Here is a 72,089-nt window from a genome sequence, read left to right on the forward strand (position 1 = left end):
AGCTTCATTGCTAAACATCTTTGAGGTTTTGTGCTTCATTGGCGATGCAATATTTGCACTAACATGAACAATAAATGGAATAACTTTGTTCACAATGTTCAGAAAGCACAGAGGTGCATGGAGAGGTCCCAGTAGAGTCATGGCCTTGTGCATGTAGCACTCTGTGGTTTATCTGAATGACTGTCTTTGAAAGGACTGTGGCTGAATGGAAATAGCTTCATTGAGAGCCTGGAAGCATGTTAAATACAAAGCTTGAACATGAACAAATATTTTGTGTGTCAGTGTAAATGGGCGAACACCAGTTAATTTCACATTTACATGGAAAACAGTATACATCCTGCTGTTTGTTTGAATGGCAACTTTTCAAAGCGTTCTTGACTTGCATCAGGTGTTTTTGGTTGGTCGGTTTGTGCGGTGAAACCGAGTTGGCACGTTTTAAAGGTGTAGACATTAACAAGGAGGCAAAAGAGCAGGAAACAAAATAAGCAGGACTTTGTAAAGAACATACTTTATGGTCTTATGTGTAATTTGTAATTAGTGTGCTTTGTTGCAAACATCACTGATGTAATGCAAGTACTGGTCCACTAAGAAAGGAAACTTAATGTGTTTAACAAAATGTGCTCAGTACAATGCAAAAAGTCTGTAAGCAGAAAAACACGCTGCAGAATAAGTCAGCAGCGCATAATGCTACATCGAGATGAGCAAACAATAGGCACGTGCTGATTTGGAGTCAACAATGCAACACTGCACCTTAATGTGTCTGGGCCAAACAATGCAAAAGCCGATTATGCAAATTGGGGTTATCGAGGGCACCACAATGTAACAATGGCACCAAGTTGATTGGGCTGTGCGCGTGCACACTACCCATTCCCCATGGGTTTATTTTTTTCCCCATAGATGCCCTTCCTAAAACCCCCTACCCTGTGGTCTCTTTTGTGAGGCCTCATTAGAGACCGCTGTCAATTGGAAGGACAAGGGTCATGGCACAGGATCAGATTGATCGATACCCCCCAGCATGATCAATCAAGTTGTCTTTTGGTTTCCACCAATAGGATACCAGCTTCTACCAAAACAAAGGGGAGAGAGGGGAAAAAGAATGCCAGAAAGAATTAGGAGCATTAAGAATAGGCAGAATGTAAACAAGCCTGCCTGGCTGAACAGAATCCAGAAGCCTCCTTTTCCCCCCTCAATTTAGAATGACATTGTCGAGGACAATGTCATTAATGAGTGGCGCTACTCATTGATGAGTGGCCTGCGTCATCGTGATGCACCTGTAATGCCCTTGGGTCTTTCTGTCTTTGCTCTAGATTTGCAACACTTTGTTGGAGATTTAGATCAGTAACTGCACAGTGATCCATTTCCTATGAAATAACAATCGCGCGCACACAGACAATGGCTGTCTTCATCTTCTTTAGTGGTCATTTTTTGAGCTAATATTAGGTTAATAGTGGTACACATTTGTCTTTAATCATTACTATGGAAAAATTCCACTTTTTTTCTACTTCCATTTAATTATAAATCACCTCATTTCACATTTCTAAATTACAAGTCGCAAGCAAGCTTTTAGCATTTGCAGAGTTAAGAAAATTGAAATGATCCATTAGCTTTGATTATCAAACAGTCTTAACAAATGGGCCAGGTTTTTTTAAGGATCCTTTCAAATTAAAATTGCCCAGTGTGTATTTTCAGTAGAGTGCTGCTTACGAGCCAAGGAATTATTCTCCCTAAGGAATAATTCCAGCCACCAAGGAGTTACAAATCATGGAAATGCGATGATGGAATATAGAAAGGAAAGGTGATTAGTGCCAAATCATCAAAAACATACTTTCTTTACCTCATTTCCCGAGCAACACTTTGCATGACATTAGCTGGCCAAGAGCCAGACATAAAGGGCGTGCCGTAATGGGCGATTCTGAGGTGAAAGATAATTCTTTTAAAGCTAGCAGCTATACAACACAGTCATGACATGCAGCATCAAAATGGATTTGGGTTTGCGCGAACAGACTACAGCTTAAAAACAAGAAAAACAAAAGAAGTCTTGAGTCACATGTCGTTTCTTTATATTTTACTGGGAAATGAGATTTAGGTAAGCAGATGCAGTGATTTATTGAAATGTGTTTAAACATACATGGAAATAGACTACATGGGGTAAAAACAAAGATTATACAACTCTAAAAACATTTTTTTTTTTAAAAAACCCCACAATTTTCAACATAGCCTGAACTCTGTTTGGGAAGCTTTCTTCAGGAATACAGTACAGCGTTCCTGATTTTTATTTTATTTCATATATATTTTCCTTCCAGACTTAATTGTATTTTTTTTAAGTGCTCTTGAGCAATATTTCTCCGGGCTCTTTGAAGGTCCTAAAGTTTTTCTTTGTCTTTTTGCCTTTTTTCCCACTCATTTTCAGTCCAGTCCTTGTACCTGACCATTTTTAGAGAAATATTTCTTTGTTCGTTTAATCACTTAATTCTGACCTATAAATCACTTAAACATAGAAAAGGCACTGAACTCAAGACATGAACCAGTGTTGTGTCCACACATAATGGAAATCTGAGAAAGCAACCAATTTAAATTGTATCTTTAGACCCTTTGGTACTGGTAGCCTACCACAGAAAAACACAATGTTCCAATTTCTTTAGGTGAATCTACAAAAAACGCCCAAGATAACAGTTCACTGGGCTCAAAATAGTATTTTTGCACCAACAAGATGATTCCCAAAGAGCTATTTCCTGAAAACGTTGTCATATCTCACCATGGTATGTAGTGTGTCATTAAAAAAAGCGGAGAAAACTGGACAAGTCGAGGGCAAAAAGGGAAGGAGGACGGAAATACTATTCCATGTTTGGATATATTTTGATATTGCTAGGGATGATGCAATGATCGGGGACCATTCTTAATTTCGTTGTACCTGTGACAATGACAATAAAGTTTCTGATTCTGATAGATACATACTGAAGATATCAAATATATGAAGCAAGATATATGTAGCAAAAAAACTGATAAATAATTCTAAATGTGTCTTATATTTTAGATTCCTGGAAGTAGCCACTCTTTGCTTTGTGTACAGCACTGCAAACCCCTGACCTTCTCAATGAATTTCATGATGTGGTCACCTGAAATGGTTTTCACTTCACAGGTGAGCCTAGTCAGGGTTCATTTGCGGAATTTTTTTGCCTTCTTAATGGGGTTGGGACCATCAGTTGTGTTGTGCAGAAGTCAGGTTGACAGTCTCATTCGACAACTGTTAGAATTCATATTATGGCAAGGACCACTCAGTTAAATAAAGAGAAACGACAGTACGCCATTACTTCAAGAACTTTGAATGTGTCCCAAAGTGCAGTCACAAAACCCAAAAAGCATTACGAAGAAACTGGCTCACATGAGAACCGACCCAGGAAGAGTCATCTCTGCTGCTGAGGATAAAGTCATCTGAGTCACCAGCCTCAGAAATCGCAAAGTTAACAGCACCACAGATTAGAGCCCACATCAATGCCACACAGTTCCAGTAGCAGACACATCTCTACATCAACTGTTCAGAGGGGACTGCGCAAATCAGGCCTTTAGGTAAAGGTAAACGGATGGTCTCTACCCACCATGAAGCATGGAGGAGAACGTGTGATGGTGTGGAGGTTCTTTGCTATTGACACCGTTGGAGATTTATTCAAAACTCAAGGCACACCGAACCAGCATGGCTATCACAGCATCCTGCAGCGAGATGCCGTCCCATCTGGTTTGTGTTTCGTTGGACCAAAAATCATTTAATGAGGTGTGTCCAAACTTTTGACTGGTAGTGTAGTACACGTTTTGCCAAGAAGCTCTGCTTTTATCTCATCATTCCACTTGCTAATTTTTCACAGTGGTTATATTTGCAGTACCCTTCTTTTAGAAATATCATTCACTCTTTTTTTCTTATAGCGGACACATAAAGATTTTAGCAAGTTGTTCTGCATACAATTCCTGCTGTTACCCATGATCCTCTTGTGTTGGATTACGAACATTCAGGTCTTAAAAAGTTGTTCTCCAGGCTTTACAGGCTTCATGAATTTCTCTGATGCTTTTTATGAAGTTGCTGCAATTTCGGCACACTTCACACAAACCAGTCTTTCTTGAGAGGAGCAGGTTTTACCAATAACCACCCTGTATGCATTTATTTATAGGGATGGGTACCTCTTCAGCCCACACTTCCAGTCTCATCTCATTGATTGGAGCACCTCAAGAGGTAGTTTTTAGACCACAGAGGTTCACATAGGTTTACTTCCAGCCTAGACTGTGAAAGTTTAATCAAAGTGTTCAATGAAAGGCATAGAAAGTACAATTTATTTCTCCATTATTAGTTTAGTGAGACTGTGTCTGACTGTCATTGTGATTCAGATGACGCTCACTAGTTTCACCTCACTACTGTGACAATACTGCAAATTGCAAATGGATCTGAACACCAGACAGAATGATCTTGATCAACTCCGTTTCGATTCCCATTTCCTCCTGATTCAGCTGCTGATTACTGTTTCAGCAGTTTCATTTTTAAGACGTTTAAATGGCGCAGCAGACAGAGGAATTACAAACCGAAGGTGTGAGAATAAGACATAGTAAGCCAAGGCAGAAGAGTCCATTTTTCCCCCCGACTTCTCACATTTTGTAATAACTCTCAGACGATATAATATCTTATTTCAATATACTGCTACTTGTCAAACCTGAGGAGCTCTTGGTGAAGATATACAAGATCATTAATAACAGCATGTGAAGACCAGTGTGAGAAATCCTGAATATAAAAGTTCAGCAAAAGGGTAATGATGTCTTTACTCAAGACAAATAGGGCGGATTCACTGATCCCCAAAATATATGGTCTTCATTAAAAGGGTCTAAAATTCAGATTAGATAATTGTCTGCCTCTTGTCATTGTCTACAGCTCTCTGAGCCTGCATGGAGAGGCTGGAAGTGCTCCCCGAGATCATGAAAACCATTAATAAATAATAATGGTGAGATCAGGGAGACATCACTGGAGGGCTAAATCTATTCCTTAGAGCAAATTTAACCTTGACCTTCTTATCCCAGTGACCAAGCTTCCCTTCCTTAAGCCAAAGGTCAAGAATCATATTTTCAGCCTAATGTGTCCCTTCAAAGCAGACTCGGATCTAAAATATTGAAATGCTACCATTTCTACTGTTATAGGCAGGGAAAGGCCTTATTGTCAGACTCTTTTTGTGCTCCTTCAGAAATAATATTATCTACTCCAACAACGCACCGCAGACACATGCAAGGAACACAGACACTCCTTGATGTTTATCATGTGTGCCAGTAAAGGCATCTAGTTTTCAGTATTTATACCATATTATATCTCACATGGCTTTGGGGAGGGCACAGATGCTCTGAGAGCATCGTGAGAAACCACATCATCCTTTTGACAACTACAGGAAGACTGGGAGCTTGTATATGCCGTGCGTGCCTGTGTGCACATGTGTGCCTGCACAGGTGTGCAGAGGGAGTGAAGCAGGCAGGCGAGCGGACAGGCGCACTGGGTGCCTGTGAGGTCAGGGGCTAGGTGGAGTGTTAGCGGGAACGACACCTGACAGCAACTCGGTGGATGTGCCCTGGCAGTTCTGTACATTCATGTCACTACTGATAAAAGTCAGCACCTGCTGAGCAGGAGAAACTACAGTGGTGGTGCCACCGGGTCCTCCATACAGGACAAGGAGAGGAGGATGAGAACACTTCCTTCCGCCTGTCCTTCCCTGTCCCTCCAGCGCTCACTGAGCAGACGAGTTGCGACAGCTGTGATAGGTATTGGTTGGGCAGGGGTGAAGATGCCAACCTTGTCAGTGCCAGAGGTTGGGAGCAAAGCTACATGCACCACCTGATTCGGACTGGGAAAATGAAACCTGGATGCTTCTCTTGTTGTTGTGTAACAGCCAAGGGCAAAAGGAAGTCTACAGAACTTTCTCTGTTACTAGAAATGTTGCTGGATGGCTGCGTGTGTGTTACCGCCTAAAGTACAGTTATCAACTTAATGAGCTCGTTTTTTTTAAGGGTCTGTGAGAAGAAGTTCAAATAAAAACGGGCCCAAAAAAGTCAAAGCAGTGAAGGTGGTAAACGTAAGTGGGATATAATGATGTTAATTGTTTTCCTGGAGTCAGGGAATTTTTTTAAGGTTCTCTGGAATCCTCTCACTGTCCAAAATTGCTCACATAGAAGGTTCCAAATTGCCCATATTTAGCAATATAAATATCAGCTAAAACTTTATAATACCCACTGTAAATAACCAGGTAGGTGAATAGTTGATTACATTTTAATCTTTCTTATTTAACAGTGCAATAGTAATTATTCTGTAATGCACATGTGATGACCACAGTGAGACCGACTCTCAAATGGTCATATTTATGATGCCTAAACCTAACTGCTAGAAAAAGCAATCAAAGTAAACAAAGGGAACAGGGCACAAACCACAGTCTCTAGGTTCACAGTCTTTAGTGACACCTGCCAGCAATCAGAACTTTATAGGAGCCTGCTACATCTAATATCCAAAGAATGTTTACAGATGCACTACCCAGCATTAAGCAGCATTATGCAGTCATACAGCACTTTCATTCCACTTTGGGTGGAAAAAAGTAGTTAATTTAACAAAAAGTGCATGTCTTTGGGAGGAATTAGGGTAGGTGGAGGAAACTGCCACAGACGCGGCGAGCATTCACACACTCCAACAACAGACAGGCCTTAGCTGACCAACCAGGTGTTTTGAATCAGGAACCTTTTCGCTGTGAGGTGACAGTGCTAACCGCTGCACCACTGTGCTCTCAGTCGGTTATTTAGTGCTTGTTAACAGTGCTGGGAAAACTCACAGTTTAATGCAAAGTCAGTTAAACTTCAAGGGATACCAGTGGGCCAAGTTAGGATAATCTACACCTATGACAATCCTGCCTTAGTGCAAATCAAATCGACAACAGGTGCACAAAAGAGGTGACAAGAAGACCATCCTCAACAGGGAATGGTTTTGCCCATGGTGGCCACTGCGCTCTCCTTATCACTCCACTACTGATTTTTCTCTACTTTTGCTTTTTTGTCAGTGTCCTTGTCACTGCTGGTAGCTTGAGATGGTACATTAAGCCTATTGAGGTTTCAGAGGTAAACGAGTTTCTCCACAATGGCACATCTGTGCGTGCTGTCACAGGAATGTTTGCTGTATCTTCCAGCAGTATCACAACTATGGAAGAAAACACCAGGAGATGAGCCATTATATAGGACAGACTACTTAAGTTTACCTAGTTCTCCATTAATTAATGGTTATTACCATTCCAGTTTTAACATGACAACCTGCAACATAGATGCAATATAACAAATGCTAACCTTAACCTTTGAAGGAAATAATGGTTGCTGCAACAGAGCAGTAAGTGAGTGGCTCAAGAGTGCGTAAGTAGAGATATTGCTTACCTCTTTAAACTTGAATGAAACAAGTAAGCAAGTTTAAAAGAAACATAACTTTTTCTCTCATTATTTCAGTATGTAGAATATATACACACCTATATAAAACCAGGCAAATGGGCATTTGGGCATCGTGCGTAGAAATGTGCAGCTCTTCTGAAATCGTAGGAAATGAAATGCAGTTTTAGCAAATGTTTGACTTTTGGTTCAAATGCATGGCCATTCCTGAGCCCTGTGTTTGTAGTTCAATTCAACTGAATGTTATAGCACCAAATCACAACAGTTAGATCGAGATGCTTTATATCGTAAAGATCCTACAATAATATGCTGTGCCCAGGGCTAAGTTTTTAATGTTTGTTCATGTTTGTAACATTAAATGCTGGTTTGCACTGTATTGTTCATTATTTAATTCAAACACTCTGCAGTTGATAAAAAGCCACATTCTGCCACCTAGTGTTCACATTCAGGGGGACAGGGGGAAAGACCCCTTTACATTCATCTGCTGCCACATTTGTCATATTCACATTACAACGTTTAAATTCACAATTTTAGAACTTGGCAGCAGTGAATAAACAAGTCGTTTTCTCTCTATATGACTTTTGTGCGTGCGTGCTGACCGCAGAGCAGCCCCCACGCACTCCTCCTTACTTCAGAAAGAGCTGATCTGCAACTTCTCTGTAACCCAGAACAAAACGGAAGCAATTGTCCAGTGGGCGGGTTGTTTTCTACATTTTTCTTCTCCAAATGACTGAAAATGAGGGGCCGGCTATAGAGCAATTGGTGCCGTAAGCAAAAACAAACTTTGCAAGTCAAAGTAGTAATAGCTTGTGGAAAAATATCACCTTCAGCAGAGGGGTGTTGAAGAGAGGAGGTTAGGTTGCAGAGAGTGTGTGTGTGTGTGTGTGTGTGAGTGAGTGTGAGGGGGTTGGTGAGGCACTGGAGGAAGAGTGGGGGAGGCCAACTTGGATGCATGTGCTGCAAATTAGGCAGGCAGCCCCTCATGTTGGTAGCAGCGGAGGAGGCAAGAGCGCGGGAGTTTCTGCATGGCTGCAGACTGCTGCTTGCACCTTGGGGGATGACTGACCCGGGTGCGAAAAGAGGGAAGCCAACACAGAAGGCTATGACGAACACTTGCTTGCCAGTGGCCCCCCCACCCCCTCTCTCTTTAGCCCTATACGCAGCCCCTGGGGAACCCTTGCACGCAGTTAAGCAGCCTCTGCATATCCACTCCCCATGTGAGTCTTCAGTCGCTCTTTTCTTTAAACAAGACCTCCTTTCCCCTCTACATGTGTTTGAGGCCTGCCGTCCCCTCCTCCCCTCCCTCGGCCACCGGGAAAAGACTGTGCTTCATTTCGTTCTGGATGGGAGTCTACATTTGTTCTGAAAATAAGCAGGCAGCCTCATTTTGCAGGAATATGCACAAACGTCTTCAAGGTTTCACGCCTGATAAACACAGAAGCAGAGTTCTATTTCACTGCAACACTTGAATACACACTTCCACAAGAAGTACAAACAATACTATCCAGGTAATCTCTCTCCAGTCACACTCACACGCAGATAAATAAAATTTCTGCACCACGGTTTGACACAGATTTGGAGTTTATTCACACATAACATACTACAGTGGGTAATGTATTCAAGAAACATTGAACAGCGCTGTCATATGACACAGGAAAAACAAAAAACAAAAACAACGAAAAAGACACCGAACCCTTTCTTTGCCATTATATAAAAATAGTGTTGCTACAAAAGTATAAATTAGGTTTACTAATAAGACAACTCAGATCTGACTCTACACAGGAAAATGCTGCCAAAGTGCGATAAAAAGACAAAATGAAGAGAATCAAAACATACTTTTTTTGCGTTTTAGCAGAGTATAAAAAGGAAGAAATACCTGTAAAATAGGATGAAAGCAACACTAATTTCTTAACCTGAATTGATAATACAGACTATAATCCATAGTTAAAACAGAACAGATCTCCATGTTAGCATTCTTATACCACATTTTAACAACCAAACTTTTATTATCTGAATAAGTTAAAATCCTGAAACAAAATAAAACTTACAGCTGATTTCAGTTTTCTAGTAACAGTATCTAAGTTGAGTTTTCTATTATATCAAAACCTTCTGAAATGCTACTGTAGAAAAAGAGGTATAATGTTATTGGTGCTCCCTACTTTATCTCTGAAATGAAGGTGCCCCCTTGTGGCATAAAAACAGCAGTTCTCTTGTATTTACAGAATACATCCTCTGAAAATGGATGATGTCAACCCATTAACACCAGTCCACAATCAGCACAGCTACTCCCACCTTGAAAGGTTAGAATTCAGTCCGGGGTGTCTTAAACATCAACTGAGAGCCAATATGATTCATTTCCATCTGATGACAGACACTGGCTTATAATGTTATATATCAGAACTCTTATTAAAAGCATGCATATCTTAGATATACTCGTTTAATCAACAAAAGAACGCTATTTCTACAGAAAATTAAGTTGACATCATTACGTCAACAATGGCATTTTGTCCCAGAGCATATCCTATTGAAAATACTTATTTAAAAACTCTAAGAAAAAAATCCCTTCATCATTCAGTTGAGGATAACTTGAAACCACAAATCATTGTACAGTATTTTGACTATGTCTTTGACGAGCCTAAATTTTTGTATGAACATCTGATTCCCAATCTTTAAATTACAACACTACCTTCTGAGTACTGAGGTAAAACATTGGATTGGTAATTAAAAAATTAAATACAATTTACAGCAATTTTTCTTCTTCTTCCTCTTCTTTTTTTGATTTTTTTTTTACCAAAATATATAAATATATATATTTAAAAAAACACATTAGATATATTAAGAAAACCATTATGGGGAAAAAAAGCATTTATGAAATACTAAATCAAAGCTTGGAGGTAAGGAGGGCTACAGTCTATTAAAAAACATCTTGTGTAGTTATGAACAGTTTGTAATGCAGAGCCTTTGACCTTTAATTGACATAAGGGTTTTAAAGTTTTAATGCCACTAAAACAAAGATGACAAATGTTATGACATAAGTAAAAAGGGCATTCTGGTGTAATAAAAGAATCCGATGTCCAACCATAATCTGATAATTGCTCCCTCTCTTTTCTTGCGTGTCGTTTTCTGTCATTCTTCACAAACTAAAAGGTTACAGTCACATTAACCTTATATTTAACTGTAAACTGTCCTTCACCAACCCTCGAAAAAAGGACGTGATCTTTAGGTTCAAATGCGGATGATTAGCATCGATCGCTACGAGGATGACGGGGCAGCCTTTCAGTCAATAAGCACGATATGCAGAAGCATCAGAGTAGTGACATCAGTTCCAAATACAGTGTGTCAGTGTTTCTATTGGCCGGAAAAATGAACCGATTCAAGGTCAAAAGTGACACTGAAACAGGAAATGAATGTTTGAATGGACCTGTCGTACACAAGCAGCAGCTGAAATGAACGAGACAATACTGAGAGGGAACACATGTATGTCTGTACCTGAAGTTGCCCGAGGGCTTAAAGTTGGGCAAAGTTTGTTTTTTACTCTTAATCGTGTAATAAAGTGATATTTAGGTTGGCTGTTAGCATTTAAGGGGCAGGTGATGTAGCCCGAGGCCCTAAAACAATATAAAATCAGCCAAATGACAATTTTCAAAACGAGTCTCTGATATCTACCACTGAGTCATTTCAGTGTACGTTTATACAGTGGATACTTGTTACATGTGGATACTGTGCTACTGTAAAGATTATTACTGACCTCGTGGGAATGAAAAAGATGAAAGCATACATGCTCAGTTAATCTGACATTTTGACAACAAGCACTTTAAAAGTACAGTGGTTGTCCATGAGTCGTCTGAGCACTGGGACACTGCTTTGTTTCCCTTTCTATGCAAATAAAAGAAAAAGTAAATACAATGTCTACAAGCCATTGAAAGGATGAGTGAAAAGAAGGCCATTAAACAGTAATATAAAGGCATGATGTTGGCTCTGACTGTAGGGTTTAAGGTGATTGCATGAAAGAGACTTAAGGCCCAAAAAACAGAGATAACAAACCAGTACTCGACTAATTAGTACCAGAAGCAACAAACAAGATTTACAGTATAGCTTCCATTCATCCAAGTCATTTTAGGAGGTAAAAGCTCAAGTGTATGTATACTAGGATCCATAAAAAAATAAATAACTTGACATATGCATGCGTTGACTTTAGTAAATGCACAAGCAGAATGTGTCCTGTAAAAAATAAACCCTCAGTGTTTCTTCTCTTGTTTGTTGCGATTGGCACTAACTGTATTTGGGGTGGAACGTTTCACAAAAGTCACGGTTCAGTACATACCTCGGCATTGAGGTCACAGTTTGGTTTCTTTTCGGTACAGTGAGGAAAAGTGGCGGTGCCTTCTTGGATATGGTCATTCCTGAGAAAATCCCATTGATTTTACAAACAAATAACTGAAAGAGTTTATCCTTGATAATTAACTGTAGGAGTGTGATGAGAACAGTCGGAAAAACTATGGCCTGTGGATAAAGCTTATTGCCTTAAAACGGGAAACGTGTAGCTCACAAAAGGAAGACAGCATGTATATACGAAATTATAAATGCGAAGCGCATAAGTCCCTACTGACAAGTCTTTTCAGACTGAGCTTAAAAAAAAAATAGATTTATAGGCGCAAACAAAGATTTATGCAAGTATCAATTAGCATTTTGCCTCCAAGCGACAGCCTTTCATCTGAGGGAAATGCAAAGGTAAAATGTCTTCAGTGTAAAAACAACTTACGCAATTCTTAATCGGCTACAGAGCTGAGTGATGTAGCCGTACTGGAAACTAACAATGAGATAGTCAAAAGGGTCACATAATGCTGTCACTGCTCGATATAATGTACGGATTAATCACGTTTTTGTAACTGCCTGTTAGGATATGGTACAGCTGATTGAAATCGAACCACAAACAGATTCTAATGTGATGTTTTCCTCTGTGTAGATGTATGAAAATCACTTGTAAAGAAATGTCCACCAAAGATAACGTTTATCATTTCGTCTCCTCTGTGCAAGTCAGTGAGTTTGACTTTTATATCTAGCAGCATAAGACTTGTATCTAGAATGAAAACGTTGGATCACTTTTCTTTACCATTGGTAACATAAAAAAAGAAAAGCATCACACTTGTTTTGTCTGTGTTTTTCTGCTACTTTTTACTTTTTTAAATGAAAAAGTTGCATGCACTGCATGCGAATCATCTGCAGCTACATTTTAGGACACTGATGCAACCATCAAAGTCAACTGCAATGATTAAGCTCTCAGTTACCTGCCCGTGGCTGAATGTGCTGAAAAATAAACATTTCTATGACTTGTGATAATAAATGATAAACCTAGTACACCTATTTGTCAGAGGTGCAATGGCAGTGAAGATCCACCGCTTGATTTTTTTTGTCATACACCAATGAATATTACTTTAGAGATTGTAAATACCTGGTCAACTTTGACAGTCAATTTTCAGAGGTCTATGACAGGAGCTTCAAGCAATGAATTCTTTACCTGAAAATGTTGTCATCCAGTGAGAATAACAGCATTGTAGCCTTGTAGTAGTTTAGTTAATAGGCTGGAGTAAATCAAATCACTGGCTGTGACAAGACTAAACTCATCCTGCTTATGTGTGCATCCCAAACCGAGGGCAGAGTACCAAACAGGACAATCTTTTGAGAGTTACTGTTCCACCCCTACATTTTGGCCACAGTACTTAACAACTCCATAAAAAATATGTAATACACCGTATTGTTTTATGGGTGTTTGCAACCTTAACAATGTGACTTTATCTTTAAATATTTGTCTCGAGAAGTATTTAATGTCCATACACATTTATGTTTACAGTTAGGCTAAACCTAAAATATATAAATAATAGTCTTGAGTCATTGGTTGGAGGTGAAGGTTTGGTTGATTAGGTTAGTTAGGTTTTCTTCTAGCCCATGTTAGAGTGAAGGAAAATTAGTTTGTTCATTTCCTCAGCAGTTACCTGCTGCCTCCTCTTCATAGCCAAGCTCTGCTCACACACAGTCACGCACTCTCTGCGTATGCCCACAGCAGGCACTGCAAGTAGCCACAGTGCCAGGCGAGCGAGCCTGGGGAACTTCTCGCCCACTGTTGAGCTCCAATACTGGAAGAGATCAGGTGCACCTTGGAGGAGAGGCTCAGCCAGGTATTGAAAAATCTCTTGTCTAACTTGGCTTTGGCTGTCATCGTTACCAGACACGGTGCAAGATGAGGAGGACCCGCGTGAGGGGCCACCATTGTTTCCACTTCCCTCTACTCGGCTTATTTTAGGAGTGGGGGGGCCATCGGCGTCCCGCTCGTCACCACCTGAACCTCCACCACCAGTGATACCACCATCCCTAGTTTCAGCAGCCATTTCGCACGCACGAGAGATTATGTCTTCATGCTGGTAGGCTGGCACTGAACGCAGCTTGAGCTGTGGGTCCAGGACCATAGCAACCTGGTGAGCTCGTTCAACCTGGCAAAAAGGTAAAATGATACTGTCAGTACTTACTCATAGAAAATACTCCCTTTATCTTGTTGTTGTTAAACACTGTGTATTGTACAACCGTGGTCCCCAACCCCCGGGCCTTGGACCAGTACCGGTCCGTGAGAGTTGAGGTTGTGTCGCAAAAAAGGTTGGGGACCGCTGTTGTACAATCGAGATGCAAATATCAGGTGAAATGAATTTTATAAAATAAAAACTTGAATTGCTACACAGAACAAGCCAGTTCTAATGTAACTTATTTAAATTAAGATAAAAGAAACATTCATTTAGCAATACAGAAGTTATTAAGTGTAAGGAATACCAGTTTAATACCTTGAAGTTTTCCTTGAGTGCTTCTAGGAAATAGTGGCAGAGTTTGCTAGCTGTGCCGGTTCCAGCCTCTCCAGCTTTGGATGTGAAGAACTTCTCCAAGCGCAGGTAGACGGGCAGCACCTGCTGTAAAGTTGGTCTCCTCTGGCTGCTCAGCTCCAGAGCTGCCAGGCGCAGAGGTGCCAGCAGACAAGCCAGGGTGCCTAGCAGATGCTTGTTGAGACCTTGGAGGAGCGGGGCTGTGGCCTTACTGCGGCCATAAGCCTCACAAATCTGTTCAAAGTGGGCATGGACCTGCAGGAGAGCTTCGGCCATACGATCCCAACAAGGAGGGGTGGGGCATTGTGCAGGGTTGCCCTGTGGACCTTCCTCAGTTGTGCTTGTGGATGTGTTGGTACACTGTTCATCACGGAGAATGAGTGTGGTAGAGGAGGAGATATCTCTGCATGTGGAGAGAAGCTCAGCCAGCTCATGAAGCCCTCGAGCCTGGAGGCTTCGCTTCCCAAGAACGGCCTGAACAACCGCACCGAGTGAGCATCCTGCGCAGCGCAAACATATCCGCCCCCGGCCCCCGCCTCCCAGTGGTGACCCTCCAAATCCTGCCGCCCACACTCTGGGCTCAGAGACATACACAGTGCGGATGTCTGACATCACAAACTCAGAAAGCACGTTCTGCACCCAGTGATGAACCTGTTCTGGCCCTTCCCTCAGCTCAGCCTCCCTTACACCAAGCACGTAACGCTTTAGTCTCGAGCCCTCCACCTGGTAGGCTGTTAGAACGTAGCAAGCGTCTGGGCCAGATGTCTGGGAGTGGCAGGTGACGGCGATGCCAAGCGAAGCATTTGAGCCTAGAGCACACGTGACCTTGACTTTTACTTGGTTGTACATGCGGGGCAGCTGCCGCAGTGCCAAGGCACTCATGTTGCCAAGAGCATCACGGGTTGAGTAGGCACCATGACGAGCACCCGTATCCACTAGGGTCTGTGCCAACTTCAGGAAGTCCTTGCTGTTGAGCACATTTAGCATGCTCAGATCTGAACACATTACCCGTAATAGGCGTTCAGCCACCTGCTGGCGCTCCTTCTCAGGTAGTCCATTATTCTCTGCCAGGACAGACAGCAGATGGATGGTTAGGAAAGCAGAACAAATGATAAGAAAGACAATTAGTGTTTATGTTTCCTTGGATATTCTGGCAGAAACATTAAAATAAGAAAAAGGATATAAAAACAATCAGAGAGGGATTATGACATAGTGTGAAGTCATTGCAATCAAAGGGGAAAGCTACACAGAGCAGACACCACTGCTGCCTTTATTAATCAGAGACATAGATGGCTTCTATGTTAATGTTCCTAGTAGGCTTATTTAATAAACCAATGACATGATGAGAGCTACAGCACGAATGCAACATTACTGTACTTTCAAAGAGCTGTTGGCATAGTGCTTTAGTGCTACACAGAAAACAATCCAAATGTCCAAAATGTTTTATTTCTGTTTATTTTTACTTATTCAGTAGCGATAAAGGCAGAAAATGTTGTGAAAGAGACAGGTATGCAAGAAAATTGCCCAGTGGGATATTACATATGGGAAGCCTTTTAACCACCAGGCTTAATGAAGGTGCGGTACTTACGGGTGAGAGCATGGTTTCTCTGGGAGATACTTTGAGGCTGGATTTGTAGTTTAACTGAGGAATGGGCCTGAGCCTGAGAGCCTCTCCACAGCTGCTCCTGAGGACCCGATACTGAAGAGGTTTTGGGAGAGTCCCCTTTGGTGTGGTTCTCATTATCAGCTGTTGACAGAGAGATGGAAGAGCTGGCTGAGTTGTTAATGGAAAAAAGCACAAGTTAATTGTATTGAGTGGAAGAAAATGTAAAGATTAAAACCATGACACAAAACAACTGTCTTTAAAAGAACCAATAACTTGGCCTCCCTGTGGTTGACAAATTGCACCTTAAAAATAAATACCACAAGTTAAAGAATTATTTTCCTAGTTGTTTCTCATTATAAGATCACACAGCGTTCCATCTATGGTAATTAATTTGCCAAAGTCAATCTCGGCAATATTAAAAAAAAACCTCAAATCCAACTGATATATAATTTGTTTCACAGCTGAATCTGACTAATAATCATACAATTCCAGCTGAAGACAGGGAACATGATTCATACTTAACAGGATAACTACTTACAGTTGAACACTTTCAACATTAAATATTAAATAAAAAGGCTCAAAGACAGATACTTTCTTGCTTTCCTGGTTTGCATCTTTATTTATTTTTGTGTTAGTAAGTTTCGCAAGAATATTTGGCTTAATTGCTTAAAAACTGATTTTCTTCAGAACTGGAAAAAAAAAATCAGCATTGACATTTTATGATTAACTGACAACATAAAAGCAGAGCAGAGAATGCAACTTTATTCTGTGCAGTCCTGGGACACGAAGCACACCCCATGATTCAGTAGCTTACAGAACCACTTTTAGCAGAAAGAACTTGAAGTCATCCTTTTCTGCATGACTTTATGTCTCTCACATCGCTGTGAAGAACCTCTGGCCCACTCTTTTTTGCAATATTGCTTTACTTCATTGAGGTTTGCAGGCATTTATCTTAAGGTCCCCCTACAACATTTCAGTTGGGTTAAGGTCTGGACTTTTTTTCAGCCGATCTGTTGCTGCTCTGATTGGTCTGTCAGTATACTGTTCTGCTGCATCATGTTGCAGTTCACAGTTAACTTTATCACACCACAAGCACACGCACAAGTCCTGTAGCTGCAAAACAAGCCAAAATGATACAGGTATATCTGTATCTACCACAGTGTTCGATTGAGGTGTTTGTGCAGATAAGGCGTGTCTGTTTTTTTTGCCAAATGTGGTTCACTTGTGCATTACGGCCAAACATCTCCTCTTTCTTCTCATCTGTCCCAAGGACATTGTGTTTTTGTGGCTTGTTTAGATGCAAATGTCTCGACCTAAGCTGTGCTGTCATGCTCTTCTTAGAGAGAAGAGGCTGTTTTCTGGCAAACCTTCCAAACAAGCCCTACTTATTCAGTCCTTTTCGAATTGTCCTGTCATAAACTTTAACATTTAACATGATAACTGAGGCCTTTATGTAAAGTCTGAGATGTAGCTTTTGGGTTAAACCTTTTCGGATTTACCCCTGGAAAGTTTGTAGATGCAGTAAAGGTGTTTCTTGCAGGACTGCACAGAGTCTAGAGAAAACTCTCTTTTCACATGGACAGACAGACAGACAGACAGACAGACAGACACACACACACAGTGACAAATGATGCATCAAATCTTTGCAACACTATTTCCAGCAAACTCAGATCCAGATCTGCAACAACCCTCATTATTGGCAGATATAGAAATATTATGTACAGTAACACGGAATACTAATTAAACAGTGGTGATATGTGATGAATGGCAGTTTTGAATGTATTGCAGCCACTGACACTGCGTTCACGTTACGTACTTTTTCTGCTGTCGTGCTTTACATGCATTTGTAGTCGTGGACTCACCAGCATGGGACTGCATGTGCTCCAGCAGGTTGTTGTAGAACTGGAACTGGATGCCACAGGCACCACAAGTGTACGGTTCTAAAAAAATCACAAGGCCCAGAAGAGTGTTGACTCTTTGTCAGAGGCAAAAATTAAAATATGGTCTGTCCCTGACGTGCACTGGATTTCTGCAAAATACAGCAGCTCCGAAACTCAGGCACGCCAGTATGTGGTAAAAGTGACTCCTTTTGAAAAAGCATTTATGAAATCTATGATTTTTTTATAGAGATATTTAATACTTAACAATAACAGTGAGCCTAATACGGTAAAATGTTGCTGCCCATAGGAGGCAATGCTAAGTTGTCAGATGTCAGTAAGACTAACAATGGGCATCTTGGTCAGACACTTTCTTGTTATAGTCAAGCCAAAAGAAGAAAAATATATCACCACAATTACATAAAGAAAGATTTTCACTAAATAACAACAGATTTTTAAAAAAAATCAAGGAAAACAGAGAAAATGGCAAAATAAGCAAGGTGCGTGCTTACATGCATATATTTGTTTAAGGCAGAGAGGTGTGGTTAGACTTACTCTGTGCTGTAGAGAAAGAGGTGGCCACCAGAGGGCTTGGCGTTCCTGTTAACAGGAGGACAGGAGGGGGAGGAATTTAAAACTACAGAGACAGTGGACCACCATCACTCATTTCCCTTCCTCATTTTATCACCGCATTAATATAACTTCATTTATTGTTTATTTTATTTTTATGCATTCATATTGTGTTTACTTTGAATATAATGGAACACAACAGAAAAATAAAGCAATTTACTAAACCTTGGAAAGATAGATAATATTGTATTGATTCTTTAAAAAGCAACTAAAGTGCTCCATGTCCACACCTAAACATTAAAAACATACCAGATTTACATATAGCCCTTATGTTCTTTGACATAATCTTCTTGTTTATGGATATACCACTCAAAATGCTCCTCCCACACTTATGGTACATGTCAACTGAGTGTTTTTATAAGTGAGGAATTGCTTTGCAAGCCACCAGACTGAGACAAAATAGAATAGACTGACAGGTGCCGTCCCTCTTTTCCAGCCTCGTCCAGCTGTGCAAACACTGAGCAAACGCCTGATTGGATGAAACTAACATGGCAGCTTGTTTGCCATGAAGTATTCTCTTCATAAATAAAAACAGTCCAACATATAGGAAAAAGATGTAAGGTGAGAAAAAAACTGATTGCTTAAACTGATTTTAGATTGACAATGGCTACTTTAATGCTTCTCAAGAGTTTTTAGAGCTGCTGTCTCTCACTGGAACGCTTGTATTTGCATAAAGTAGCTTAATTTAACTTAAGCAAATCATGATTAAGCAACTCAATTTCCTGTCACTCAACACGCAACTCTGCACTGTCAGACAGCACTGCTTTCCTGTGGACATTAAGAGCATCAAGCACCACTTTTGATAACCACTGAAACTCATCCACAGTATCAAAATAACAGCCCTTCTTTTTATCTTAGAGAAGAAAAAGAAGTTTAAGGGTCTCAAATCTGAAACAGGATCAGTGAAGGATAACAATTACATTGGTAAATAATGAAAAATGTCTGCATTTTCACTGAGTTGGTACATGTTGACATGTGCCACGGTTCAGGTCATTTGTGCTTTATGTTCTTCTGACTTCTCAAGATTTTACAGGGTTATTCCATCTCAAATTAAGGTGGGCCTACTGCTCAACCATCCCCAATTTGCAGTGATTGCTGTGAAATTTTAGCTATACTTTTCAAGATCCATCTGCCTACCTATCTATCTTTTCTATCTGTCAACCACTTTCAGGCGATTTTTTCACAAATTGAAATCTGAGGCAATGTTTGAACATGATTAACTCAAAAACTATTACAGATAAAAGCCCAAAATCTGTCCCAAATTATAAATCTTGATTCATTTCTTTGGTGAGAAGTACCAGGGAAAATTTCTCCTTTTATCTTCAAGAGTTTTTGACGTGTACATATTCAAGCATTGCCTCAGATTTCAACGTGTGAAAAAAAAAAAAAAAAAAAGTCTAAAAATATGTTGAGGGACCATTTTGCAAAAAGAAGAAGAAAAAAAATCTTGGGAGATTATTTGTTATATGAATCTATATGTGTTTATGTGTTACATAAAATATGTGTTTCCAAACTTTGGACCATAAAGTTTGTAGGAAAACAGAAGGTCGAGCAGAAAATGTTTTAAAACTTAGCTGCTCTGAGTTGGAACGACCCTTCAGTCTGCCCCTGGGGGATGAATTCACAGTGCACAATTCAGTGAATGTTGTAGGAAACAACAGGCTGTTTCTTGGAGGCACAGTTGACGTGATGCATCTTATTTGTGCTTGAATCATAAAGGCTCATTCACTAAAGATTTCTGTTACGGCTCTAATCCAAATATAAAGTTAACACAGTTTAACACAAAAACCTGTATTTCTTTTTCTTCACAAGACCTTGATGTGGTCACCAATATAAGTGTAATCCAGGACCCAGTGTTGATAACAGGGCAGGGCAATATGGCCAAAAATATTTATCATGATATTTTTGAAAATTTGCAATAACGATGTAACCGACAATATAATTGACAAAATACTTTACAACTCCACAACTTTATTAGTGCAAAAAACCCCATCAATGTATTTTCACTTAAACAAGCAGCTTTTTTTAAGTGCATTAAAGTTATATAAAAATTTAACAGTGTAAATACAAATTCCTTGCTGATAGTTTAACTAAAAGGCATTTCCAGTGGAAATTGGCCGACATATCCTCAGCATAACCATGTATAATATCCACAAAACTTAAAAAGAGGTTATACATACGCATACGCTAATATTACGTTGAAGCACAGTACGTATCACTCCGCGAAGCTCCTGACTACGGTAGCTAAAATGCTCCGACACTCCATCAAGTGGTGCGGCTTCGTAGCTTAGCAAAGTCGTACTAAAACATTTTTGAGCGGTTTGGTAATAACAACGGCTCGCTTGCATGCTCTACCAAAAAATGTGCTTTGGTGTGTATCTGATGGACGAAAGCCAAACCAGTTCCACACCACTGATGTTGCACCATTTTTACAAACCAGTTCTGGTTCATCTGTTTCATTCAACGACCCGCCTTCTCATTCTCCGTCGCCACCGTGCTTTTTCCGCCAAGTGCGTATGTAAACAAAGGCACTACGCATGCGCGTTTTACCCATATTCTATCGTGATATTTCATTTTCTTATCATTGCCTAACATTATAACGGTATTACCGTGAAGGGTATGATATGGCCCAGCCCTAGTTGATAAACATGACATCACATGGAATTTTGTGTCAGGAATGTGACCACTTGTACTTTTTGTATTCGCATTACCATGCATTGCTCCTTTTGTGCACAACAAAACAGTGTAAGAACATTTTGATAACACCTCATATGAACCCAAACACAACAGGATGAAGTTAATGCTCTACAATTTAAGCTAGTATATGCAGTTAGATGAAACAAACCTCTCCATCTACATCTTCAGCCCAGGCATGGGTAGCAAAGCAATGTTTGCAGAAATGGTTTCTATTCTTCCATTAATTCATATACCTGAACTGTAGCATTACTAAAAATATTGTTTTTATTGTTTGAACAAAAATAATACATTTCCACCCCCCAAAAAAACCCACCAACAACAACAAAAAAAACCCAGTGACTTGTGCTCACCGCTCGAGTTCTGTGAACTGTTTGTGTCAACCAGACTGGACTGAATTGCACTTTCCAATTTCCGCCTGAATGGGCTGTCTGTATGTGAGAAAACAGGAAAAACGATGAGTGACATGGTCAGGCCAACGACTGTGGATAACATTTTTAATTTAAATCCGCACAACAGTTAGAGAGGGGAAGCAAAGTTAATGACGTGCAATTTACACTTGATTTTAGTTTGCAGCATGCAAATCAATCACGCTAACAGCCTTGAAAATGATCCAAACGTTCAAATGATATTTAAATATGGGTTTAATTCCTCCTCTTCATTCCATCTTTTTGACCCACTTTTAAGCTCTGTGTGTGTGTGTGTGCCATGCTTTAAATAGTTCTTTATGGCACACTGCTTCTTAGCAGAATTACTTTTTTTTTGTTAGGGGAGGAGATTTGGGGGGGCCTTTAGAAAATAAAAATTAATGTGTAATTTCTTGTGTTCAGCAGCTAATATTTAGGTGCTTTAGGCAATTAAAAAAAAAAGATGACATCAAATTTATCATTTAAATTGTTCACCCAACCATTCAGCAAAGATTCATTTCCTGCAAAGATATCACATATGCAACAGTAACCTTACACACAATTAGCAGAAACTAACAATTCCAACAATAGTGCAGTTTTTTTTTTAAATCCTCAGCCAATCACAGAGCACTTAGGTTCTACATTGCCAAATCTAGAAATTATGTGTAAATGTGAATGTCCACTGGTGAACAAAAACATTATTACTTCCCAGCCTAATATGCTCCTTGTGTTTTTTGTGCAGTCAACATAGCATCAAGCACCCAGAGCATGACCTCCTCAAGCTCTGAAGGTTCCCTGTGGTATCTGGCACTGATTTGTCAGCAGCAGTCTTTTAATTGAAAGTTGTAAACCAGAGATGCCAAGCATCACACCCAAACAGCCTCTTCATGGTTTCTTCCTCCTCAGTGATCAGTGACTAGGTTCTTATCACTGCTGACATGAGACGTATTTTTTCAGAGGCAATTTAGACGAGTCTTTGGGTCATCAAAATTATGGAGGACCACAAGAGCCACACGCATCAAAATAAAGAATTCTGTGCTTAAATAATGAATTGTAGAATAAATTCAGCATTTGTAAATTCATTTTTGCATTCCACATTAAAAAACCTGTTTTTCAAAATGTTTTTTAAAAACCTCATTTCAAAATAATTTTTTAAAATTCCACATTAAATTAGCATGAGTACTGCAAAGTTTTGTAGTACTAAAAATAAATTAATTAATTTAAAAAAAAAAAAAAAAAATCACACAAGCATCACACATCTGACATATTCCAGTTCCATTTTGTGCAGTACACTGTTGAAATTATAAACTATACATTCTAGTTATTCACTTATCAGTGATTCTTGAGTAAATGGATGTCACTGATAAATCTGTGGTGATTCACCTGCAAGTGTTTTTAACAAACTTTGTTTTTTGTAGAATTCATCAGCAGCTGTGGAGAGATGCATTCAAATATCTTCTGGTTCCACTTTTCCTAACCTGGAAGCTGAGGATGGCTTAATCCTGACAAGGACACAAACCTCAGCGCTTATCATAGTTGTTCCTCCGTGCAGCCATTCCGGAGAGAGAGCAACGACCACTGATTAAGATCAGCAAGAAATCTGTTCCTTTCTGGCAACTTGGGAAACTTCTAATAAGAAAGTTTGCATTCTTAGAACAATGCTGGGTCATGTGTGATGTGTTATCATATGAGGACATTACATTTGTCTTAATTCTGCTCTATTAAGTGTTTTGATCATTGATCAAATATGGCAGCTTTGTGTTGTGCTGCAAGTTAAAACCGACTGTCCTCATGAGCACAGCATCTAACAACTCTCCTTAAAGTCAATTGAATTCAACTGGGCACAATGGTTTTCAGTGGGTGAAACATTCATCACTCATCTGTTACACCGGAGAAGTCACTTGGATGAGTGATAAAACAATTTTCCACAGAAACATCCAGAGCAAGTAACCTTTTGGGCATATGCTTGCCTGTAATTCATTCATCAAGAGATTTTTTTTTAAATGTATACATTTGTTTTCAGTTGTTGTTTCTCTTGGCTTAATTTCAGCCTTAGAAGCATCTCTCAGAAGAAACCCACTGTAAACTTTTTGCCAATAATTTGACAAAAAGATTGTTGAGCCAGGTGGTGGTTTAAGACCAAAACTGAACTCAAACAGTAAATTCACACAGTGAAGTAAAGTTACTAAAGTTTTGTACCCCCCCTCCATTTTATTTCTTGCAGATTTTTATTTTATTTATTAATTTTTTTTTATATTCATACAAATGTGTACAAGTTACAGACTTCCTCAGTAAATTTGCACTCTTTCAGAGTCATTTGAATTGTGTGTTAAAGGAGAAAGAGATTAGCAGGTAAAGTAGAGGATGCAGAGTCCATTTTAATTACCGTTTCAAATTATGTTTTAAAAAACATTTTGAAAATCAGCTTTTTAATGTGGAATTCGAAAATTAATTTACAAATGCAGAATTAATTCTACAATTCATTATTTAAGCACAAAAATGTTCAACATATGACAGTTATTATGAACATTATCAGCTTCAAATGTTACAGTGTGGCCCACTAGTGTATGTGATCTGTAAATAGTACTTCGACAAAAAAGGCAGATTTGATGGTCAAATTTCAGTATGTGTGTTTGTGTCCAAGGTAAAAAAAAAAAGGTTCAAGGGTTATAAGGCATGCGACTTTTCCTATATAAATGAAAAAAGTAAAAACAAAAACAAATTTATGCTTACTTTTTATCTTTCCAGTTTGGCTGTGGCCAAATTTACTCATATCCATGCTACCACATTCCTGTACCCGTGATGTCTTCAAATCAAATGAACCTACATGAAAAAGGAGCATCTTGGATTGCATTCATTGCACAACTTTAGAAACAAAATACATGACACTGTCCATACAACAAGGTTTAGAGCTGCATATGAGATTTCATACTGTACAAAAATAAAATGAAGAAATGACTCATTATCATAATAAATAAAGCACAGAAAACAAATGAACTCACCCATTGGCGTGTGAAGAGCAACATGTTCCTGGTACGGGTTGAAATACTTGTACTGCTTCCCACAGAATTCACAAACATAGCTCCCAGTTTCTGGAAACAAGAAAACACATAAACAAACCTTTGTCCTCTTCTGTATCCACGATGGTTATAATAAGAAGGAGTAAAGATTAAATCTGTTGGATTAGTTGTCTTCAGTTAAGATGAAGAATAGCGTTTTTGCACATGCCTTACTTCACTAGAGAGAAGCAGAAAACAAGAAGTCGATATCGAGTGGAAAGAGGAAGAAGCAGTGACTCTGACTGGATGTTGTTTGTTTTTTTTTTTTTACAGTTTACATTTAGCAGTACATAATAGTGATTAGAAACACAGGGGTTTCCCTGTTTTGTGCATGGAGGTTCACACTATCACCCATAAAAGTCATTAATGCAGTGATAAGTGCAGGATTCCCACCTGCAAACACTGCCAATAGTGTTTTAAGGGGCACGTGCTGCTGTCTGCTGAACCCGCTGTCTCTGTAGAGGTGGGTGAGTGCTTTTTCCCCTGCGAAAAAGGACTTATGGACTTATGTTTGGAAACCTTACCAGTCTTTACTTAACGTATATCCTTGGTGTTATTTACACTGAGTATCACAATGTCTTAACGCCTTTTCACTATACGGTGTTCAATACTTTTAACTGGACAGAAGACTGAAACTGTAAGGCCCTAAAACATCACCGAATTTTAACTTAAAGAAAACTTTCTGGAAAATCTTTCTATATACTTCTTCTGCAGGGAAACACAAAAGCCAAGCTACCTTAAAATGAATTTTGTAATCTCATTCTGCTGTGGTATGTCTTTATTTTGAAATCATACTCTGTACAGACATCTGCAGCGATATTATTGCATTTGTCCTGATGGTTCAGTACACAACCCTCAGCTCAGTATTAAAATTCCCTGGTTTAATGCGATTCCTCCGTGTTGAAGTAAACAAAGAAATAAAATATTTTTCAAAATTTTCAGATTTTGAAAAGTTAACTGTGCACAACTTCCACTTATTTTAAAATATAATTTTTATTTACTTTATGCTTGTGAACAAGGAGTTTAAAGCCTTTTTTTGACTGACTGCAGCATTTTATTATCCCAACTCTAACAATAAGAATAACTGCCTATCAGGCACTTTTTTGTCTGCTAAACTTAAATCAAACTAAACCAATCAATGAATATACCAAACTGTGAATTTTGTGTACAGATATCTGTGTACCTCAAGTACACCAAACAGTCTTACTTGGTCCAATTTTCTGATAGGGTTCAACTGGCTCCTCTTCTTTAAGGCCATCCACAGGTAGCACCACCTGTTCGTATGGATCTGAGAGAAGAAAAGGAAGATGAACAAGCCGATTATCTTCTCACAATACTCGTCACAAAACTTGAGCTCTTTCAGATATGTAATACTACAATAATCACATGAGTTCAATTCCTGCCTGCATCTCATCTTTTACCCAGTATATCCACTATCCCTCCTCGGTACATGGTCGAACCATCTCAGCCTCACCTCTCTAACTTTGTTTCAACTGCTCAACCTAAACCGTTCTTAAACTCTGCTATTTCTTGGCCTCCTCTCTTCTTGTCAGGTTCACAGTATCCGAACCATACATCATAACAGGTCTCACTACCATCTTGTAAATCATTCCTTTCACTCTTGCTGCTATCCTTCTGTCACAAATCTGACACACTGACACTCGTCTCTCACTCAGGTCCCTGAGGTCATGTGATCAGGGCTTGCTGGTTGTCCATCCAGGCTGAAAACGAAAGGTGACAGAGCTTTTGTAACTTTGGCCCCCAGACTCTGGAATTCTCCCTTTGAGCTTGAGATCCGTGGACTCCGTGGTCTCTTTTGAAAAAAACTAAAAAGTCATATTTTTAAACTTGCTTTTGGTTAATTTTTGTTTTTATGATTTAGCTTCTGTGAAGATCTTTGTGATTTTTATCTTGAAAGGTGCTATACAAGTAAAATTTTACTTAGGTAACTCTTTCCACAGAGTTCACCCAGCCTGCACTCTCCTCTTCACCTCTGCTCCTTGTATCCTCACCTTTCCTCCTGCCTTGCGCTCATTTACACACATGTATTCTGCCATGCCTCTGCTGACTTTCATTCTTCTAAAAGTTTAAGGGCCCTTAATTCCCTTGACTTGCAGACCACATTTAGACACTGGCCATCCCTTCTGTTTTTTGGAGTCCTTGAATAAAATGCTTAATTTTATTTTATTTTTTTCCTCCATATAAACAATCTAGCCCCCTTTGTTTAGATTTTGCAGTTGCTGCAGAAAGTACAGATTTTTCCACGAGGAATGATTGAAAATTGTGCAAAACTTACCATCAACTGCATGCAGATCACGATGCTCCTGAAAGCAGCTATAGTATTTATACTTCTTTCCACAGATGTCACAGGAGTAACGGAAGCTACCTGTAGATAAAAGGAACAAGCCAACAATGAACAACACTGACAGTACAAACAGTGTTTAATTTATTACCAAATTCAGGTAACGCTAGCTAGACAAAAAAAAAAAAAACGCTTGGGAAAACTAAATAATATCAACACACGTATGGACTGTGTAAAGTTCTGAGATCAAGAGAGAGAAATGGCTTAAACTGAACATTGGACCAAGCACGTACACGGCATATATTTTAGCCAACTGAAATGCACCGCACAGCGATTTAACACACATGTAATTCCAAAGTGTATTGTTGCTTTCAACTGAAGGTCAGGGGTCCTATTTTTCTGTTTTCTTTCTTTTTTTTTGTCTATTTGCACCACAAACAAGGTTAAATTAACAAAAATGTTTAAAGTACAAAGGATAAGATAGGACTCCAGTGCATCCAAACAGGGAGGGAAGAATTCCAGGTATAAAGCTCTGAGAAAAGGGGTCATCCCATGCCCACAACAATTCACAAGTTTTCTCAGTTCATGTCATTGATAACCTTAGAAAAATGTTATTTCATTGAGGCTTTAAAAAAACAAACAAACAAAAAAAAACAACCTTGACCTTTAAGTGGAACGATCAGAGGTTAATAATGAGCTTAATATTTTTATGACAACATTAATATCAAAAGCTAAAAATAAAAGCAAAATAACCCCACAAAGAAAATAGAAAGCTGCATTTAAATTAAAGTAACATATATATTGTTAGTTAACAGCAAGTTCACACAATTAAAAGAAGATCTCTTTTTAATCGAAATGTACGCGTCTGTGACTATGTACATACTATTATGTATTGTTCAAAAGTGTTTAAATGTGCAATATAATGTTACTTTAGTCTTACTTTGTTATTTTTACTTTTGTTGATGTAGGATTCACTGACATTTCTTTCCAAGTGTATAAAGGGCGTGAAAGGGCATCAGAGATGAAGATTGCTTCTTCTGCTCTTGTTAATTTTGTTGTGGGGTAAAACATTGTTCAGCCAGGTGGCTGTTGACAAGTGAGAACTGAAGTGCCTCTACACACTGCAGTCAACTGCTGTCTGAAGGCAATCTGTTGCATAAAAAGCACAGCACAAAGACTTGTAAGACAAAAATCAATTTTCCAGTTCTTTCAGGTTTAGTCTCTCTCTGTAATAACATGTCTGACGTTGTCCCTGCAAAAGGCCCCTCATCACACACCCATGTGAAATGTTTTATTATTTAGCAGCAGAGTGACAACTTCTAAATTTTCTCCAGCCTGTTCTCAAGGGGCACTTAATCCAATCAGCTGCATTCTTAGCTGAATTCCTGAGGCACTTCAAGGATGTAATAGACAGAAGGGCTGTTAATAAATTCTGAATTTCACTATATAATCAAGTTTAAAAAGAAAAAAAGGGGGGGGGAACCACATTCAAATGTGGAAAAAAATAAAGCTGCAGTACTGGCAGGTGTCTCACAAACTACATAAAACACAAAGTAGAATTTCCGAAAAGGTGTGCAGCGTCTGCGACTCTTAATATAGCACTATGGCACATAGTGAGTGTTTGTGGGGGTACAAAATGAGAAAAGTAGACCGGTGTAGGACCTTCTGCTTCCGATTTCAGACACATAGCTGGCAGTGCAAGTAGAGAGAAGATTTAACCTACATAAATTAGTGAATATACATGGATGAATAATCGGCTGAACTGAAGGTAAACCGCAAGGCGTACCATTTACCTTTTGCATTTTGCTTGTTCTTTTCTTTAAGCTAAAGTAAGTAAGCTAAATAAAAGCAGGCTGATTCATGTTTGATGTCACACCTACACCTTAAAAAAAAAAAAAAAAAAAAAAAATTCCAAAGGTTGAGGCTCAGCACGCACTATACCCTGAAGGAAACCCTGAAAGCATCACGGATCAATATTTTCATTGATTAAATTCAATTAAAACTACTACTAATACTAATGATAATAAGAATATTAGTGACAATAATAAAAACCACAGGCTCAAACCATTTTAAGTAAAACCTGAAAATGACTTTTGGCATTGTTTGACAGCTCAGGTACATACTGTGCAAAATATGTTAAAAGTAAGCGTTATGTAAGCAAAGCAAATGGCCATTTAAAAGTGGACAAAGAATAGCTAACAGGTGATTAAAAAGATATTTTTATTTTACAGTAATAACAGTAATTATTAGCATGAGTAATTGCATTTATAATACTGCCTGGCTGCAGTGCTGTGTATATTACATCAATTCTCCCACTAATTAAAATAAATTTTCATAAATCAGTGAATTCCTGGTGTTTGTCAGTATAATCAAAGCTTCTGTTAAATCAGTGGTCCATGCACACTGGACTGAATCAACAACATTATGGACACAAGTCTCAGTAAGGATAGTTAGAAAACAACCCCAAAATAAGACTAGACTTTACTAAAAATGTCAAACCAAATGTTTAGCTTTTTAAATCTACCAAAACTTTGCAGTGCAAGGCCCATTTTACATATCAAGCAAAAACAAACAAACAAACAAACAAACAAACAAACAAGCATTCTAAATATACTGTAAAAAATAAAATTACAATTTTCACAGTAGTATAACATGGTTAGAAGTTTGTGTACTGCTTACTGTATTTTAGTCTTTTAGCTTTTGGACCAATTGAAATTGTAAATAGAATCTAAAATGTTTGAAAAACATGAATCTTAATGCACCAATTAATGTGCAAAATGTTTAATTCTATGTTATATTTCACAGGACCTTTGGTGATTTAGCTATGACCCTTCTTCGTGGATTAGCATACTCTTAAATAAACTACATCAGTCTGTTGATGCAGTGGTGATGCTTTAAAAAAAAAAAAAAAAAAAAAAAATATATATATATAATAATAATAATAATAATAATAATAATAATAATAATAATAATAATAATAATCTGGCTCAACTTTTTCCATATCCTAAATGAATTGTAAACTCTTAAGACACTGTACTGACAAAATAAATGCATACAAGCAAACATTTAGAGGTAATTAAGTGGAAATATTTACAAACAAACTGCTTTGCAAAAGTCTTGAGCCACCACTCACTCCTTAATATATTGCTTGGAAAATAATAGAAATAGGTGTAGCAGGTTACTGAAACATGTAAAAATACATGGAAATACAGGAGGGCAAAAATAGAGTTTGTACTCTATTCGTTTTCCTCTATAAACACGCTTGAAAGTCTCTATATGGTATTATTCCCCAACACAATCTGAACTTCACTTAGGGAAACCTTGTCATTTCTTTAAGTAGTCTCAAGGAATATATCTTCAGGCTTCGTGAAAGACATTGAAAGCTTTTCTTTGGACATTGGCTGCTTTTTGTTCCATTCTCTGTCAAGATGATCCCAAATTGCTTCAATAATGTTGTGTTCTGGGCACTGAGGAGGCCAATCTATGACTGATAGAGTTCTTCTGTGTGTTTTTCCATCTAGGTATGCTTCTATTGCACTGGCATTATTGTGAGGTGATGAATGAAACCACGGCCAATCAGATGCTTTCCAGATCGTATTGCATGGTGGATCAAAATCTGATGCTGTGTACAAAATCCTATTAATTGACAAGAGCCCAACACCACTGGCTGAAATGGCCCTCCTTTATATAATTAGCGGAGCATTTATAGCCTTTGTTTTTCATAGGACAGTACACCGTGACAGGAAGATAAGAGAGACTGAAGGGGAATGATAGGAAAGGGTATGGGCCAGACCTGAACCTGGACCCCTGCCACCGATTTTCAGTTCTGATTTCCAGTTCTTGTGTAATTTGGCAAACTTCAGCCTTTTCTTGCTATTTCCCATCCTTAGGACTGACCTCTTGATTTTGTGAACAAAGATTATAAGATTTTTAACATACATCATGGCCAAAAGAACCAAAAATCTCCTTTCTCAAATAATACGTTTCTTGCAGAACGGCTTTATCTGGCAAAGGCAGAAGCAGGATAACGTCCACCATACTCTGCATGAGCACAACAAACTGCAAGCAGTACGAGAGAGCATTTAAGTGAACTGGAAATTTTTATAGAAAGCAATACAAAAATACCTTCACTAAAAAGTATCCATCTCTGCTAAACAATCCAAAGGCAAAATTAATAATAAATGGAGACATAACAAAAGTTTTCAGCTTTCAGTTTTCAGCCTGCAGAGGGACTAGACAAAGTTGTGCAATAGGCCCTTTACAGTCTGTCTGCTGGTTTTGAAATCACTTGGAAAGATTTCAGGAAACAACTTTGGGATCATTCACAAGTCTTTAACAACATCATATCCATTTAGGAACTAAGTCAGGGATTGACCCACGATAGTAATATTCGATCCTGTAATAATAAAATTAACAGAATAATAAAGTAATACTTCAATCAAGGACACTAACTTTCTTGATTTACAGATGACATCTTAATCTTTTTGCCAAATCCAGAAATATCAACTCCAAACTTGTTGGTGTTTTTGGATACCTTTAGTTCCATCTCAGGCTACAAGCTGAATACTCCAAAAACCTATAAAACTAGCTGGAGCATAAGTTGGAGTCCACTCAAGAAACTGAATTTCATACCTCGTGACATATTTATGAGTTAATATTAACTGTAAAAGAACAATTGGTATGCCATAATGTTGAGCCTCTTGAGTAAAACAATTGGGAATGACAATAGGAGGTGGAATTTAATCCCATTATTAAGTTTTAAATCCCAAGCTGAGGCAGGAACATGAACATCTTGACCAGGTTATTCTTCCTATCACAAACACTCAAACAAATTGAAATTCAATAAATGGGACAAATTAGGATCACAGTACATCTGGCAGGGGAGGAAAAGATTTCCAACCCTTATCCTGGCAAAGAACAAGGGATGATTTACATTATCCTGCTCACGATACTATTACACTTTGATACAATTCAGGAATTTATTTTACTACAAAACGATGGAAGGAAAATGAAGAGCACGTTTCTGAGTATATTCTAATTCAATGATGACTGGATGATAAAAGATTCATCCAAAACCTAATGGACCTGGGTAATAAATGGACAAATTTATCTCTGAAAACAGCTAAATATTATCACCAAGTGTAGTTTGCTTGAAGGGATAAATATTGTGTTTAAACAATATTGATTTTGCCTATTAAGTTAGATGCACACTATTATCAGTGGGCTGTTAAGGCCCCCCTCTTCATATTACACCTTTAAAAAAATGAATTAAAAAGAGATTTGGCTCCTATAAAGCTCCTTAAAAGCAAAATATAAAGAAATGAGAGGTGATTCGAGACTTTGCACAGTATATTAGATTATAAAATCTATTTTGAAAATACAGGTGCGAGTGAACATTTGTTTGTTTGTTTTTACTGGAATTAATGGGTTGTGTCTATCTGAAAATTTGTCCCATGGCTCCAGTAAAGACAAGCAAAAAAAAAGATGCAGGATGACTGATGCTCAAAACAAATCTGTGAAACCACAGTTCTAGCATTAAAAGGTACAGAATCAGTACAGTATCACTAATAATCAGAGCTGCAACAGCCTTCCTCTATGTTAAAGACCATGAAAAAATGAGAAGCACATTGCTAGTGATCAACCATGGGCTTTTTTTCTTAGACATTAACTGCTGAGGTCATTACTTTAAAAAGATTAATCTTGCTATTTTATGACAAAGAACATGAAAAAAAGCCTGAAGAATATTTAGAGCATACTTTTCAGCTGAAACCGAGATAAATTTGTTCAGCTCAGATGGGGTCCAGCACGTCTGCTGTGAAAACAGGAGAATGCAAAGTCTCAACAGTGAAGCACAGTGCTGGAAGTGTGAAGGCGTTGGGCACATGACATTTATAAATGGCAACATCAGTGCTTATAGACATATTAAAATACTGACTGACTAACTGACTCCTGGCCAGAGGTTACATCAGCGGAATATTTTCTATCACTGACCGTGACATTCGCCTTAGAAGCAAAAGATCACCGGTTCGATCTCATGAGGAGACACAAATTCCTTTGAGATTGCATCAGGAAAGGCAACCAGTGTAAATTGTTAAATGAAACATGCAGAGCTACCTGTTGTAGCAATCCCTTGCTACAACAGGTATAGCCATAGGGGATAACTGAAAGTAAACTTGTTAATTGGCACTATATTAATAAAACTGAACTGAGTTTTAATGATGACAAAGATGAAAATATCTGATGGCTGTATGTCCTTTTGATAAATTAGAACACTGATAGTGGATCCACCACAAAATAAGTAAGCAATGTTAAGAACTGGTCTATTTTTTTTCATAATATTGAATACACAGAATCCCCCATCAACATGTTGGACTGCATCTGCAACCATTAGAGAATTACAGCTGCTCCATGTTGCACAGTGTCCATGCTACTGGTTTTCCTCTCAATGAGGTGAGTGCTCATAGGACTTTTTATGACTTCTGGTCATTTCCCAAGAGAAAGGTTCCCCTAACTATCAAACCTTTGAGATAATAGTGGTTAATTCCAGTGTCCAGTGCAGCAGCAGAGTACAGTACAGAACACTTCTGGGGTGGGAAAAGTAGAACAGCACAAACCCTCAAGCAGCTGGATCCAAGGTCTCTGGTGGTATACCTCTCAAAAACTCTGTTCAACACTGGTATCCTTCATGCCAAGGAGGATAAAGTTTCATCAAAAATTAAAGGTTAATGAACACTCACTACTCCATTAGCTATACCTTTTCAACTGCTCATTAGCACAAAACTCTGTTCAGCTATTTAGATAGGTAAACATAGTCTGTTGAAGTTCAAACTATCAGAATGGGGAAGAAAGGTAATTTAAATCATTTTGATGTGGTACAGTTATTGGTGCTAGAATGGCTGATTTGACTTTTCAGAAACTGCTGATCTGTTAGGATTTTCCCGCTCAACCATCAAGAGTTTACAGAGGGAAACGATCCAGAAAGCAGCAGTTCTCTCAGTGAATTTGCGGGGGAAAGGTTAGAGGTCAAATGTCATGTTCATATAATATTTTCTATATGTTGACAATACACACCAAACTTGTAAGTATCATAGTTTCTAAGATAAGGCTTTTTGTCAATTTTCAATCAGTTGATGTAGAAGAACTTGGGTGAAGAAAGACAAATTTTAAAATTTAATGTTAACATGAGCCCACTCCACACTCAATTTTTATCAGAATCAATTCATGTTTACAGACAGAATCACACTCTCACTCTCACACACACACACACACGCTACCAATAACATATCTCATATTTCACATATCTCAAACTGGTTTCTTGAACATGAGTCCACTGTACTCAATGGCCTTCACAGTCACCAGATCTAAATCTAATAGAGGTCCTCTGATGTGGTGGAATGTTAGTTTCTTATCTTGGATCTGTAGCTCTAGAAATCTGCAGCAACTGTGTGATGCTATAATGACAATGTCGCTGAATCTGTGTCAAGAATTAAGGCACTTCTGTAAAAGGGTGTCCGAACCTGTACAAGCAATGTGTACCTAATGAAATGGCTGCGGAACGTATGAAGTATTGGGGGGAAGAAAATAACAGATGCAAATCTCGCTTGCTACTGTGGATTGCATATTTTTAATATAGTAAATCCCAGCGGTTTTTCTAACAGTAAATACATTTCTGTTGAAATTAGAAGTAATGCAGTTATGAAAAAGTGATATGGAATCATGTGGAATTTAAGACATGTTGTACAAGGAGAACTCGGTTATATTCAAGAGTATTCACACTTTGAATTTATTGCAAGCAATGTGTTGTGCAAGCAATGGCAACAAAAGATAGTTGTGTAACCATAACACGGTGAAGAATTTACTAGGAATTTATTGTTATTTGTTACATGACTGGGTATAGAAATAGCACCACACCAATATAAGCAGAAGACTCCCTTTCCTTATTTCTACTCTTTGAAATAGTGTTGTCAAACCAGCAAGTTAAGAAAGTCTCTTTATGTTAAATTGAAAATAATTTGGGAATTTCTCCAGTTATGGTACATAATGTCAATAAAATATTTAGAGAATCTTAAAAAAAAAAAAAAAAAAAAAAAAGGGAAAGAAATAGCAAAACACACATTCTGCAGTGCAATTTACTACATGGGTTCATGGGTTTGCACTCTAATCACTGTTGGTTTTTGCATTCACAAATCCACTGAGAAGGCAACAGTATTTCTGGATCTTGTTAATCCAGAAATACTGTTGCCTTCTCTTTTTTAGAAGTAGGCAATGCACACCAACAGCAAAAAGGCCACCCTATCATTATTTTTCACATAGTGCTTGAATCAAAATGACCCCATTTAAAAATAGAGTATATTATTATTTTTTGATTAAGATGCTAAAGTTATAGTTATTATAGTCATGTACTTATATTCATGAGCAGAAAAAAAAAATTGTGGTTGAGCGTTATGCTTGATTAATTCCTGACTTCTCAGAGAATTCCAGTGTGCCAGCTTAAATTTAGGGAGTAAAAACATGAATTCAGTTTGAAATTCCTCACTGCTGCTCAAAATAGTACAAACATCAAGAATTCACTGAAAAAGGAAAGAGTCCGCATTTAAGCACTGTGATGCTGGATGGTCTTTAAGACAAACAGGGCGAGACAAAGTGTTCTCACAGTGCAGTCAAGTATTCTTTGGAGTTGATTACAGAGACTGATACTTACAAAATGTTCCAAGGAAGAGGCAGAAAATGAAAGCTGACTGAAGCAGATCTCAGGGCTCTCTAGATTTAAAGTACTACAAACAGAAGGACGGACACTGATGATCTTTAGCCAGAGATAAATGCTTCTAGACCAGAGTCTGAGAAGGTCTCAAGAATGAACACTGGTAGAGTACTGAACGAATAAGTGTTAAAGCAGGGGTGTCAAACTCGTTATACATTGCAGGCCACATACAGCCCACTTTAATCTTAAGTGGGCCAGACCAGTGAAACTCTACTTTCTGTCAGTGTAAATAAGTTAAATATGTAACTGTTTTTCTACACAACGAAAAAAAAGCTGCTGTGACAAAGAAAGAAACCTGTCAGCACAACTGTTCTACCTGTATTGTCCAGACTTTGTAGTTTTTTGTTTATTTGTTTGTTTGTTTTGTTTTGTTTTGTTTTTTTTTGGGGGGGGGGGGGGGAGAGGGGGTTTAAACTGTAGTCATAAGAACAACAACAACAACAGAAAAATCTATTGAAAGTGAAAGATAGAAACTTCTGGGGGGGGTTTCTGTGTAATAAGTAAGTGAATAAGGCAGAAAATGTAGATTTTTGATGGGAAACTGGTTTCCAAGTACACAGAGCAAGAGAACTATACAGGAAGTGTGATTTCATCATGCAAGCAAGACAGTGAAGTTAATTCTAAATGTGTTTTTGTGCTGCTGGCTCGCTGAATTTTGGTCACAGTGACAAAAGAGACTGCAGTTTTGGAATCTGTGAGACACTGTCTCCGTGTTGTCGGATGAACAGAGGGATCCGTGCTTTGTGTTAACATCTTTTTGCAGAATCTGTTTACCTGCTCTTTAATCGTTTACCGTTTTATCTGTTGGACATTGTTGAAATGGTTTTGGAGGCTTCCAGCTGAGATTTCAACGTTTCTGTGGACACCACACGTGCCTACATTTAAATAACAGATCTGACAGTAGATCCTATAAAACCAGATGTTCTTGCTTGCCTCCAGTACCAGGGGCATTGGGGTTCAACAGGTTAATTGTTTATTTCTTAATTACTTTGTCTAGTATAAATGGCCATAGGGGAGGTTTCTATCAGTAGAATAAGCTGTTAAAGTTGTGAAAATACAGTTAAAAGTCCAAAAACTATGCTTGTGCTTGTTTGTGGTAAGCAGTGAATCAAACAAGTTAATGATTATAAATGGCTTCAAGCACACATTCAGGTATCAATGTGTATCACTGAAATGAGGCCAGATGGTGCTCAGTTTACATTTTTGCTCATTTCGTCTCCTTTTCTCCAACATGCTTGCATTTAAATCCAGCTCCCCCATCTCTCTGTGTACCTGGCCTGTACCAGTTTACTTGCTGTCTTCGGAACATCTGCCTCTCATTCTTCTTTCACATAATGGTATGATCTCAATCTGTGTTTGCACATGATTGGCTGCATGGTGTGCCCATTAAAATAAAGTCCCACCCCTCCCTGCCTGAAGACTCAGCTCACACATATCGACAGGCCATTAATTGACATATATAATGATCTTGCGGGCCAGATATAATTGTATCGTGGGCTGGATGTGGCTCGCAGGCCGTACATTTGACACCCCTGTCTTAAAGGGAAGAATACCTTCTAAGAAACCATTATGTGAAATATGCAAATACTCAGAAACATCTGCCAGAGAGCACAAACACCGGACTCTAAATGACTGGAGGACAGAAGGTATTCTGGACCGGCGAGTCCAAATTTGACTCTCTACAGACTGTTAATGTCTGCACAGAGTCTGAGAACTTTATCATGCTAGATGCATAGCACCCGCAGTGAGATTCCATTATAATATGTGGCTCCATCTTGATATTTCTGGCAAATTACTGCAAGTCAGCAGCCATGAATTACAAGGTCTACACAAAATCTTGATGCATCATGGAATCCCATCTGGACTAAAAGTTATTTGTCATAGGTTCATTTCATTAACAAAAAAAAACTCCAGCATAGGTCAAAACTGTGCAAAGACTATCTGACCAATTAAAGGGAATTTGAAGTTCTTGACGACCAGACTAAAATCTATAGAACAGATTTGGAATTTAGTAAATTCTAAGAGATTTCACAAGCATTTCATCCAAAGCAAATATCTGGGAAAAGCTAGAAACTATTTGGAAGTCAATAAAATAAAATAAAAAAAGAGAATGAACATAAAAACAATACCAAGATGCAATGCAAGAATTCAACAAGGCCAAAGGAGGCATTATATTTTATATTAAGCATAATAAAGTTTTTTTCATTATGTGAACATGGACTGTTTAGTTGTTTTAATTTATTGTTTGTCTAATACATAAAAATATAATTTTTAGCTTAACACAATTTTTTACACTGATTTCTAAAATATTTCCGTTTTCCTGTCTGTATGATTTTTTTTTGATCACTTATCGGTCCCCAATTTTGGAAATAAAGATAATATTTTAATTATTTCCAAATCATCATCAATCTTTTTTTTTTTTAATTTATTTACAAATTTTTGGAAATTGGATTTTATTTTTATGATTCATAGCACAAGCCTGCATTTTTGGGAATTAGAGTATTTAAAACCATCTTATTAAAACTAGACCTTGTAAGTTATTTTAGGGTCTCTTCAGTATCTGAGGCAACACCCCCCCCCCACCACCAAACTCTGCATGTTGTTGTTTTTTTAAGCACAGGGTGGCTTTTGGCTGAACACCATTTAATCAGAACTATGCAAAGTTTGTTCTAGCAATTTTCCTGAAATACTCTTAAACATCAACAACTCCTCCACAGTCCTACAGCCTGTGTTGTCTTTTGCTTATTAAAATACTCTTGTGCAAACATTTGTTCAATACAGGGCATTTTTGCAAAGTACACTTACAGGAAATCCAGACTTCTAAGCTGGCCTGGTTTTGTTTTCCACAAACTGCTGTGAATTTGTTGTTAAATAGACTTTAAGTCATATTCACATAATATGTGAATCTATTTTCCTATTCTAAGGGAACCACTCTGTATGTATCATTAAACATCATTTATTTTTACCATCGGCTCCTGCCAATTTCTTTTGGGGCCACCAACACTGCTCATAGAAAGAAATCTATATTTAAAAATACACTTTTAAATTGATATGCCAGTCATTATCAAGTATAAAAGTCTAAATCTGCGGCATCAACCAAAATGCTTTACAGCATGTTTCATCCTCTTAAGAATTTAATCTAATAGCAACTCCTTTGCCTAGCAGCCTCACTGGCCTACTTATTAACAGTGTCACAGACCTTGTAGTTCCACTGTGTTCATACTCTTCATACAGCTTTAAAAAAAAAAAAAAAACTTATGATCTATGTGCATAAAGACTGTTCTCTTTTTTCCTCTCTGCCATATTTATACCTTACCTCTAAAGTGATGTGCACGTTCATGTAATGAATGCCGAGTGTGTGTAGGAAGATTTATAAATAACTCAAGTATTACTCTGAGGTATGAGTATTTTTAGCCCTAATCAAACTTTTTCTGTGATGTTGGAACGCCTAGTAAACGCAGGTCCCGGTGGCTGTTATATACCGCCACTCGAAGAGTAAAACCATACTGCCTTCAGGCTAGTCCTCAGTTTTACATTTTCATGTTTCTCTGCTAAATGGAAGTGGTGGTGTCAGAAAATGAGGGTCAAAAACATCTTAGGCAGCCCTATCGAGAAAAAAAAAAAAAAAGTGTGGCAAGCAGGTGGTGCAGAAGTATACTCACTGTTGGGTGTTTGGGGTAGACCATCGCCAACCATGGCCTCTGATTCTACAAACAGACAAACACATCAATTAAAATAAATAAATAAAATAAAATAAATAAATAAAAAAAATAAAATTGCAGCTCTATGAAAAAAATGCTGCTAATGTGTGCTCTGTGCTTCCAACCTGGGCTCCAATTTATATATCTACAGCCTCAAAGACATGGAAATCTCAAGACTGACGCCAATATTTGGTGATTGAAAAGCTGCATATATCAGAGTTTAAAAATAATCTTGTTTTATTGTCAGAACAAGTTGTGAATTACTTGCACACCCTCTGCCCAACTCTGCTCAGATTAGCCTGGTTGTTGTGCTGATTTGTGTGCCAACAGCGTAAAATACAGAATTTTTTGAAATCGACACCAAAACCAAAAAACTTAATATATTGGAGAATTTTTTAGACAAATTTTAGACCCTTAAATTTGTTATTTGCAGTTAGTTGAGTCCTTAATAACACAAAAATGGAGTTTAAAAAAAATAATTGTAATTTAGTATCTCGCGGCTTAGATGAGCTGACTGGAACATCAGAAACAAGAACAAACACGTTTTCCCAACAAGGAAGTTGAAGAGTACCTTCTGGTGGACAAACTATGCAACATCAACAGTCATATCATAGCTGAGGGACATTTCTTCCATCTTTTCTTTACTGACTTCATTTTCATTTATTGGGCAATATAATATATCACCATATTAGCCCCGCCAATACGCTGGTCAGGCTCTAAAAATAACTGACTTGCACAATCAGATTTAAAACAATTCCCAGTCAAAGCAGGGCATGCACGCCTCTTTGAATACTTTTCAGACTATATTCTTAAAAGCAAAAGTGCAGCAATCAGTTATTTGTTTTTACATAAAGGACCAAATACATTTTTTAATAAATAGCAGCTTCTTACCTCTGTGCGCCCTGACATGTGTCTGAAAGCAGTTGTAATACTTGTACTTTTTCCCACATACCCCACATACATATGAACCTGCAGGAAAATTCAGAACAGAGTGTCAGAAAAAAATAACATGATTCCTATCAGGGTCACATATATAGGCTTACAAGAAAAAAAGGTCAGAACCACATGGGATTTCCCAGGATTTCTGAATTGAAATACAGTCTGGCCCTCATCCAAGTAATATTTATAGAATAACTAATAACACATTAACAATTGTAGTTTTCATGTCTGTATTAAAACACATTGAAAATGACCTACAGTCCAAGTAGGACAAAATTAATCCCCCTTTCCTGTACCAATAACCTCTGTAGAAGCTACTTACAATTGGGTTTTCTACAAATGGAGGGAGTGGAGTAGAAAGAGGTTTAAAAAAAAAAAAAGAAAAAGAAAAGAAAAATGAGGAAGACACCTAGAGATATAGCTACACGTTACTAAAATCTTTGTTCACATGTCACTGGACTTATGAATATTACTAGTGGAAGGACAACCTCAAAGGGAAACACTGCGTCACATCTCAACCTACCAAAAGGACTCAGAAAGTCCACAACACTTTTGAGACATGTGCTGTAAACAGATGAGCCAGAAGTTTCATTTGTGTGTTTCAAGGTTTGTGGCTGCTCCAAAACCTCTAGGTCTGGAAGCCCTGAAGTCATTAGGGGAACAATAAATTTAAGATTCAAGAAAGAGAAAAGTAGTTCATAATCCCCTGTTTGAAAAGGCTGAGCAACAAAACAAGACAACGAACAGGTAAATCTAGGAGTGAATAGCCAAAAAGGACAAAAATGACTTGGCTAGTCCAAAGTCCTGACCTTGATTTATGGGATGACCTGTAGAGGACAGTTCAATTAGGGCACTTCAGAAATACCAATGTAGTGAAACCATTTTGCAAGGCAGACTGTCCAAAAACCCTCTGAACTCTGCAACTCTGATAAGCACCAGCAACTAAAGGGGGTTATACAGGGAGTGCAGAATTATTAGGCAAATGAGTATTTTGTCCACATCATCCTCTTCATGCATGTTGTCTTACTCCAAGCTGTATAGGCTCGAAAGCCTACTACCAATTAAGCATATTAGGTGATGTGCATCTCTGTAATGAGAAGGGGTGTGGTCTAATGACATCAACACCCTATATCAGGTGTGCATAATTATTAGGCAACTTCCTTTTCTTTGGCAAAATGGGTCAAAAGAAGGACTTGACAGGCTCAGAAAAGTCAAAAATAGTGAGATATCTTGCAGAGGGATGCAGCAGTCTCAAAATTGCAAAGCTTCTGAAGCGTGATCATCGAACAATCAAGCGTTTCATTCAAAATAGTCAACAGGGTCGCAACAAGCGTGTGGAAAAACCAAGGCGCCAAATAACTGCCCATGAACTGAGAAAAGTCAAGCGTGCAGCTGCCAAGATGCCACTTGCCACCAGTTTGGCCATATTTCAGAGCTGCAACATCACTGGAATGCCCAAAAGCACAAGGTGTGCAATACTCAGAGACATGGCCAAGGTAAGAAAGGCTGAAAGACGACCACCACTGAACAAGACACACAAGCTGAAACGTCAAGACTGGGCCAAGAAATATCTCAAGACTGGTTTTTCTAAGGTTTTATGGACTGATGAAATGAGAGTGAGTCTTGATGGGCCAGATGGATGGGCCCGTGGCTGGATTGGTAAAGGGCAGAGAGCTCCAGTCCGACTCAGACGCCAGCAAGGTGGAGGTGGAGTACTGGTTTGGGCTGGTATCATCAAAGATGAGCTTGTGGGGCCTTTTCGGGTTGAGGATGGAGTCAAGCTCAACTCCCAGTCCTACTGCCAGTTTCTGGAAGACACCTTCTTCAAGCAGTGGTACAGGAAGAAGTCTGCATCCTTCAAGAAAAACATGATTTCCATGCAGGACAATGCTCCATCACACGCGTCCAAGTACTCCACAGCGTGGCTGGCAAGAAAGGGTATAAAAGAAGAAAAACTAATGACATGGCCTCCTTGTTCACCTGATCTGAACCCCATTGAGAACCTGTGGTCCATCATCAAATGTGAGATTTACAAGGAGGGAAAACAGTACACCTCTCTGAACAGTGTCTGGGAGGCTGTGGTTGCTGCTGCACGCAATGTTGATGGTGAACAGATCAAAACACTGACAGAATCCATGGATGGCAGGCTTTTGAGTGTCCTTGCAAAGAAAGGTGGCTATATTGGTCGCTGATTTGTTTTTGTTTTGTTTTTGAATGTCAGAAATGTATATTTGTGAATGTGGAGATGTTATATTGGTTTCACTGGTAAAAATAAATAATTGAAATGGGTATATATTTGTTTTTTGTTAAGTTGCCTAATAATTATGCACAGTAATAGTCACCTGCACACACAGATATCCCCCTAAAATAGCTAAAAGTAAAAACAAACTAAAAACTACTTCCAGAAACATTCAGCTTTGATATTAATGAGTTTTTTGGGTTCATTGAGAACATGGTTGTTGTTCAATAATAACATTATTCCTCAAAAATACTACTTGCCTAATAATTCTGCACTCCCTGTATGAGTTACTAAATTCATTCATTTCCAGCTTGTGAATGATCACCAATGTGTTTAATAAACACATATGAAAATACAACTGTGTGTGTTACGTGTTTAGTCAGATTGTCTTGTCTAATAACTGATTTAAATAAAGATCGGATCAAATTTTATAAGTAATCAATGTGGAAATCTTTTTCTTGTAATTCTACGTGACCCTGTAGTTACACAAACACAGTGACTAGTTCGGGACCCCTCTGCCCACCACTGGTAGACCAATCAGCAAGTGGTTGCTGTCTTTTGATGTGAAATCAACTACATAAGCCTCTAGTTCCACTGGTCTAGAAACTGGTAGGTGGTTGGGAAGTCTTAAAACACCTGGCAAGTGGTTGCTAGAGTTTTGCGGGCAGTCTCTAGATAAAATTGGCCACAGAGTAGTACATGGTGCTGCACTGAAAACCTAACAATTGGTCGCTAGCAGATTATTGGGGTTGCATGGGAGTGGCTGTGGAAAGCAATGACTTACTTGCATAAACATGCCAACTACTCGTGGACTTGTTATGAAACTGTGAAAAGCATGACGCAAACCAGAAACAGAATGTCCACCTCTCAAGTACAAATTGTGCCTTATAACTGTAACAAACTGTAACAAATACATTTCAAAAAGTACAAATATACATTTTCCCTAGCAACCACAAGTTGCCAGGGAGTTCCTGATAGGATGGCCTGTGTGACTGAGGTCTAACGTATGGTAGTCTTCTCCACCACCTAATATTTTCTTTTGCCTCCTTTTTTCCTTCTTAAATATTACCCTAAAACTCCAAACTAATTTTAACATTCTCTGAATTTAGATTTATCATACATAACATTTAGTGTGGTCTTTTACCTCCTTCTGCTGCCTATATAGGAATACAAATTTCAGCAAAGACTGATATTAGGGCTAGTGAAGAAGGGTGCATTTAAAGCGAAGAAGGGTGCATTTAAACTGGCCATCTTTAATTTCTACCCATTTATTTGCTTTATCAAAAATTCTCCATCATGCTCAGGTGCACCCTGAAAGTGTGATTATGTTTCAATTAAATGTTTGACAGTCACAACATCTGTACATGCCAACCAACCATGCATTTTATCCCTCGGCTAAAGGTGGAGATTTATTTTCAGTGCCATTTGTCTGTTAGCAAGAATACACAAAAACATCAGGATGAAGAGAAAAAAAAACTTTAACTCAAAAGTGAATTTATACATCTCTAGTTTGTTGTGTCACTGAATTCTAACGTCTTATTTTGAAATCCTTAATATTCTTCTAAAGAAGTTGCCAGTTGTTGTAATAATCACAACCATCATCATGTGATTATTTCCAGTTTACAAATGTTTACAAAAGAATGAAGGGCAAACCTAAACAAAACTCAGACTACCTCTTTTTGTTGTCTTGTAGAATTTCCCTTGTACATGTATAGCTGTTGTACTTCCCTTGTACAATAGGTATGCATTTAAAGTGGTGTTATCAGAGCAGTTATGGCACTTGCTACCTTTACCACCTCAATATATGGAGGTCAAAGAAATTTGACTTACTTATATGAACATCTACAACACCAGTCAATGTTTTCTTAGGGGCCATTCGTGAATAACCTTGACTAACCAGTAAAGGGTTTATAAAATGTCAGACAGATGTTGATTTTTTTTTTTTTTTAAGAATGTCATTTTTTGCTGTTTTCAACAGCCACGAAGTAACGTCAGGGTCATGAGACACCAGATATGACTGCTGTCACCAAATGCACAGACATGTCCATATGTACATTCACACACCTATGCACGAGTCTGTGCTCTTCGTTGGAGGAGGAGTACCAAGGGCAAACATACCCTCGGACTGAGCTCGACGGGATCCACCGCCACTTGCTCCCCCATTTCCTCCAATGACAACACAGATCTCAGCAGGATTGGGATCACTGACTTTCCCGTTGCTCGTCTCTGACGTCCCAGGCTCCTTCTTTACGGTGACAGGTGGTGAACTAGTAGTCTTCTTCGCTGGGGCATCTGTGGCTGCGCTCCCACCCTCTGCCTGCTCCTTTCCAGGATTGGGTGACTCTTGTGCACTCATGACTCCACCTCCTCTGAGCCTGTTTTCCTGTATGAGGAACAGAAACAGAGAGACAAAGAATTTACTGCCCCAAAGGAATATACACGCCTTATTGTGGTATGACCTTAAGCCCAATATATAGTATCAAAGCGTGGCACCAGCTCAGCCAGGTTCAGCTTAAATGTGTTGTTTTCAAGAAACCATGGCAACATACTCAATATAAAACAAAAGCTGACTGGATGTCAGATTTTATTTGATTAAGCGTAGAAGAAAAATCTGCCCAAAATAAATCACATTTGGCAAATACACAACTCAAAAAAAGACCCGAACTATGAAAACCACTCATCTTCTAAAAACAGTCAAGAGCTGCATTAACTCCAGGGTATAGGAGACATTACAGATAATATTTCAGTGGCAGTGAAATTTTAAGAATGGAAAACACAGTCCATTTTAACACAAAGTGGCTTAACTGATCATAAGTGACCTTTGAAGGCATAAATTCTGCAGCCTTGTGGCACTGAAATGCTCTAATTTCAAAAATATCTAAATTGCACAACTTGCCACTTCAGCACATCGCCATAAAAGGCCTTGTCAAGAGAATGTGCTCCAAATGCAACCAAGCAAAACAGAGTTATGCCAGGATGAGTGATATTATGGAAAGAGGGAAAATTGGTCTTCTAATAATAGCACACCGATGCAGCAACAACAAGCCTTTTCATAGATGAAATACACCTTTCTTTGGAAATGACACACTACTGACAAGCTTCAGCAAACAGACCTATGAACTGGCAAGAAAACATCTGAGGTTTGCAGTTCAGATAGTAAACCATCAACCATCATTTAATTAATAAATGAGTAAATAATCAGTCCCATTATCAAACTATAAGATTACCCTTGAGCTTACTTGTTCTATCAATATCCTACAATCCTTTTATAAAACAAGCTGTATTTGTAAATATAGCTTTTTGGTTTAACTATTTAAAGGCTTGTTAGGGGCCGATAATACAGGTCAACAACAAAGAATTTTATTATATTATGGTTAGTTTTCATTTTTGTCAGCGGTGAGGTTCTGCAACTTTCAGGAATCGTAGTAAACCCATTTTACACATTTCTTTCAGATTTTTCCAAGTCTTACTATTAAACTGGGAAGATTGCTGTCACTCAGTTGGGAATAGTTCAGTTTCTTGTAAAGTGGGGCTCTATAGGGCTCTGATCTACAGTACAGTTAATATGTTACCTACAATAGACAGCAATAGGAACGCCCCCACGACGACAGGAGCACCCACTGACACAGAAAGTAAAGCCATGTAATGCCGTGGACAAAATCAGCAGCAAAACGCACATTAGCCAAGTGTAAGCCATATATAGAGCATTTGTAGACTAAATACTGGTTAATTTACCACTTCATTAATTTATTCTGTATGTTAAAATTCAAAAGTCTACACCAAAAATACATTAATTCACAATAAGCAAGAGTTTTAAAAAAATGATATATGCCTATCGGTACAGACTAGCAGCATTGAAAAGAACAATTTCTGTCTTTGCAAGTTGTTGCCTATACTGTACACAGACTGCATATAAAACAAGGACGTGATCTAACAAGCCAGGTCATTAGAGCTGGTGACTCACAGCAAATTATTAGAACCTCTATAGGAAGCCGAAAGGCTGACCTTATGGGATCTGGTGTTATCTTTGCTACTTAAGTGTGTCGTGTCATCCCATCAAAAAATTTAAGCTTTCAAAAAACAGCTGTGGACACACTATATGAAAGGAATTTATTTGTCAACACTCCCAACTGCTAAAGGGACTGTGGCAATAAACAACAAAAACCAAGAGCCACATGAAAGTCAATGTGTAGAGGAAGTCACAATGGGACCTTCCAAAGTCTGGTGGTCCTCTTTGTTAGTGAACCGTGTGGTGTGATGTCAAGAGCTACAGAACTTTCTAAGGCATTTATACAAAGCAAATTCGTGGGTGCATTCAAATCTGCCAAAGGATTTAATTTACTAATGCCTCTGTGAGAAACTTCAAACAACTCAAATTTTTCCAAGACTGGCCAGTAAAATGTATTCAGTCCACCAGCACATATATTAATGTCTATATTAATTCTACAAGCATAAGAAACTCAGAACATTCAGAAGAGCCAAGCTGTGTGTGAATTTCTAAAGTGGCTGACCACTGTAGTTTCATTCAAAATATGAGATACAACAGCAGAAGCTGCTAAAAATATTGTTCTGACTCAAAGGTTTCAGAAGGTGTTGCATATAGGACTGCATAGCTAAAGAGCAGTCGGGAGACATCATGTGAACCACAAAAAGCACCTATAAGAGGCATGCGATTCCAAGAACTGGTCCCCATGTGATTCCCAGAACTGATCCCCAGAGCATTGAAAGAAGGTGGCCGAATCACATTTTCACCATTTAGACATTTTGGTGTTTGAGTGACATTAATCTGAGGAACTACAGGAAGAAGGTAAACCAGAAGAGGTAGTGTCATGTCAATGTTACTTTGACACATACCGTCTGAATTCAGAACAGCCTAATTGCTCAGGCCTCGCTTATCATGACTATGATCATTCTCACACAGCAAAACACGTCCAGGAACTATTCTAGGATGACAAAGAGTGGTGGTTTTTGACTTTGACCCAAAGTTTCCAGATCTCAAAGGGACTGACTCTCAAAGTGAAATGTGAGGTATGCTAATTTATGGAAAACCCAACTAACAAATAGAGGAAATAAGATCTGCTGTTCTACAGAACACCTTCAGAGGTCTGGGTAAAATCTATGCATCGAAAGCACAGAAATCAGAGCAGCTTAGGTGGGAAACCTACGGATTATTAGGAAGGATGATTTGTTTAGAAGTAATGTACAGACAGACGAATCAAACACAGTTTTACAATAACACGAAACATGTTTGGGACAGACAAAAAACAGCTGGTTCTGTACAGCGACTGTACAGCATAATAGTGAAAATATTATAGTTTGGAAATGCTTTCCTGTTTTGGGACAGGGCAACATGCAGTCATTAATTCAAGTATGGACTACACCTTAAAAAGAAAAGTGAGGCCATCTGTGCAAGGGTTTAAGATGAAACAGAAGTGAACCTAACAAGAGGATAATGATCCATAGCATACTAGAAAAGCACAGAGGAAGAGGTCAGAAAGAAAAAAAAAGGACATGCTATGGTATGACCAAATCAAAGCAATCGCTCTTTACATTGCATGGAAATTTGAAATGGGCAGTAACTAAAATATTTTTAGCAAGTGGATGTCAGGGACCAGTGGAAAGTCAGGACAATTACTTACATTGAGGGCACAATAGTAGCTTCTTAAGCCACAGAAGCATGACACTGACATCTATATTTTCGTTAACTATAAGTTTATTTCCCTGACATGATGTTTTGTCGGTGGGCAGATTGCAGGGATGCTAATGACAGGGCACTGGGTATTTAGCTGTCTTGTATCTTCCCTGCTGTACTGTTGGCATCACATTTGATACATGAGCTTTAGAACTTCCTACATCATCAGTACAGTGTCTTTCCCCCGGAAAAATCAAAATAAATTGCACAACGCATCTTTATGCAATAAATTGGAAAAACAAAATGCAAATATGACACTCATATATGCAAATTAATATTTAATTAATGTAACAAATATATGCCAGAAGGTTCAACAAACACTCCATTTTCAAAGAAATATAATTTTCTGGCAATTATTTAATGAATTTGTCTTTAAAGGGAAATAAGTTCTTTATTTTAAGTAATAAGAGAAAAATGTTTAGCCTTTCTTTGAAAAACTTCATTGGCTGGATAAAGTTAAAACCTACACAAATGGTGGTGACAGAATTTATTTTCTGTTCAGTTTATATTCTTCCAAGTCACAACATATGTATTTAACATCAACTGCCTTTCACCATGTGCTTGGCCACAGTGGAGAGGAAAAATACCCTTTTAACATGAAGGTCCCACATTTTACACTATCAGGACAAAAACCAAGCCTTCAAATCCACAAAGTCCAGAAAACAGTACAGTAGAGTTACAGTAGCATCTGAAATGGAAGATGTGGAGAATCACAAGGACTCCTCCTGAAGCTGAAGACCAGTCAAAGTGATAGCTAGAAAAGGTCATTTTTACACAGCTTCAAACATCATCTGCAGAGATGGGATAACCTTCAGGAAGGACGACCATGTCAGCAGCACATCAATCACAGCTATACGGTGAGGTAAAGCCACCCAGAAATAAAATGGTCTATGACAGCCCAGTTTGCCAAATGGCATTTAAAAGAAGCACGAGAGGAAGATACAATTACTGCCTGGTGGTTGTATCCCTCTGACAACAAGTCAAAGTGTGTTTTCCAACCATGTCCAGACTTGACAACTGACCTTTTAGATATAAAGATTTATCTCATTATTTTATCGCATTAGGCATTAATGTGAAATTTTGTCGGCACTAATGTATGAATTCTTCACTTCTGTTCTAAGATCAGTGATACTGATCTTTTTTGGCCATTAAATTGTAAATCAGTCATTCCTTGAGTCCAAGTAGGCATTTGGACCAGATGAAATGAAATTCCTTTTAGACATTATTTCTACTGTCTATTCACAAGAATGGAATGGATGTGACACGAAAGTAACCTTGACCTCTAGCTACCAAAATTTCATCAAGTCATCCTTTAGTTCAAGTGACTGTTTCTGCCCAGTTTGAAGAAACTGATCCTCAAGATTGTGTGTCCACAAGAATGAGACGGACAGAAAACCTAAAAACTAAATGATTCTGGTGAGCACAAAAATAAATGTTGGGAAAGAAATTCAAACTCTTGGATGAATTCAGAATAGGTCTCTTTCAAGTAACCCTATCAAAGGCCAGATTCACACAAACTTCTCTCCTCCGACTGTGTGAAAATGGAGAGACGCAGTGAAGAAAACTAAATGCTGCCAGACAGGCTACTGACATAACGCTATGATTTCTTCTCAGAAATATTTCAGTTTAGCTTCTATTAAATAAATCATTTTAACTTATTAAAATTCATTTTACAACACAATCAAATAGGCAACAGATGAAGAGGTTTGAAAACTACTAAATTCATTATATGAATGGAATTGTTGATTCGTCTATCCAAAGAGAGAGAGAGAAAAAACTCCCAAAATAGTCAAAATTAAGCACAAGTTAATGTACAAGTTCACATACTATCCAAACATTGGTTATGTATTTACAGCTGCAGGCCTTTCTAACAGTGGGTGGCCACATAAAATCATAGAGCTAATAGTTAACTGGCATTTAATAAAATCTCAATTGTTATTAGTTCAACCAGCTACTATTTCTGTTGCTTACTCGAGAGGGGAGCCATATTTATCATCTAGTAAACTAACTGGATACATCCCTAACTAATTACTTTTTAGATTGAGTTAGGCGGCTTTTAGGAACCCCATAACCCCTAAGCTTGATACCTACATGACTGTATCTAAAAACGAATGCCATTACAACCAGCTAAGAGGGCTGCATTTGTAGCTTTATTGTCAGGGACTTGTGGAAAACACACTTTCAAGGGAAGTCTGTTGGCACAGTTTGTTCAAAGTAAATAAACGGCTAACAACAACAAAAATCAAGTCTTGCTGATTGACATCATTTTTAATTTTATAACAAAAGTGTATTTTTTTTCTTTATTGAGTTGAATACTGACTGATAATGACTGCCTCTTGACTGAGATTGGTTTACCTTGCTGTGGTGGAAATTAAGATGTGATCAGCTAAAATAAAGATTGTGAAATTAATGTAACCGACTTTTGTCATCTGCAATTAAATGAATCGATGGCAAGTACACATCTATTATTAGATCAATCCCTCAGTCATGCATGTAATATTTATGTGCAGCATTTTTAATGCAAACCCTGAATATATAAAATGCCTGTTGTGGCATGTTTTCTTCTAATTAAAAGTCAATATGCAAAATTAGCCATCTGGCCTTATGTTTCTGAGTTTCATCGTCTGAGGCTTCTGATATACTGTAACCTACATGGGCAGGACAAAATCTAAACCAGATGCACATCTCGTTGATGTTTCACACAGACAAAGCACCAACTAAACCAACTGAACTGAAAGGCAAATAGATCAGTTGAAGAAATGATCAAAATGCCATCTGGATGTCAAAAAATATAAAATAAAACTAAAGCACTGGTCCAACAGACAGGTTAAGTAAAAATTGATGTACTGTTTTGTGATTCAGCTTTAGCATTATGATTTGCCTCAGATTTCTTTTTAAAATGTCAATGAATAGAGATTAACCATACTACATTCATCTAGGCTACAAAAAACAAGGTTAGGCACAGAAGGAAAACATCTCTAGGACATACCTCTGTTCAGAATTCACTACTTAGATGAGGTACTTAAAATAATTGGCCTATATTTGGGCAGTACAGTATCTGCCTCTGCACAGCAATGTAGCAAATCAATCACTGTGCTTGGTTAAAGCAAACAAATCTTGTGCTTCAAAACTGGGGAGATTTTCTTTGAAATATACCTTGCCTTTTTTTTTTGGCAAAAATCATTCTGCTCTGCATGTTAAGCAGACTGGAAGAGAGATTCCAAATATAAAATACAAATTTGTTTAAGGCCTATGAAAATGTTTCCACTCTGCAGGGATTAAAAATAGGAATCAGCTAAAATGGGGAATGGAGGGGGGGGGGGGGGGGGGGGGGGGTCACTTCAATCACTGCTTTGACTGCCATGTTTGCATTATCCAGAGTAGACTCAGTGACCAAGAGCAAGGGTTGACCAAAAACCTGTTTCACACTAAAGGCTTTGCTTCCCTCGATTCTTTAATCAAAAGCAGAGTTTTCTGTCCTCTCTAATAAATGTCTTCCAAGATGGTGTATGACCAATGTTTTGAAAAAGCAATAATGCAGAGAAATGGATAACTCCCCCCCCCCCCCCCCCCCCCTTACACATACACACACAGGATGCTCTGGAAAAAGAAACTGTGTCGTCTAGTAAAATTCCATCAGCATACACTAAAGAAAGAAAAAAAACCCATAAAAACCTTTTCAATCTATATGTTAATGCCACGAATTAAAATTTAATAACATGAGATATTGAAAAGCAGACTTGAATTATACAAAAATAAATCCTGAAAGATCGGGCCCTTAAAATTAGAAATTCAGGGCTGCATCCGGACTGCTGCTAAACCCTTGTAGGCTGGCAGATTAAATTTTTGATGAAAATCAAAATTACACTGCACACTGACGCAGGCGCAGCAAACCTGGCACTATTGTGATTTATGGATTCATTAAACCCACCAGAGTTTCACCCCTCCCCTTTTCACTCAAAGAAATGAGATTTGCTGTGCTGAAAATTTGTATTTTGAGAAAAGCTACTCAGGCTCGGCTCTACCTTCAGAAATGGTCAAGGAAGGAAGAAAAAAAGAGAGCGAGAGAGAGAGAGAGAGCTTCTGTGTATATAACCACTGCACGTAAACAGGCCTAATTTTCATTGCTGCAGCAATTGAACATCCCTATGCATTATTCATGAAACCAATAAGGTTCATTTTTACAAAGGAAGAGGCAGGAAAAATATGTGCAGAATGCACAGAATTTTTTTAATGCAGCACTCCAACCCCTGAAAAGCCAATCCCTGGAGACTAATTTAACTGAAGCCATTTTCAGACATTTTCAACATGCCACTAAGAAAACAGGAGAACATAAGGTGTTCTTAAAAATAGACGTGTGGCTTTGTTTGGTTTTTTAGATGCATCTGCAAGGAAAGAAATGGACATCAAAGAGAGACTCAGAGTAGCACTGCTTGCCCTTTGAATGGATAGTGAAACCTCTGTACCAAGTTAATGACAATCAGAGCAGCAAGTATACTTCAAACCCTGTAACCCACAGGCTGCGATATGATCCCTCACCATCTTGTGTTCATCAGAGCCTGAAGAGACAAGTTTCACCCCTCCATCCAAACTATTCGGCCTCAATGAAACGAAGCTTTTGTTCATCAAAAGTACTGACAGACCTGCATTCCTCCTACCTTAAAATGAGAACACTCCTAGAATCCAATCCTCAAAACATTTTTCCCCTTTTTTGCAACAGTGCACCATTATTCTTGAGTATTTTATAGCTTATTACTTGGTCCTTTAGGTATTCTGCAAATAAAACATTGGCATCACTGAAGAAAGACAGCGATCCAACCCTATTAAACTCATGACACTGGTTGCCCCTCTTCAATTCTGTGCCTTAACTGGAACTCCTGCATTTTGATTAGACTTTTGCAGCAAAAGGTCAGAATTTACACCCAGATTTTGCATACCACCCATACAATTTCCGCCAGCTCGCTGAATCGAATGAATGCAGATTTGAAGGTCAGCATTAAAATTACCCACAGCAAAATGGCCTCTGCAGTTTCCCTTACATTAAAAGGAAAAAAAAAAGCAAGCCACGCAGGATGGGAAACTGTTTGGCGTCTGCAGGATTAATATAAACAGTAGAGGCATTGGTTGTGATTGTTTTTCCTGCCCTCAAATTATGCTGACATGCTCTTTTCTTCTTCCAGTGCTGTTCAGTTCACTATGGATAGCTATTTTTCCCCTCACTCACACATTTCTAGTCTTTAGAAATAGTAGTACAAATTGTACCTCATTATTAAATCACACTTGCAAGGAACTAAAAAACACAAATAAAAATAAACCAAAGGAAATAGCAGAAGTAGAGTTGGTGGGTACTTGTGTGCAAAATTTCTTAAATGGCAACTTGAATGCAAGAAAAGACAGCACAGCAGGGAAAAAAAGTATTTAAAAAGGACTGTTTTGCAGAAATTAAACACTAAACGCGTTGCCCGTTTCATCTTAATGTGACTCAATCACACACTAATCCCTTCTGTTGATTTCAAGAGCATGTAATCGCTCGCCTCCGTTTGGATAAACTAACACACAATTCAATAAACAACACTCACATCTAGTCTCGTTACAATTTCTAATTTCCCAAAATGACTGCCTACAGGTGGCGCCAACAGCACCCGGTTTCCAACCCCCCTCCTCCTCCCATCTTCCAAAAAAATAGGAATAAAAAAAAAAGTCGAAATGTATTTTGACATGACGACACTTTGGCGTTTTATCTTCATTATCTAACGGCGAACAGCGAGACGTCAAATGCGACACAAAAGTAACGCCGGCGTTAAGCAGTGCCAGGGAAGCAACTCTGAAGCTCTGCTCAAATTTGCAGGAAAAAATTCACAAAACATGGCTGCAGGAGGTTTTTGTGTTTCAGATTGTTCCTCCCCTCATCGTCCTTCATGTTGCCACTATCGCCCGGTTCCCCCCCTTCGCTCTACCCGAATAAACTGTGTTTTAAACATGGGTGGCGTACACATATATGCGAGCGAACTGGGTGTACACACGGCTAAGCAGCAGTTCAACAGAAACTTCATTGCTAAAATTTAGTCCTCCCCCCCAAAAAGGGGGAAAAAAAGAAAAAAAAAACATCAACAGATTAGGTCTATTTCTGATGGCTTCACAGCTTGCACCCGGTTTAATGCCAGGCAGCTATCGTTTGCTAATGTGGAGGGAGCCGAAACTTAACACTCGCTACTGAAATTTCTAAAAAAAAAAAGAAAAAAAATTACATTTGTGAATTAACTGAGGATTTAAAAAAAATAGAAAACAGCGGTTTGACATACCTCCAAAAACGATGTAGCTCATGCGAAACAGGCTGGCGCTCCAGAAATCTTCCCTCCCCGACCAGAGGTGACTGCACAACTGCTTCCTCAAAAAAAAAATTGTGAATTAGTTATGAGAAATTCAAAATGATAAAAAAAAATCACCTCCGCGTTTTTCTCCCCCCTCCGCGATTCGCTGCGTTACATTTTAGTAAAGTGTAATGGCGTAATGAGTCGTGAATTTGCCGAGCTTTGGTCGGTCCGTGCAAGCTCTCGGTTTCTGCCTTGCACAGGGGGGTTTGTGTTGCGGTTCCTCCTGTGGAAATTTTCGTCCGCCATATACAAGGGCAGATTCCGAAATTGCAGTACCGGCCTGTATATTAGCCCACATGAAAAAAAAGTGAAAAAAAAGAAAAGAAAAAAAAGTCTGGGAAGAAGACAGAAAAAAAATGTTGGTCGACTGTGAAGTTACACGGGGAAAAGCGACTGGAAATTACGCAGAGGAAAATATTCTCACTTCAGAATAAGTTTTATAACAGCAGACGCCTTGTGATGTTGAACTGTGTAATAATTGCTTTATTTGCAGAATTATCTTACAATTATTTATGTGTCTATAACCTAACTTAACTTAACTATAACTCACATAAATGATCCAATTTCCAGATGCTTGAATTAATATTAATCGATAGAAAAGTTGGAGCTATTCATTGCACGTCTTTCCCCCTCCCTTTTCTTAAAGCTATAAAGATGCTGATTGTTTAACGCACGCAGTTAAGCAAAAATAATAAATAAAAAATCAAAGTCAGTATTGACAAACAATCACAGCAAGGGTCAGTAATTTTCACCAAATCCTCCACGTTTGCTGCAGTGTCTCAGCAAGGTTTGTTTAGAGTATTTGTAAAGAGAAAGCTTTTGGTTGGCCAACATTTTTTTGTTCTCAAAACCTTGCTCTGAGAATTATTCTTTTTTTTTTTTCCTTTTTAAATTGTTTAGTTTTGTTTCCAGAAACAAAGTATTTGGCCCAAGAACCGGTCTATGCTGTCAACTCATGGTAGTTTAATACATTTGTCATGTAGATATGTGCTGTAAACGTGGGGTTGAGTTTTTAGAACTAGATAAGAATTCAAAATACACAGTACTAGCCTCGGTGTTATACTACTACTACTACTACTACTACAACTAATAATAATAATAATAATAATAATAATAATAATAATAATAATAACACGTTCAAACCATTTTAAGGAATAACTGAATGTTTCTTTTTGGTCAAGTTTGACAGAAGATAAATACTATACAAAATATGTTATGTATTATTATCCATTATTAATGAATCTGCCTATGTGGGGTTGTTTGTTTTCTACAGTGATATAATTGATCAAGAAGGTGACTTATTATTTAAATGTAAACCCAAAAGTCAGATTCTAAAAGAGATAATTAAACATATGATGAAAAAAGTTGTTGTTGTTTTTTAAAGAAAATAAACCTGCTGATATTACAAATCCACTTGCAAAGAAGGAGATGAAAAACATCTCCCAGACAACAGTGAGGGATCAACCAGAAATATAAAGTTACTGCATTTATGTTATAAAAATCTGAAAATCTGTGTAAAAGGGGTGCAGAACTTTGCAGGAGGTTTGCAGGTGTCTGAACACCTGCCCAGGCATTCTCTTTTACAGCAATGTGGCAAACAAAAAGCAAGAGTGCTTCGGAAGTTCCAAAAGATTCATGATGGATGGATTGAAAGTGGGTTGCTGGGGCTGTGGGGGGGGGGGGGGGGGGGGGGGGGGGGGTGTGTGTGTGTTAAATTCTAACCATTTTGCATGTCAGCAGAAAAATCGTTTCCCTATGACTCTTGATGCAAGCGGCATCATGCTGATGCTTCTCTGCTGCAGCAGGATGCAGAAGATCAAGTGAATACACAACACAGAAAAATCCTGCAGGATGCTGGGGTCTGCAAAAGAGTTGCAACCTGAGAGAAGCTAACAGCCCTAAACATGGAGCTGCATGGTAACAGCCTCATTCAAACAAGAAATGGAGGGAAATAAATGTCAGCTTATGCCCCATGTGCAAGGTGGTGGAAGATGTGAAAAGCAGATATACAACAAAGGCTGTCAGCGCTCTCCAAAAGAGACGCCTTTCCTAAGCATCGACTTGAAGTATGTGAGTGATTATGCACCACTTACTTTGTGTTGTGTTACTGTGGTACATTTGTACTAAATCAATTTGTAGAGCCTTTTCCCTAATTACCCTAACTCTAATTATGTTCACTGATTTTATGATTTATTACTGTAAAACAACACAAGAAACTGTGAGAGTGGGTGGGGTGAGCGGGGTCCAATATGACAATTCATTTTCCTGTCCTCATGGGTGTATAGCATAATGTAATATCAATTAAAATCAGATTTGTTTTTTCAGCATGAAGATTAGACTATGTTTTCATTGCTCAACAGAGAAATTAATACCCCTTTGTATTCACAAAGTAATTACATGATGTAAGTTCATGAATCCTTCCCGGTATTTTGCTTTTCTGTCATTATTGAGATGCTGTTTTCATCATGTGCCGAGGTGTTTTGGATGCTTATTTTCTCCAGCATGTACATGGGAATGAGGGGTGTATGTGTGTGCGTGTTTTCACCAGTGATATTATTAATTATTTACAATCTACATTAAAAGCTTTGAATTTTGCCTTTCAAGAACGTTTCCCCGCTTTCTTGCAATTACTGCATTTATCATCTCTGTCCAGCAGAGGGCACCAGCATACCGACAATAGCCCCTTCCACTGCTACAATGCAGTGCCCTGTGAGTACAACATGTATGTGCACACAGTACCTGCTCACACTTTTCTTGCTCACTGTCTCCATCTGCTGATGACAGATGTTTGCTCTTTAGCATTCTGAGGATGGACATGTTTTTGTGGGCTTTCAGTCACATTTAAAGCTCATCCAAATGTAATGCATTCACATGTATATTGTGTTTTTCTTCTTAGACTACAAGCCACATTTTAAACATAAAATGCAGCGCTTTATTGTTCGAGCACAAATTTAAAATCACCACTTTAACTAACATGCTTGTCTTGCCACAGCAATGCAAAGCCTCCACAGAACAGTCTCAGAGAGGGTTTGAACTCAGTACTGTGTTACTGTGAGGCAACAGCAATAACCAAACAACCACAGTGCCACCCATAAATGTGGTGCCTAGTGCACTAATTCTTGTCTGTCATTGGTCTGAAGATATTTACACTCAGCGATGCTGAAACTTCAAATATAGCAAATATCAATTTTTGTGAGTTTTCAGTTTATTTAAGAAGAAAATCTCGTACCAAAAAAAACCAAAACAACAATGTGCTTCACTTTTGAAAACAATTGTGCACTGTACAGTGAATCAAAAGCTACCTGATGTTGTCACAAGAGGTTTCTCTGTTTCTAATGCTACGATGACATCATGGGCACTTGGTGAGGTCAAATGTGCAAGTCTGCCAAGACCGAGTGGTGTTTCGAGAAATGGAAAACGAATGAGAGAGTTGTTCATGGAAGGAGAGGGGGGAAAAACTCTTCTATTTGCTGAAAAAACATTACAGCTCAGAAATGTGGGATAAAACCTACTATAGCAACCACTGTGTCCCAAATATTACAACACACGCTGCCATTTTTTGAGCACTCAAGGTTGGCCTGACCTCCTCCCAACCTAGTTTTTAAGGAAAAACATTCTTTGAAGTTACAGAGGAACCAACAGGTGAGAGGAGCCGACAACAACGATGCTATTTTTTCCCAGTGACCTACTTGGGTTTGAGAGCCACCAGACCTTTTGCTGCATGCTCAGGAGCTTTGCATAAATTAAGAGACAGTTCCCACAACTCTGGATACAACAATCTAGGCCTTACAAAAATTTGACAAAAATAACATGCACAGGGAGAACAACTTAGAGAAAATGTGCTTTGGTGCCACAGAAAGGACCGGAGAGATACGCAGAAGCTCAGAAAACTGCTGCTGTTTTGGTGCAGAACACAAACAGAATTTAAGAAAATACCTTTTAATTAACGGTTCCCTACCACAGCCATGGTCACTTTTCTCTTATGATTATATTTACATACACAATATACCAAACCTAAGAAGCAAACATTTAATTTGTAAAAATCAGTTGCCCAAACAACATCATCCATATATCTTCATGACTGCTTACCCATTCAGAGGTAAAGAGATGCTGGAGCCTCTCCCAGCTGTAACCAGGTGAAAGGTGTGGTATACCCTAGACATGTGTCTATTACAAACACATACCTGTCTAGACATTTAACTTTCCTATTCATTTCTCCAACTTGAACAGTCAGTAGCACCTTAAGTTGGACTGAAAAACGCCCAAATTGATGAAAAAACTGGAAAAACACACCTACCCATTTGGTTTTGGGGGGGTTTCAACCTCATGTTCTGAATTATTGACCTTTGAGATATGTTTGACATTTATTATTTTCTATCAATCACTGGTTTGTTTGTTGTTATGTGTTGTTATGTGTCGGCAGTTTCGTCCCATCTTATTTACCGTATATAGTTTAGTTTCAATTCCTGAGTTTCAGTTTAGTCTCTCGTTTGTGCTTCCGCCATGATTAATTCTTGGTCTCTGTGTCCGGTGTTGTCACGTTTTTGGTATTTCCTGTTTTATTTTGTTGCTCTCTTGTCTTGTGCGCTTGGTATTTAGTTTTCCTTCCCCTGTCTCATTGTCTTTGTTAATGTCAGGTATGTTTCCCAGGTGTCTCCTCTCTGCCCCAGTCACCTTCTCTGTCTATTTATAGTTGCTGTCTTCCCTTTAGTCTTCATCAGAGAGTCTCTGTGTGATTCTTTGGTCTGGTTGTTCTAGTTTGTGGCTCCATTTTGGACTCTGTGTGTAGTTTCTTCCTTTGGACTTATGCTTTGCCTTTTGGAGCAGCTAACCTCAGCCTGTGTTCTATATCAGTCTGCAAATTTAGATCAAACTGTAACACTTTTATATCAAAAATAAGTCACCCTTTGTAGTTCATGTCCCATTTCAGTGAAAGTTCAGGGTTTAAATTCCTTTCAAGTCAATGAAGCATTATTTTAAACAATAATAAAATACATGTTCTCATCATCAGTGGTTGATCATTCAGTGATCGGATTCTTACCTGCATTGTTTTCAGCTGCTAAAAGCACGTTAGGTACCGTTTTGATCTCGAACGCCTGTGTGCCTGTGTCATCATGGCGAAATTGGATCGCAGTGGCCTTTGTTATTATTTAGACGATTAAAAGGTGTTTCTATAGTATGTTTGTGTGTCTGTGGACAGATGTTGTCAGCTAGACAACGAACATGAAATTTTACAAGTGTAATTGGATTAATATAAAGGTTTCATTTTAAAAGGATGGAATCCGGTTGTTCAGTCTGACGTCACTAGCCGTGTCTGGGTCTAAACTCTGCTGCAGGTCCATATATCAAACGAGCACTATGGCATTACTGAGAGTTGAAAAACTGTCTAGTCTTTCATCTTTAATAAAATGATCAGCGTTCTGCTCTACCAGGTGTAACAATTGAGTTTAACATCCAGGCATCCGTGAAAACGGAATTTATGACATTTAACGGAGTTAGAAGTTAGCAGGAAGTTAGCTCGCTAGCTTCTATCTAAATACAATATAGCATGTCCTGACTGCGGGGTTTTGGAAACAAATTCAAACGTACAGCTCTGCTATCACTTCCAGCATAAATGAAGACAGAAAACTAAAAAGCAGTGACGTTTGTAGGGTTACTGAAGTTTGGCTAGCTGGTATTTAACGATGTGCTACGTGACCGCTAGCGACACAGCTATGTTAGCATAACATAAACAAGCTAACTTTTTTTTCCACTCGATAAAAGTTAACGTGAGTGTTCTCGGTGGTCAGGAACAAATGTAATCGCATGGCAGGATGCTGTAAAAGGAACAAACTTCAGCCAGGAGAACAACTGAGATAATCCATCCACAATACGAGGTTAGTCATTCATATACTGCTGCATGGGCTGGGCTGTAGTTACATCCTAAGGTTTTAAAAACTGAGCTTAAATAAATGATTAGCGGTAATAAAAGCCGAGGGAGGTCAACAGTGATCACTGACTGTTTTAGGAGCTTTTTTAGATCAAATAGAAGAAAATACATAACATTAAACATGTTAACAACACAAAAGCCATATTAAACGCAGACTACTTTAGGCCCGGAAGTAGGATTCGTCACGTCATCACTGAACAACCAGATAGTCATAGCAACAGGTGTCAAGGGGCTGCCTGTGGACTATTAACTATTTCTTAATGAGGATATCATTATGTAGTTTATGAACAAATTAATATAATATTTTCCATAACTTGTGTGGTGTCACAACAAACCTGGTTTGGTCCATTTCACTGCTTTTTACAGTTTGAATTTTAAAAGCGCTGTTGGTTTGAGCATCATCAATGGACACACTTCATCATATCAAGAAAAGCGCAAGTGTCCGAATAACACTACTGACAGTCTCGCTAACAGCGTCATGGTTGCACCATGTGCAGTACCAGGGCCATGACAATGATGTAGTCAGACACCAATAACTTTATTCCTTAAAATATTATTTACACCTTTGTGTATTTGAAGATTGAAGGAATAGTTTCTTTTACAGCTGATGTACAAACTGTGCATACAGACAAATAAAAGCACAAAAGGAGGCCGGAGTGTAGAGCAAGCGCAGTACTTAGCATAAGTGATGTACACAATGTGAAACTATTATTTTGTACATCACAATCATTTCTGTTTTGGAGCTATTTTCATCCATGAATAAATATAGGAGATGACCTTATTTAATGCAAACTACTGAATGACAATAGTATTCATTTAGACAACAGCTGTTATGCTGCAGCATGATCAGTAAACACAATGATGTAACCTCACCCCTATTGTCAATTAAAATATCAAATGCCTCAGTGCGAACACTTATTACGGTGTAAAAGTTCATGCTTCATATAATATGTATTGTCGGTTCAAGAAAACAGTAGTTGTTGGTTGACCACAGGCAAAAGCAGGTGGGAATCCTTACTGCAGTTCCTTACCTTGCCACAGGTAATTGTAGGTTTTTCTCAAGGGCACTCTGTGTCCAGCGTTGGTTATGATCATGCAGTCTGGTTGAGCCTAATGTGTGCCCATCATCAAAAATAGGATATTTTTGTTTGTCTTCAGGAGATGATAGAAAAACAAGCTTGTATGGGCTTTAGTCCCACACATTTAAAGAAGCACTCAGCTGTTTTTTGTTTTTGTTGTTTGGTCATTAATGCATTATTTGATCAAAATAAATTTATTATATAACTTTATGCAGTCAGCTGAGCTTGCTATTAAACAAAAAATATAAAAATATATAATATTTTTTTATAAAAAATAGAAAATACATATAATATAAATAAGAGAAAACACACACCTTCATTACTGTTTCATACTGCTGCTAATAAGTACAGTATGTCTACAAGCACCTGTTTTTTTCAGTCTGTTTAATTTCGCAGCCGTTTCAGTACTTCTAGATAATGAGACAAGTAAATAAGTAAATCTAGTAAATACGTCACTGCAATCAAGCCAGAGAAATAAATATGGAATGAAAAAATAACATGAAAGTAAATGTACATCATGCCCCTACAGACTCTTTTCATTGCCTTGCAAGCCTAGAAGAATCATGTGATTATTAACAATGACGTCTTAATATTTACTGACTTGTAGGTAAGCATACTTACGAAGAAATGAAAAATCTCTCATTTTTATGGTAATTTCATTTTATTGGAAAGGGAAACAATATCAGTCAATACATAAAAGTTATAAATTACATCTCACTGAATGAAATAAGTATTTGATCCCCAAGCAAAACATGAATTGGTACTTTTGTGAAGAAACAGCTGTTGTTACCCACAGTATTGCGATGTTTCAACTCTCAGATTATATCCTTTCTTTATGCCATATGCTCTAAATAATGCTGATTTCATGACTCAAGTCATATTTTGGATGGAAAAGCTATGCTTCAGCTGCATAGGTGCAACATTTAACTTATTATACTCTAACAAAATCATTACACAATAGCATAAGCACTGCTTTAAAGATATTTTGGTCACTTTCTATTCAGCGTCAGCCTGCAGATAATCAGAGGCTATTCGTTGTTTTGCTTTTTACATGATTGCAAACTCTGAGGAGAACACAAAAGAAACACAAAAAAGCCCATTATAGCCTTAACTGGATCTCTTCACTTGCAGTGTAAGCACCTGATGAGGGAGGAGAAGTAAGTATTGTAATTATAGTTATGACAGGGTAGTCACTGACTGAAATCGCCTACGCGTTCATATCCAGGACAAGCCAAAAAAAAGGCTGAGGAAGAAACTAAAAATAAAACACAGAATCATTGTGCAGTAAACCTCTGTGGCCTAAAGTATATCTAATTACACTATTGCCCTTTCCAAAGATAATTACAGTAAATCTTGTATGTACTTCTATGATGTTTTTATGCTTGGTCACTACAGTGTAAAGGCCTCCACTTTAAATCATCAGGATCACTAGGAAACCAAAATATAGCTCTACTTTAGTGAATATAATCAAAAAGAACATTTTGAGCCAAGCATCCAAACCTAAATAATCAATAAATACATATATATAAAATGACAGCACAGTGGGCAGTGGTTAGCAGTTACAGCAAGAAAGCCCTGGGTTTGAATTCACCAGCTGGAGCCCTTCTTTTATTAAATAGCCCCCTGCTTAAGCTTTTTAATTGGAAACACTGGTTTCAATTTGAGTAAACTCAAATAGTTATATGATAAAGATTGATTCTGAAAGTTGAAAAGTGCACAAAACACGACTCACTCTGCCAACAAAACTGATCTAATCTCTTCGAGTCTTCATCACTGGCATGAACTTCCTATTTGGCTGAAAAAGTCTCGTCCAAAAATAAAATGACCATGTGAATGAAAGAAAGCATTATAGCAAAGTTGCAGTTTCTGCATGGTTACTCTTACCATGTCCGGAGCTTAATTTAGTCTGTCAGTGTGCCAACATTTTCTAATTATCACTACACACCAAATATAGCTGAGTCTGATGGGAAATAATGGATCTTTAAAAAAAAATAAAGTATGCAGTATAACATTGCAAGACTTGACCACAGCAGTTACAATTCACCCTGTAGGCGACATGAATGTCTCCCAACCCATATAAAAGAGGTTGAGATATTTTTGCTACAAACCACTGTGATGTCATGTTTTGTCTTAGGTCATGTCTTTTTGTTCCACTTCCTGTTTTATTTTGTCTAGTAGACCACTAGTCTGACTTCTCACCCACCTCTTACTGTTGGTGTATTTAGTCTGAATCCTACCCTCTCTAGCTGCCAGATCATCTTACCACATGTGAAGCATTAAAGCCCTTTGTTTTTCCTTCTCCACATGAATCTGTATCTATTCTTGGTTTCCGCCTTACTTTTTGCTACTGAATTTATTTGCCCGAGTTGACCAATCTGCTGTGTGAGCAGTCAGTCTTTGCTCAGAAGAAAGACTGTCTTTTTGGACTTTGAATCTTGTGTTAGGGTAATTGAGTCCTTGAGGGCAGTGAATGTCATCAAAGGCAGCATTATACATTGAATGTCTGTGCAAAATGTGTTCCTTCTCAAAATTTTGGGATATTTCTTTATCCTCCCGAGATCTGAGCTCTTGTTTACATTGCATTTTTGTTTTTCTACTTTTTATATACGATTAGTTGGGCCTTATGCCGAAACTTCACATTTGAACAGGAAGTCATTACTGCATTACTTAATCTTGAACACTATTTTCATTTCTTCTTTATTAAAGTATGTCCTCATATGTGGGTGACACTGGGTTTATTTTACAGTATAACACAATATATTCAACATTGCTTAACAAAGCTGTCATGGTCCCTGTTTTGGACCCAGAGTTTTGAGTTTCTGGGATATTTGTATTATTGTGTTAGTAAACTTTATCCAGTTATGATTACTGGGATGATTTAGAACACTATTTCTACTTCAGTATATTTTAATATCAATTTTTATTACATGTTGCAACACTAGTATATTTTAACAGACATTGAAAATACAACGCATTTCATGCTACAGTCAAGGTTAATATCACATTTAATGCCTCCTTAAGTTAGCAATAATAAAATAATAAAACTTATTGTTTTATAATACTAATAAAATGTGTCATTTTCATAGATTTTTGATGTTTTATCTGTTCTGGTGTGTAACATTCTCATTTACTGAGAAGTCTTATTAGAAACTAAAATTATTAATGTTTTGTATTTAATAGTTTTCCTTAATGTTCCTTTATACCTGCGAGTGTTCTTTTCAGATTACTTTAAACGAGGACATGCATATTATGGAAAGTTGGAAGGATAGCTGACCTTTTTCGCACTTTTGAGGTATTTGGAGCCATAATTAACTTTTCCTACCACTGGATAAGTGAGCCTATTGGAACACTTAACAGCGCCTTATCAGAATACATTTCTGTCAGAAAGAGCACGTCATCTTAAAATCAGACCCATTTTTGGTCCTATGGGAGAAAGACAAAAAGGGCAAATGAAAATTTCAAAATCAACATATGTGATCTCTAATAGTTGTTATTTTTAAAGATTAAACCGTTTGAGCCTGTGAAGGTTGTTTTTTTTAAATAAAGGGGTACATAGTTAATTTCCAAATAAAATGAAAGCCTGATAGATCAGTTGATTTTAGTGTTATTGAAAACAGTGACAGTGACCTAAATACACCATCTGTCATGACTTGTGGGAGAACAAAACCAGGAAAACAGCCAAGTTAGAATACCATATGATTACAATGCGCCCCAAGTATGAAGAAAAACAACATTTTTCCATCTGCACAGAGAGTACTATACTTGCCAGAAATTGCAGATGGTGACAAAGTTTCATAGAAAAAAAAACACATAGATGGCTTCTTTTCAACATGTGGAATGTATCTGCACAATGAATGACCCTCTGTTAAAGTGGTAACAAGTGAACATTACAGCAGATGATTCAAGTTGCAATATGTTTGTGCAAGTGTGTGAGTGCGTGCTTGTGTGAGTTTTACTGCAAATAGAATTATATATTTGTCAGTATAATATAATAAAAGATAATAGTGCTTATTTATACCTTCTTTATAGCTCCTACAAAGGTTAATGATTACAGCGTACTATTATCATGTCACGAAAAAATGTTTTAATTGGGTCTATGTAAGGGCCATGAAATGGTTTGTAAACAATTGCTGTACTATAGGTAAATGATTATTAGAATTATTTGTTAATGGTTTAACAGTGAAACATGTAAACTTGCTGTTCTGGTGGTTTTTTAATAACCTTAACAGCCAGTTGTTGTTAATAAAAGTCAAACTTTAAGATCTGAATACAGTAAAAAAGTAGCCAGGTAAATCTCTGAGTACTGATCTGGGCTGAAAAGAACCGCTCCCATAAACCACAAAAGGCTTGGAATAGCAAGTGGTTCTAAAAAGAAACAGCTGCAGGAACATTTTGCAGCTAATTAGGTTAACTGGCAACCGATTAGTAAGGTGGCCAGAATTTTTCAGAAGTAAAGAGCAGCAGAGGTTCACCAATCTGCAAACGAGTGTATCGACAAATTGTTGAAAAAAGAAAATTCAGAATCATGTTCATGAACATAAATTTGCAAAGACTGTAACAATTCTTAGAATATGAAGAAATATTTAAGTGTAAAATGAACATTGAAAGCTCAGGATCTTCCAACGGCACTGCATTAAAAGCAGGCATGATTCATGGAAATCACTGCATGGGCTCAGGAACACTTCTAGGAACCATGGTCTGTGACCGCAACTCCCTAATCCATTGAATTTGAAATTGTATTGGAAAGCATGGACTCTGCATCCTCTGCACTAAAAAGTTAAGGGGACCATTTGGATTGTTATCAGTGCTCAGTTCAAAAGCCTGCATCTCTGACTAGTGCATTATTGCCTTATTAGCTTGCACATCTGGAAAGGCACTATCAATCCTGAGGTAAGGTATATGCAGATTTTAGAGCAACATATTCTCCTGTTCAAACGACATCTTTTTCAATAAGACAATGCTAAACCACATACTGCATCTTCTAAGGTAAAATGGCTTCATAGTAGAAGAGTCAGGCTGCTGAACTGGGCTTCCTGCAGTCCAGATTGTTCTCTAATGAAATCATTTAGACAAAACAGGACAATATTCCTCTCCCAGAAATCCAGCTGGTGGTTTCCTTGGTAGTTTGCTATAGTTAGCACACTGTTGTTAAAAGAAGAGGGGATCATCTGAATTGTAGACATGGTCCTGTCCCAACGTTTTTATTGCTGAGATCAAATTTAAAGTAATCACACTTAAAGTAAACACTTCAAACACTTCAATTGTTAATATGTTTTCATTGTTCTGTTGTGAAAAAGACATGATATTATAGGATTTGCAGATCATTGCATTATATTTTTATTTAATGCCAATGTTTTGGGGACTGTGGGTTGTAAATTAGAAAAGGACTTAAGGTATTCGTACATTTACCCACTAGGATGAGTTCCTCTGAGATACAGAAAAGTGTGTGTGTGTGTGTGTGTGTGTGTGTGTGTGTGTGTGTGTGTGTGTGTGTGTGTGTGTGTGTGTGTGTGTGTGTGTTGGCTTGACCTGAGCACTGACATCATATAAATTAACTGTCTATAAATGGAAACTCATTAGTGAGCTTTTATAATAGCGACTGAGCATCTCAAGAATCCAGCGAGGTTTCAATTCATAGAGTGATGCAACAGTTATGAGCCACCAGAGTTCATGTCAGACTTCTTACGTCCTGTCTGTCTGTCTTCTTGGTGAGCATGGATGTCCTTTAAAGCAGTCTTTTATCATCATATGATTTCTGATGCATTGCATCTTATGTGGGTAAAACTGGTTTGTCTACTTGTAACTTCTCCAATATTTCAGTGTAAATATATTTAAATGCTATTTGCAATTTTTAAATTATGATATAGTAGCAATTACAAAGTCCCTTCCTACCATTTCCACAGACTAGCTACACTGGTGATGGGCTAAAACAAGGCTTCCTTTCTTTCTTTTTTCTACAAATTCTAAAAAAGCTGGTTTTGTTTTCTGCTTGATCCACACAACCGACTCCTGCCACGCAGGACAAATGCACTCTTTGTGCTTAAGCTAGTGGACAGATTGTAAACACTGCAGGAGCTATTTTTGTGGGCAGTGTGAGAAACGGAAACGGAGAAAAGACATCTTATTCAATCCCGGGAAGCTAAAAGACAACCAAGTAATTTATGTGCCCTTGAGTCGACCAAACTTTTTCATTGTGTTAACTCAAACCAAATCAAATCAGTTCTGTTTGCTGTATGATTTAAATGAACCTGAAAGCATGACTCCACTTCACCTTATCGGTATTGTAAAGATTTCAGTAAAGCCTTGTATTTAAAACAATGCAAGTAATGTTTGATGTGCAATCTGATTTTTAAAATAGAAAGATTTTATATTTTATAAAAGGACATGTAGACTACAAAGTCGAGAGACGCCATAAAACTCTTTAATTTGCTATTTTGTTAATAATATAAATCTCTTTGATCTTTACATACAGAAGCTAGCACTGTAATAGCCTTTCACTCTATTTATATTTGCAAGATTGGACACAGCAGCATCACATAATTCTGATTTAAATCTAATCAGAGTCTGTTATTTGTGGAGTTCAGACTAATGAACTCCACATCCATCACCTAGCTTGTTTCACTGGTGGCTAATTCCATCTCTTAGTTATCTCTTCCCTCCTGTTGATACACCACTCTGTACTTAATCATTATTTTTAATCTCTGGCTGTCTTCCACAGCGTGTCTTTGTCCTGTCTTTCTCCCCTCACCCCCAACCAGTAGCCGCAGATGGCCACCTCGCCCTGAGCCTGGTTCTGCCAGAGTGTTCTTCCTGTTAAAAGGGAGTTTTTCCTTCCCACTGTCATCAAAGCACTAGCTCATAGGTGGGGTCATATGAATGTTGGAGTTTTCTCTGTTTTCTCTGTATTATTGTAGGGGCTTCACCTTACAACACAAAGTACCACGAGGCAACTGTTCTTGTGATCTGGCGCTGTATAAATAATTTGAATTTAATTGAACTAAATTATTCATATTCGTTGGTAACTTACTCTGTTTTCCAGAGTCCTGGTTATAAGTTACGTTGGAATCTATCCTCTACATTCCAGGGTGACATATTGCAATTTTTCTTTACCATGCCCATCCATCTATTGTCTTTCGCTTATCCAGTTCATGATTGCTGGGAGGTCACTGGAGCCTTTCCAAGCTGTCATAGGACGAGAGGTAGGATGCGCCCAGAACAGGTCACCAAGCTCTCAGAGGACTAAGAGAAAGAGATGGACTGCCATTCAAACCTATGGTCACTTTAGAATCATTAATTAACCATCTCCATCCATGTCTTTTGACTATGGGAAGGAGTAGTACCCGGAGAGAACACGCACAGACACAGAGAGAGTGGTGATAATCACTGCACCACTCAGAGCCTGTGGTTTTTTCCACAGGTTATAAAATGCAGTTTCCCTCCTCATTGCTACCAAGTGTGTGTTCACAAACACGCATTAAGATTTTATTAAAATTGAAATAGCAGCTTTTTAAACCAATAGTGTTTTGTTTTTTAACACCATTAGTTCTGTGTTGTGTACATCACCTCATCTGTCCTTCCCTTTTTGTAACCCTCTAACATTGTGACAGATTGAATAACAACATGCTTGCTTGACCATTCACTGCTCAGAGGAGTATATTGCTCTTTGAAGCCGCTTCTATTATGCTTCATTTTCCATATTCATCAGCCTCTGTGTAACCAGCACTCATGATCCTCTTGTGCAGCTTGGTTTTGTCTTTTGTGTTTTGAATGGAAGATGACAAACAACTAAAGATATATGTGTCCAGAGGGAGCCCTAAAAAAAAGATGCTTAGCTGCTCGTGATTTGTAGGTGGACGCCATATTAGTTGCAGCGGTGACCTGTAAGAGAAAAACAGACTTTTTTTGTTGTTGTTATTTGTGTTGCTTTCTTGTGATTCCCGTTTAAGAATTGTTTAATGACTTTATTTGATACTCTCATCATCTGACCTATCTGCTGCTATTCTGGGCATGTTCTTCATCTTGCTCTCCTTTGTGAGTGGGTGACCTTTATGTTGTCCTCGGTCCTCTTCAGTCTCTCTCAGATCTTTTTTTGTCTCGTTTCCACTTTAATCATATCTCCCTCCCACTGTCAGTCTGTCTGGCTGTTTCTCTTGTGAATGGAGAGACAGAGATTGAGTCTTAGAATGGGAGTCAGCAGCCTACACAGTTATGTTACAAAACACTGCAGCATTCACGGCGCTGACCTGTTTTTGTCCTTATTTCAGTAGCTGCCTACATAGAATGGCTTGATTCACAAACAGTTTGTCGATGACTGTTCTAAATGAATGATTTACCAATGTAGAGTTTCTAACGCAACTCATTTGAGATCATTGTAATAAATACAACCACTGATGCATTGGGCTGTGACCCCCTTGAGCTGCGCTGATGTCTTCTGGGGGCTCTTTTTCCTTTTTTTCCTTTTTTCCTTTATCTTCTGTCTGGTTTAGTTTTCTTCCTTTCCAAGAATGTCACAGCAACTGTCATCTGTTCTTTAGTGGAATTTGCGTCTAATTACTTGAATATTTTCTGTATTCTGGCTGAGGAAAGGAGGTTCTTGTCCAAGATTTTAGGGTACACAGTCCCAGTCATTGGCCAATTACAGTTTTTCTCAGTTGCTTTGATGCATTTCTCACAACAGAATTGATCTCTGCACCACTACTAAGGCTCTTCTCAAAACAATTAGTGCAAACTGCAAAACATGGTGGATAACTTGCAAAAGTGAGTCACTTCATCAAAAAGAAAAGTCAGTTGTTCAAAATAAGTAGTCAATGCTTCAAAAGCAAGTCCCTTAATCAAAACAGATAATATATTCATCGAAAGCAAGTACTTATATCGATCAAAGTGTCAGGGCTGTCACAATTACAAGTCATTACACCAGCACCTTTGGTCACAAAATCAAATGGTTTGAACATGTTCTCATTGTGACGGATTTCTTTGTAGGTGCTTCCCATGACAGCATGCATGGCATGTTGAAAACCATAAATTGTAAAGGAAAATCAAGACACTTCATATGCACTCTTGATAATATTTAATTGAAACTGTTCACAGCATTGTGCAACTGGGGAAATACAGTAAATCAAACATTTTACAGCAAACATAAACTCACTTAGACAGTAAACCTTACTGCAGTAGTTATGAAACAAAAACCCCCCTGAAAAACAGACACTGCTGCATATCAATCATTGATATCTAGACGCTCCCGTCTGTCTGCCCACATATTTGCATCAACATCACAGCGAATGTCAGCTCTATTGGATTTGATGTTGGTAACTCCTCCACTCTGAGTACAGTCCTGTGCGTCATAAATTTATTTATGCGTGTAAAGTATGAGTGCTCCATTACTTAACTCTAGTTTTAGGTGTGTACTGTGCCCAGTGGTGGTGGCTTACTTGGAAAGCGTAGGCCACTGTGAAGATAGACATGAAGTAACTGGCCCATCTACAGCCCACATACTGCATGATACATAAGGTTAGAGTAATCAAGCCAGCTCCAGAGAGCTATCCTTCCTGATATCAGCCTTCAAAACGAGACTCTTGAAGCATACTTCACATTTGTCTGCATACCGTGTGTCTTGAAATACTTTTTTTTCAATTACTACCTCAGTAGTGACATTTCTGTCCTCTCACCTTCTCACTTGTCTCTTACAGGCAGGCTGTTGGCAGGTTACTCAAAACAATACACTAGTTTATTTAATTATTTATATATAACTTCTATTGCTAAATAATGTATGCTCTTACAAGCACACACGGGTGTGACTGACTGAACAGTCAGGCCGGTGCCTGTGCTGTCATTCAAGAGTGAGTCATGACACTGCCAAATCACACTTAGCATCAGCTAAAGTGTGGATGTCCCACAAAGGGTCTTCCTATGTTAATATATAAAATACAACTTTCATAATAAAGTCATGTTATCCAAGTACTGTAAGGAAAAAAAACTGCATAATGTGGGAAACGCTGCAGTTCCTGTATTTTCAGCATGTGCGTGAGCAGCAACAGGAGTGATATAATGTGGCAAAGCAACAGAACAGGTGCTCGGGCTGAGCATTCACGAGGCAGCCTTTTGTAAAATAAACAAAATCATTCTCCCTGAAAAGGCTCATTGATGGTTTTTATCTATTTGTGAAAGAGAAGTCTTTTTGTCATAAACACAAAGGGGAATTTTAAATGATGCTCATAGAAACATTTGGCATCTGGTGGATAAGAACGTGCAGAGAGCAGAGCAGAGGGAGGAAAAAGTGACACAAGATGGCAGTGGCAGAACTGACTCTAAGACACAGCAGATAAAGCCTTATTTAAATATACTTCACTTTTACTCATAGTGATAGAGTTTCAATAAAAGGCATTTAAGCAACCAGCAACAATTCACTTAACAGAAGCACAGTTTACATCTACATATCCAATCCACAAGTGCAAGGGGCTGGAGCCTATCCCACCTCTGAGAAACCAGGAGGAAGAGTGCCAG

General features: G+C 38.2%; 2 protein-coding genes across 8 annotated transcripts in view; both read right to left on the bottom strand.

Moving 5' to 3' along the window:
- Window positions 1-13,239: 13,239 nt before the first annotated feature.
- Window positions 13,240-55,000, bottom strand: znf618 (zinc finger protein 618). 7 transcript variants are annotated; one of them, XM_026173687.1, is made up of 16 exons: window positions 54,694-54,937; window positions 54,510-54,588; window positions 44,580-44,898; window positions 40,229-40,306; window positions 39,299-39,343; window positions 26,870-26,959; window positions 25,781-25,861; window positions 24,967-25,056; window positions 24,517-24,606; window positions 24,248-24,337; window positions 21,461-21,538; window positions 18,339-18,383; window positions 17,769-17,846; window positions 15,889-16,047; window positions 14,265-15,364; window positions 13,240-13,922 (listed from the first exon to the last, which is right to left on the bottom strand). In XM_026173687.1, the coding sequence occupies exons 3-16, from the start codon at window positions 44,869-44,871 to the stop codon at window positions 13,374-13,376; spliced, it is 2,865 nt and encodes a 954-aa protein (XP_026029472.1). In that variant the 5' UTR covers window positions 44,872-44,898; window positions 54,510-54,588; window positions 54,694-54,937; the 3' UTR covers window positions 13,240-13,373. The 7 variants fall into 7 exon arrangements, with proteins under 7 accessions (XP_026029472.1, XP_026029471.1, XP_026029473.1 ...); XM_026173686.1 differs by having other exon boundaries at window positions 54,510-54,591; XM_026173688.1 differs by having other exon boundaries at window positions 44,634-44,898; window positions 54,510-54,937.
- Window positions 55,001-70,785: 15,785 nt separating this feature from the next.
- The window catches only part of LOC113025676 (uncharacterized), a 4,872-nt gene continuing 3,568 nt past the window's right edge, over window positions 70,786-72,089 (bottom strand). The window contains exon 3 of the mRNA XM_026173694.1: window positions 70,786-70,869. Coding sequence (XP_026029479.1) covers window positions 70,804-70,869 — 66 coding nt within the window. The 3' untranslated portion in view covers window positions 70,786-70,803. The remainder of the gene's footprint in view (window positions 70,870-72,089) is intronic.

Source organism: Astatotilapia calliptera, chromosome 7 (assembly GCF_900246225.1).
Source record: "Astatotilapia calliptera chromosome 7, fAstCal1.2, whole genome shotgun sequence".
Taxonomy (NCBI): Eukaryota; Metazoa; Chordata; class Actinopteri; order Cichliformes; family Cichlidae; genus Astatotilapia; species Astatotilapia calliptera.

Coding starts and splice junctions, on each gene's coding strand:
- znf618 (XM_026173687.1), bottom strand. CDS start 44,871: ATGAGTGCACAAGAGTCACCCAATCCTGGAAAGGAGCAGGCAGAGGGT. Junction 40,307..44,579: donor GAGCACAGACTCGTGCATAG/GTGTGTGAATGT, acceptor ATTTTCCTGCAG/GTTCATATGTATGTGGGGTA. Junction 26,960..39,298: donor TCTACCCCAAACACCCAACA/GTGAGTATACTT, acceptor TTTTATCTACAG/GTAGCTTCCGTTACTCCTGT.